Here is a 72,089-nt window from a genome sequence, read left to right as displayed (position 1 = left end):
TTCATCTGGTTTCATTCTGCAGAGACTTGGGCAGGACGTCCACCTGCTCCCAGGAGGAGGGCCTTCACACTCCTCAAGGTTGGGAGTCCATGTAAATTCAGGCTGAGGGGCCCTCTACAACCAGCCTCTCTGCCCTCTAAGTTAAGGAGTTGGTTTTGGTTTCATTTTAGCAAAAAGAAGGAAGAAAAAGCCATTTGATCCTTGCTCCACTTCCAGGGTAGAAACTGCTCAGAGCCCTCTCCCACAGCCTTCTGTGTGCTGCCAGCATCCCAAGGGAATAGAGAAGAGGGTGATTGCAAGAGCCTTGGGACAGCAGTTTCATAATTTGCCATGGGGCCACAGGGCTGCTTGAAAGGGATGGCTCTAGCCATGTGGGGCAGTAGGTAGAATGATGACCTGGACTTGGGTCACTGCTCACCACCAATGCACACTGTCACCTTAGGCAAGCTACTGAACCTCTGTAAGCTTCTTTTCCCTCTCCTGTCAAACTTTAGAACAGAAAAGTATCAGATTGAAAAGTACCTTGTGTTTCATCTAACCCAACATGTTTATTTTGTACACTTGGAAACTGAAGACTAGAGAAGGGGAGGAATTTGCCTAATGTTACACGACAGGTAAATAACAGGGTTGTTTCTAGAAAACAAGATCCCCATACCTCATGTTACAGTGTTGCTTTCTCTTCTGGATAATTTCCAAGGTTCTGCCGGCTCTAGGAGTCTATCACTCTAAAGACATAATCTCCTACCAGCTCTGGCTCTTGTCTTTGGGCTTGGGCTTGTGTTGGTCACCATGTACTTCCTCTGGAGCTGTTGGTGACACATTGGGTCTAGCTATGTCCCTCATTACAGAATTCTTCAATTTCATGTAAAGTTGGACAAATATTCTACTTAGCAAGGCTTTTGGCGGTCCTGTTGCAATGCTTATAATGGCCTAGGCTCATCTTGCCTTTTCATACTGTTCATGGGATTCTCAGGGCAAGAATACTGAAGTGGTTTGCAATTCTCTCCCCCAGTGCCGAAGAATTGCTTTCTGGAGGATCCAGTGCTTCTCTAGTGCACTGAAGAATTGATGCTTTTGAACTGTGGTGTTGGAGAAGACTCTTGAGAGTCCCTTGGACTGCAAGGAGATCCAACCAGTCCATCCTAAAGGAGATCAGTCCTGAATATTCATTGGAAGGACTGATGCTGAAGCTGAAGCTCCAGTACTTTGGCCACTTGATGCAAAGAACTGACTCACTGGAAAAGCCCCTGATGCTGGGAAAGATTGAAGGTGGGAGGAGAAGGGGGTGACAGAGGATGAGATGGTTGGATGGCACCACTGACTTGATGGACATGAGTCTGAGCAAGCTCCAGGAGATGGTGAAGGAGAGGGAAGCCCAGCGTGCAGCAGTCCATGGGGTCGCAAAAAGTCAGACACAACTGAGCAACTGAAGTGAACTGAGGCTCATTTTGGACAAAAACGTCAGACAGAGTGTTGAGTAAGAGCAGGGTCAGTTTATCAAATTGCCCTTATATACAGACAGAGAATTGCATGGGTCTCTCCAAGAGACCCATGTTCTACATCCAGCTTGGCCCCAAGTCACTTTGTGACCTTGAGCAAGCCTCATTCTCCCTCCAAGCCTCAATTTCCCCATACACAAAACAAGTTGATTGAACTAAATAATCCCTAAGGTAGCTCTAGCTGTGGTATTCCCTAGCAGAATATTACCCAATCTTTTAATTACTTAGGGAATCTTGCTTAGAAACTAGGAGAATTATCTTTGCACAGGAAGTCAGAGAATGCTTGCAGAATCATAAAACAAATATTAGGAAAAAACATAAGAATATTGTGTTGTTCTGTGCTTTTGGCTCATATTTTCTAAAGTCCATGTCAAATATTTGCAGCACAACCACATTTTTATTTTCATATATAGAGAGGAAGCAGGGGAAATAGGGGTAACAATTGCTATGAAAATTAACCATGCTCTATCAAAATATGATTGCATTTGGTAGGCCATGTATCCTCAGCTTCCTGAACATGCATTCTGCCCTCACAGATCATATCTGCTGGAGATCCCAGACACAGAGATAAATAACTCAAATACAAAGTATGACATGTGAAACCAATATAAAGAACCTGAGAAAGGAGAACACACTGATTTAGGGATCAGGAAAGTATTCACGGAGAAGTTATCATTTGATGTTGGTTTGGAGAAAGAAATGGTCAGGAGAATCAAGAGGAGGCCAATCAGTGAAAACACTGTGAACAAAGGCAGAGGCAGGGAAACCATGTGAGCTTGGTGGCTAGCGAATGGGTAGTTTACTTGGCTTAGGGCAAAAAGCTATGAAATGAAGTAGTGGGAAAGAGAACTAATTAAATGTATGTGTTATATTTCCCTCATTAATACATACTTTTTTATGGCAAAAATCCTTGTTTACTTTTGTCATCCTATCAAAAATGACACATAATCATCTCTCAAAACTTGTTTAATGAATAAATAAACTATATTATATGTTACTTTTTCCTCTAAACCATCAATGCACTGTGTAGACCTAACTATATCTTAGAAGCTCAGAAATCAAGGTAAACATGAAGTTGAACGCTTGTTGTATTGACTGTCATGGATTTGAAGTACCATTTCCCAATCCTGTAACTGTATATAGATAATTTCATCAGGGGAGGAGGCTATGTCATGTTCATCAGCTTCTAATAGTTAAAATGTGATGTCTATTGGACATGTACAAGAGACTGAATTCAGAGGTTCTAATGCAGAAACAAGTCCATCAGCCATAGTCCCTTGCAATGGCACATGGGGCCAGTTCTAGGGACAAGAGTGTAAAGGAGACCCTAGAGAGCACCTGTGAGTTGTAATCCCCTATTGATACATGTTCAGTGAGTTTCTATCACTTAGCAGTGTTGTATCCAAACTACAGCAGAAAATATGAAAAGAAATCTGGGCTTTTCTATATTTTTACTATGGTACTCAATAACAAGCTTACACATGAGATACAATTGTATACTAAATACTAGATTCCCACACTAATGGTAAATAAGAATAAGAGAGGTGTGTCGATGATAATATCTTGGTTGATATATTGCACTATACTATTGCAAGATATGTCACTGTGGGGAACAGAGTAAAGTGCACCTGGGATCTGTCTGTATTCTTTCTTGTGCCTGAGTGTGAATTCATAAATACTTCAGCAAATTTTAAAATATTGGGGTCCAATAGATTCAATAGTGAATTCTATAAAACTTCAAATGAAGAAATTGCATTAATTCTTTACAAACTCTTCTAGAAAATAGGAGCAAAGGGAATATTTCCTAACTTACTTTATGAGATCAGCATTATACTAATACAAAAACCAGAGAAATACAAAGAAGACAACAGACCCATATTTCTCATGAACATAGATGTATAGATCTTCAACAGAATATTAGCAAATTGAATTTAACAGAGTATAAAAATAATTATATACCATGACAAGGTAGGGTTTATTTCAGGTATGGAAGAATTGTTCAACATTTAAAAATCAATTAATATAATCTATTATATCAACAGCCAAAAAAAGAAAAATCATATCAATAGATGCAGAAAAAGCATTGGATGAAATTCAACACTCTTTCATGATAAAAACTCTTTCTAGAAGAGAGGGGAACTTCTTCAACTTGAAAAAGAACACCTAAAAACCAACTAACATCATACATAGTGAAACTCAAAGTTTTCTCCCTATGATCAAGAGTAAGACTGCTTTCAACATCATACTGGAAGTCCTCGCTAATGCAATAAGGCATGAAAAGTAGATAAATTTGTACAGATGAAACTGTTCTTGTTCTCAGTTGACATGACTATGTACATAGCCAATCTGGAAGAACCAACTATTAAAAAAAAACAAAAAAAACCTCGGAATTAGTAAGTGATTATAGCAAGGCTGCAAGATACAAGTTATTATACAAAAGTCATTTGCTTCCTTAGTGAGCAAGTAGAATTTGAAATTAAGAATACTACTTTTACATTAGCACTCTGGAAAAAATAATGCTTAAGTATAAACCTGACAAAAATGTAAGATCTATAGAAGGAAAAACACAAAACTCTGATAAAAATATCAAAGAAGAACTAAATAAATGAAGAGACAGTTCATGTTTATGGTAGAAAGACTCAATACTGTCAAGAGGCCAGCTCTTTCCAACTTCATCTATAGGTTGAATGCAATTCCAATAAAAATTCCAACAAGATTTTTTTGGTGTGGGTATTGATGTATTAATTCTAAAGTTCATGTGGAGAGGTAAAAGACCCAGTATAATCAACACATATTGATGGAGAAGACCAAAGCCAGAGGACTAATACTATCTAACTTTAAGTCTTACTCTAAAACTACAATATGCAAGACAGTGTGGTATTAGCAAAAAAAAAAAAAAAAAGAGAGAGAGAGAGAGAGAGAGAGACAAATGTATCAATGGAACAAAGTAGAAAACCAAGAAATAGGTTCTCATAAATAGTCAGCTGATCTTTGAAAAAGGAACAAAGGCAATACAACAAGCAAAGATAATCTTTTCAACAAATGGTTCTGGGACAAATGAATATCCACAAGTAAAATAAAAATCTAGACACAGACCTTCAACCCTTCACAAAATTCAAAATGGACCATAGAACTAAATATGAAAGGTAGACCTCTAAAACTCCTGGATGATAGCATAGGATAAAATCTAATTGCTCTTAAGTTTGGCAATAACTTTATAGAAAAACCAATGGAAGAAATAACTGATAAGCTGGACTCCATTAAAATTAAAATTTCTGCTCTGTGAAAGACAATGTCAACAGAATGAGAAGACAAGTCACAGACTGGAAGAAAATATTTGCAGAAAATATATATAATAAAGGATTGTTATCCAAAATATACAAAAAAACATTTAAAACTCAAAATTAAGAAAATGAACTAATAGACTTTTTTAAAAATGGAAAAAAAACCTGAACATACATCTTGCCAAAGAAGATATACAGATGACAAGTAAGCATATGAAAAGATGCTTCACCTTATGCAGCATTAGGGAACTGAAAATTAAAACAACAATAAGACACAGCTACACACCTATTAGAAAGCCAAAATCTATAACAATAACCACACCAAATGCTGACCAGGATGTAGAGCAACAGGAGCTCTCATTTACTGTTGGAAATGCAAAATGGGACAGCCAAGTTGAAGAAAGTTTGGCAGTTTCTTACAAAACTAAACATACTCTTATTGTACAATCCAACAGTTACACTCGTTGGTATTTATCAAAATAAACTGAAAACTTATGTCCATATGAAAATTTGCACATCGGTGTTTACAGCAGCTTTATCTATAATCGCTAAAACTTGGAAGCAACTAAGATATTTTTCAGTAGGTGAAGAGATAAATAAACTGTGGTATATCAAGACAATGGAATGTTTTTAGCAGTAAAAGAAAAATGAGCTACCAAGCTGTGAAAAGACATGAGAAAACATAAATGCATATTACTAAATGAAAGAAGAAAATATGAAAAGACTACATACTGTATAATTGCAACTATATGACATTCTAGAAAAGACAAAATTATAGTGACAGTAAAAATATAAGTTATTGCCAGGAATTAGGGGGCAAGAAAGGATCAATAGGCAAAACACAGAAGATTTTTAAAGCAATGAAACTTCTCTTTGAGGCTACAATGGCAGATAACATGTTATATTTTTTCCAAACCCAAAGAATATACAACACCAAGGGGGAAACCTAATGTAAATTGTGGACTCCTGGTGATAATAATGAGGTCAGTTTGATTGTGACAAATATATCACTCTGGTGCAGGATGTTGATAACAGAGGAGGCTATGTATGTGTAAGAAAAGGGTGTATATGGGAAATCTCTTTACCTTCCACTCAATTGTGCCATGAATCTAAAATTGCTCAAAGAAATCAAGTCTTAAAAAATAAGAAGGGAAGCAAGAAACAGCTTGGTCATGGGAAGTAACATAGCTGAAAATGCTCAAAGATATGGCCAATGTGAGAATGATGACAAGAGCTGTTCTTCCTGGTTCCCGTATCCAAAGTGAATATATCTATCTTCCCAACTGAGAAGTTACCAAGGTTAAGAGATTCTCTATAGATGTAAAAAAGATATAGCCCCACCTCTTGGCTTTCTCCAAGGATGAGCTTTTTAATTGCTATGCACTAGAGAACAATCAAATTTCTCCCTTCCATGTCAGGGTGACATTTTCAAATTCCTACAGGCTCTGAGTCTGACTTTCAGATCTCTTTACATCTCTTCCAAGTAGGCTGCTGAAAGGGTGTTTTCCTTTGTAACTAGCATTCTGGACAGTCTGGACAAGTCATGAAAGCAAGGTATCACTACTGTGTGCTCTAAATAGACTCTGAAGGTCTGGTACCAAAGACAGTCTTCTTTTTTTTTTTTTTTTCTTTTGGCTGCATTTTGGGACATGCAAGATCTTAGTTTTCTGACCAGGGATCGAACCTATGCTCCCTGCTTCAGGAGCACAAACTTTAAACCACTGGACAGGCAGGGAAGTCTCTCAAAGACATTATCTTCAACAAGTAATACTACTTTTTTTTCTCTTACACAGTCTCCATGATGCTTTTTTCAAGATTTTTTATGAAATATTTTACAATTTTCTGTTTTACTTAGTCAGAAGACCCCTTAGAAGGAGCCTATGAGAAGGGGTGAATGGTTGAATGGTTTCAAGTCAAGGACAGAGGACTTGATAGCAAACAGTTTATCATATTTCCTCCTAACAGCTAGAGATGTCCCACCATTGTATAACCTGAGAGAGATGTTATTGTTTGGTCGCTAAGACGTATCTGACTCTTTTGCGAGCCCATGGACTGTAGCCTGCCAGTCTCCTCTGTCCATGGGATTTCCCGGGCAAGAATACTATAGTGGATTGCCATTTCCTTCTCCAGGGGATCTTCCTGAACCAGGGATCGAACCCACTTCTGCTGCATTGCAGGTGTATTCTATACCACTGACCCACAAGGGAAGACCCTGCTGCTGCTGCTAAGTCACTTCAGTCATGTCGGACTCTGTGCAACCCCATAGACAGCAGCCCACCAGGCTCCCCCGTCCCTGGGACTCTCCAGGCAAGAACACTGGAGTGGGTTGCCATTTCCTTCTCCAATGCATGAAAGTGAAAAGTGAAAGTGAAGTCGCTCAGTCATATCTGACTCTTAGCGACCCCATGGTCTGCAGCCTACCAGGCTCCTCCACCCATGGGATTTTCCAGGCAAGAGTATTGGAATGGGGTGCCATCGCCTTCTCCGAGGGAAGACCCTAGAGAAATTCATACCTCCCCAGAACTGTGAGCATACAATCCTAGAATTTTAGAGCTACGTGGAGTTTTGAATCAACCTATCCATTTTACAGATGAGGAAAATGAGGCCTGAAGAGAGGAAACAGCTTCTCCCAGGTCTCACAATGAGTCAGAACTATAGTCTTCATAAAGGGCATGTATGGAGGTGCATCCAACAGTTCACTGATTTGCCTCAAGGATATTAGAACTTCTATTTATATAATTTTTGTAATAATTACAGATTCACAAGGAGTTGCAATAATTGAAAGAGATATATCATTCACCTACTGGTAGCATCTTGTTTAACTATAGTCTAACATCAAAAGAAGGAAATTAACATTGGTACAGTCCACAGAGCCTGTTTAGATTTCTCCAGAGTTTACTTACACTTATTTTTCTGTGTGTATATGTATGTGTGTAGTATATGCAATTTTTTCACACATGTAGATTTATGTAACTACCAAGAATTTATGTTTTTATATTATAAATCTGAAAAATGAAGAAAACTTTACCAGTGTTTAGCAAGTGGATGGGGGGCTGCTACCCATGTTGGTGTTCATGCTTACATGAGAAAATTGTATCCTTGTAACACACCTGAAATGTCTTGAAGGCAGAACGGGAGTTGAACAGTGTGGCAATCATATTATTTTTAGGTTCTCAGTGTATTACAACAATCTTAAGGTTATAGGAGCCTCATCAAGTGAAGCTATGGATTATATTATCCAGTTTCCGCTAAGCTAACCTTTCCAAAATGAATTTAAATGAGTTAAAATGGTTTCTGCTTTAAAAGATTTTGATAAGCAGTGGATTGAAGAAGATACCTATGTTGCAAGCATAACTGAACAAGGAAATGAAAGTACTGACCCTTCTACTCCTGAAAAAAAGTCTCTGCCAGTCACATTTCAAGGAAAATGCAGTCATCATCTCACCTGAGCTGATAGGAGGTCAATGAAAAAATAATAAAAATTATTTTTAAATGGATGCAATATTTCTTGTCCAAAATGTATGTGCGTATTGTGTCATGAGGTGTATACTGTCAATGGCAGGACAAGCATCATGATTTGTAAAACATCTTGAACATATGACACAGCTTTATAAAATTTTCAGTAGTGCTTAAAACTGGGTAATACATATGACAAAATACATAACGTTAAGGAAATACTTATTCCTCTTACAATGTAGCAGCAAACTCAGGTGCACTCATTTGCTCACTTATTATCTGTGAGACCTTGGATATGACATTACATCTTCCCCACAGCAATTTTGGAGAACCCAGGAAGAGAAAGAAACAAATATGCTTTGTAAACGCTAAGGCTCTGTGCTGATGGGATACTATTATTTTTATTAATTAACATAAAATTTCAGAAGAAAATGAATTGAACAGGAATATTATCATTAATGAGGCTTCCTTAATGGCTCAGCAGCAAAGAATCCACCTGCAATGCAGGAGATGCAGGAGACGTGGGTTCAATCCCTGGGGCAGGAAGATCCCCTGGAGGAGGGCACGGCTATACACTCCAATATTCTTGGCTGCAGAATTCCATGGACAGAGGAGCCTAGGGGCTCCTCTGAAGGGACATGCTAAGTCACTTCAGTCCATAGGGTCACAAAGAATCAGACACGACTGAAGTGACTTAGCATGTACTTTATCATCTAATAGGCAAATATTTGAATCTCAGAGAAATTTTTTAGTGGTCTGCATGGAAAAACAATTTTTTGAGGCAGAAAACAATATTCAAGGGTAGCAGTAGGGTGGAGTTTCTCCAAAGCCGGATTTCAGGGCTGAGTTACTATTGCTGTGAACTTGAGCCAGATTCTTAATCTCTCCTAGCATCTGTTTTCTCGTTTGTAAAGTCTACTAATAAATAACTCATGTCATAGAGTCATCATGAGAATTGAGTAAGACAGTATGTAAAGAGCCTGGCACTGTATCTGGTACATCGCAGGTTCTCAAGCCTCATTAGTTCTTATCCTCCCTCTCTTTTAGGAAGTTCAACAGAAAACCTCCATTCTAGCAACATTACATTTATTTCTTGCACTCTTAACTATCCAGATTTTCTTGGAGGGCTGAATTGAGTACCCTAATTTCTGCAGAAAACTCATAACATTTAACAGTTTTCTGCTTGCTGTAGGCACTTAATAAAAGCTTATTAGATGAAAGGTTGAAATTAACAATCTCCAACAGGGAGCAAATATGTGGCCTCAGGCCAAGGTCCTTTGTTCTCAGAATTTCAGACACTGTCACCGAAGGATTATGAGTGCCCGCCTATCCTGAGCAATTAGTGGATGGATAGAATATAAACGTAAGAATTCTTTTAATTTGTACAGAGCATCACAGTTTCCAAAGCACTTTCACATCCATCATCCTATTTGATCCACACAACAAACTTTTGAGTTACTCAGTTGGTATTCCTAAAGAGAAGCCTTAGTCCCAGAAAAATAGAGCAGCTGCTAGTCCAGGCATAGAACACAATACTGGTCCCAGCCACCATTTTCTGCACACATGTTTCGTGCCAGATACTTTATGTAAATTACTTTGTTCAATCCTTAGAAAAATCTTTGGTTCTGTTTCTACTGGTGTTTTAAAATGACCCCAGGGAGTTCCCTGGGGGGTCTAGAGGTTAGGATTTGGTGCTTTCCCTGTCATGGCCTGGGTTCAGTCCCTGGTCAGGGAACTGAGATCATCCAAGCCGAGTGATAAAATAAATATATAAAATTTGTTTTTTTTAAAAGACCCCAAAACTTGGTGGCATAAAATAACAATTTTATAATGAGCGTATATTCTGGGGGTCAGGAACTCAGAAGGCTCACAAAAAGGCTAACTTGTTTCTGCCCCATGATGTCTGAGACCTCATCCAGGAGATACCAAGGCTGGCAGGCTCAGCAGCTAAGGGTTGGGATGATCTGGAGGCCATACAAATTGCATGTCTGTCAGCTGCTACTCTGTCCACTGGGATGGGAACACCTACTTGTGGCCTCTCTCTCTGGCCTTGGTTTCTATACATCATGGTGGCCTTGGGATCATTGAATTTCTTATTGAAATTCAACTGAAATTGAATTTCTTTCTGATATTCAACTGAAATTGAATTTCTTTCTACCCTTCATGGAGGCTCAGTGCTCTAAAAGTCAGTGTTCCAGGAAAAAAAGATGGAAGTTGAGTCATCTTTTATGACCTGGCTCTGAAGTCAGATTATATTCCTTTTGTTTCACTCTGTTGGTTGGCTATAAGCAAGTCACTAATCCACTTGTATTCAGGGAGATAGACACAGATCCCACTCTAAATGGAAAGAAAGCTCAGATGGGATGGCAGATGTTGCTGTGACCATCTTTGGAAAATACAACCTGCCATCCTCCTAAAAATGTTAAAGAATAAGAAAATTAAAGCTCAGGGAGATTGAGAGACCTGTTCAAACTCATAGTTCTTACACTGAAGTAGCATCTCACCCAGAAGTTAGGATTTCAAAATCAGTGAATAAGGTAAACATTGCTCATTGTCAAAATTATGTTGAAAATTCTTTTAATTTGCCAGTAAAATACAGTGTATGGGCTTCCCAAATGACTCAGTGTTGAAGAACCCACTTGCCAAACACGAGATGTGGGCTCGAACCCTGGGTCGGGAAGATCCCCTGAAGCAGAAAATGGCAACCCACTCCAGTATTTTTGCCTGAGAAATCCTGTGGACAGAGAAGCTTGGCGGACTACAGTCCATGGGGTCACGAAAGAGTTGAACATGACTTAGCGACTAAACAGCAACAACAAAGTACAGTGTCTGTGGTTTTGCGTAAGCAATAGATTCTAGTGTCTTCTCATGCTTGCTGAGATACATCACTAGCTTAGTGAAATGATGGGCAGAATTATTTGCATGCTTTAAATTTTTCAGAGTGCTAATATTTAAATTACCATAGATTTGATGCATTTAAAGGGTAGATCCAAAATTCACTTAAGTCAGTCTGACTGCAAAGCCCAAGCTCTTTCTACACTGTTGCCTAGAAACCAACTCTGGGAGATGGGGAAAAGGATGAGCGTTTCAGTCCCACCTAGGTTGACACAGACACAGGTCACCAGAATCGGGCCTCACTTGTAACGTGGATGTAATATGCAAGCTCGGTCAGTGGCTTAACTCTGTGTATCTAAACTTTGTCCATGTTACAGGTGCAGATATTTTTGAGTGCCTGAATAGTCCCACCCTCCCTGCTCATAATCTTTTCCTTCCAGGTCTTCATAGATAAGGAGGAAGAGGAGTTGAGATTTGAAAATGAGTAAAATGTCAGCTGGTAAGGATAATGTTAGCTGGTGAGGGCTTCCCTGGTGGCTCAGACGGTAAAGCATCTGTCTGCAATTCAGGAGACCTGGGTTCAGTCCCTGGGTTGGGAAGATCCCCTGGAGAAGGAAATGGCAGCCCACTCCAGTATTCTTGCCTGGAAAATCCTATGGACGGCGGAGCCTCGTAGGCTACTGTCCATGGGGTTGCAAAGAGTCGGACAGGACTGAGCAACTTCACTTCTTCACTGAGGGATTAGTGAGATACACAGTGCTATTCTGCTTGGGAAGGAACACTGAGGGAATTCTATAATTCCCAGCCAGAGACTTGATCTAGAGATAGTGATACAGAAAAAGTAATCTGATCAGTTTTGCAATTTAGCAGTAACACTCTGGAGGCAGTATGGAGAAGAACTGTAAGGGAGAGTGGTGCTTAGGTCAGAAGACTGGCTAGGATATTACTGCTGCAGGAGAAGCAACTGCCGACCTCTGGTTAACGTCAGAGTGTCTGAGCATGGAAATTTAGTCTTTGCACATGATCTTTACAACAGGTTTGGTGCCAATATTTATGGAACTAGGCAGGCCTCCAGGGCTAATGGATCAAATGGCCACTAAATACATGACTCAGACAGTTCTGCTCAAAGAAGTCTCCACCTCTAGGGCCTCAGTGTCTGAAGTCTCCCATTTGAAATATTTCTTTTATATCTCATGGACTTAGAGCTGGATTAACTATAATCCTTGTTTCATGTATGGCACTATTGTACTTACTTATTTAGTTAATCTAATGTATTAAGCATTTTTAAATGACCCTTCACGTGTGAAAGCTAGGAATTTGACAGTGGCTTGACCACATCTTTTCCCGTGATCTTCCCCTGCTCAACCCCTGGCACTCTCCTCCCAGGGTAACAACGGTTATGCATCTTGTATTTATCATTGCTGTGCTTTCATTTTTAAATAGTTTTGTCTCATCTATAGGTATTCCTTTAAAAAGTATATTTTATTAATATTGTTCTTAATATTACAAAAAGAATATCATGCACAAATAGTTTTGATATCCTTACTTTTTAATTAATATTCTATTTTGGAGACATCCATGTTGTTGCTTGTTGTTGTATTCATTTAATTTGAATATGCTGTAGCTTATTCATGATTCCCTATTGACAGGAAATTTTTTTTGTTAATTTGCATAATAATGCAATGAACATTCTTACTCAAATTTTCTGGTATATATATGCAAGATTTCTTTTAAGCATAATTAGAGGAACAGAATTGTTAGTTATAGAGGCCATAAATTTCAATTTTACAAGATAATATCAAACTGTTTTTCTAAGTGGTTTTACAGATTTCCAGTTCCAGCCATGACTAATCTCACCAAAAACAAATGTGAAAGTTGGTCACAAAATCACACCATCTGAAAATAACGGTAATTTTATTTTCTTCTTTTCAATTGTTAAGCATTGAATTTCTTTTTCTTATTGTAATAGCAATATTTAGCTGAATGGTAAATTACGCTTACAGATTTTCTAATGTTCAGTTAGTCCTCATATACCTGAGGGAAGCCCAGTGTGGTATATGATAATTTTAATGCACTATTAGATCTGATTTACTAAAATTTTTTTGAATATTTTTACATATATAGCAATAAGTGACATAGTTATACAATTATCCTTACTGCTCTTTGCTAGTTTTGGTATAAAAATTATGATCCTCATAGTATCTGATAGTATTATATTAACATAAGTTTATTATTAACACTTGCCTGATTAATCATTTTATGTTCTTTTATTTTTTGCATCTATGTTGCTTTAGAATGTAATTACTGAATAGCAAACAACTAGATTTTGTTTTTTTAATTTGGAAATTTAGTTCATTTTCATCTCTAGTAGTTATTTACATATAAGGACTTTCTTCTACTTTATTAGTTTATTATTTCAATTTGTCACACTTTCTTCCCACGTTTTGAATTTTTTGATTACTATTTTAAAGTTGTCTATGTTTTCTCTCACATTGGATAAGGACATTAATATATTCTGATGTCCCTTGGTCTTCCCTTACTCTATTATACTGAGTTCATCTAGACTTTTCATTCTTGGTTTTTATGGAACTGCTTTTGTTTTCTCTTTTCTTTGGCTTTAGTTATTTTTGAAGACAACCACAGACTTTACAAAGATCTTTTATCACCCTTTCTTCACATATTTCTTCCATCATCCCTTAAATTGCTTTCTATCTATGTAAGTACATCATTAAAAGATATTTTACATATTGGTCTTGATGTGGCAAATACTCTGAGACTCTGTATGTCTTAAGAGCATTTTTATCATTAATATTTGACTGAAGGTTTAGCTAGGTATGAAATTCTATAGTTTCATCCTTACATATGGCTGAAAACCCTGATATCAATATTATTCGTATTCTTTTGTAAGGGATCTTCTTTCTTTCTATTGGAAGTTTTTTGGCTTTTGGGTTACAATTTTACCTTATCTTTGATAGTCTTGTATTTTAACATAACATGTCTAGAAGTGTGATTTTCCTTATCACTCCTCTCTGCTCTCTATGGTTCCTATCAATCTGAGGCTTTTCATCACTCATTAATTCTGGGGGGATTATCTCCATTATCCCTTTAAATATTTCCTCTTCTCCATTTGGATCTATTTTTTCTTTTTCCTTTTTTCTTCCTGGGACTTTTTATACCTTAAATATTTTCCATTTTAAAAATGATTTCCTGCCAAGGAGAAGTCCTCAGTCTGATCTCCCAGTTTACTAATTCATTCCTCAGGTGAATTCATTCTACTAATTATCATTGTGCTCATTTTCTCAACTATTACATATTCATATTCAACATTTCTACTTGATTCTTCCTACGGTTTTTGTTTTCCTTATATATTGCTAGAATCATTTCTTATTTTGTAAATATAAAAAATTAAATTATCAAAAATATATGTAAATTCTTGATCTGTGAGTTATACTTCTGGTTCCTATGGAGTTTGTAACTCAGTTTGGTTTTTTTATTTTGTGAATATTAGTACTTCTCTTATCTCCCATGAGCTTTCATTCCTCTGGGGTTATGGGCTACTTGGCTCAGCAGTTCTGATGGCGAAAGAGATAAAAGCCAGACCTTCCTATGTGTCAGTGTGTGTGTTAAGAGTCAGTCGTGTCTGACTCTTTGCGAGCCCATGGACTGTAGCCCACCAGGCTCCTCTGTCCATAAGATTCTCCACGTGAGCATACTGGAGTAGGTTGCCACGCCCTTCTCCAGGGGACCTTCCCTACCCAGGGATCAAACTCACATCTCCTGCGGCTCCTGTATTGCAGGCAAATTCTTTAGCGCTGAGCCACCGGGGAAGCCCCTCTGTGTCAGCATCAATGGGTTAAAAATAGGGGTTGAGGACAGAGGATAAACCCAGAGTGGAGCATTCCAGGCATCAGAAAATCAAAGCTAATCACTCATCACCATACCAAATAGCTCTTTAGATGTATTATTTTTTATTTCAGGGAAAATTAGTCTGTCAGTTCAGTTCAGTTCAGTTCAGTTGCTCAGTCGTGTCTCACTGTTTGCGACCCCAAGAATCGCAGCACACCAGGCCTCCCTGTCCATCACGATCTCCCGGAGTTCACTCAGACTCACATCCATCGAGCCCATGATGCCATCCAGCCATCTCATCTTCGGTCGTCCCCTTCTCCTCCTGCCCCCAATCCCTCCCAGCATCAGAGTCTTTTCCAATGAGTCAACTCTTCACATGAGGTGGCCAAAGTACTGGAGCTTCAGCTTTAGCATCATTCCTTCCAAAGAAATCCCAGGGTTGATCTCCTTCAGAATGGACTGGTTGGATTTCCTTGCAGTCCAAGGGACTCTCAAGAGTCTTCTCCAACACCACACTTCAAAAGCATCAATTCTTTGGCATTCAGCCTTCTTCACAGTCCACCTCTCACATCCATACATGACTACTGGAAAAACCATAGCCTTGACTAGACGGACCTTTGTTGGCAAAGTAATGTCTCTGCTTTTGAATATACTATCTAGGTTGGTCATAACTTTTCTTCCAAGGAGTAAGCATCTCTGGGAGACTGTAATCCACCAACCTTGTACTCCCCTGCTTTACACCGGAGGCACACTTGCTCAAAAACTGTAAGCTTCAGTCCTTGTCTGTCCCAAAGCAATAAGGGTGGGGAGGCAGTGGGGAAGAAGATCCTAAGAAGGGGTGGTTACTTTCTTGTCTTATTCTGAAACAGCAGCTTAGGTATCCTATCATAGGTAAAGCCCATTTCAGACACATGTATATGCCAAATAAAAACAGGTTCTGCATCTCCAAGGAGTTCTTACAGCTTCCCCTGCAATTTAAAGTTTTTCCTCTGTAGTTCCTCAGAGTGGATCTCAAGGGAAGGAGCCAATAGTTCAGGCTAGTTCAGCATCTTCTTAGAAACCTCTCTTGACTTCTCAAAGGCTATACACTCTTCTTCCCACTCTGCCTTTCTTTAACACCTAGGTGTCCCAGGCAACAGTCGGCTGAATACTGGTGTGAGTGGGTGCACTGGGTCAGTGCATCCACTTGGACTGAAAGTAGAGGCAGCACACAGGAGAAGCGGGCTGGGCTCGTGCTCTTATTCAGGCATTGGCTTGCCGTGGGCCTCTGCAAGTCATTTAACTTCCCTGAGCCTCAGTGTCCTGTTCTGAAACGTGAAGTTAATAATAAAACTGACCTCACAGGGCTGACTACAACATTCAAGTGAGAAATTGGATGCTAAAGGGCTTTATAAACTGATTTTATTGATCATCTGGAGGAAGGGAAAGGAGTCTAAGGCTCGGTAAAAATTCACTTGCACAGCCTCAAAATTTTACTGTGTTGGCCCTGCTAAAAAAGCCTGATGCAACTGAACATTCTCTTATTATAGAAAATGACGAATCTGTGTTTGATGCCAGAGTTGTCGCATTCTTCCAAGAGTGCAGACTTTTATGGGCCCCTGGAAGCTCTGCCGGGGACTATTTCTGAGGACGGGAACATTGTGCCTTGTTGGCAAGGTTTGTTAAACCAAGGCCACTTGTGGTCATTGAAGAATCTGGGTCTGCCTTTGCTATGGTAGGGGCGCGGCATTAGATCCTGTCCTTTGATGGTTACAGATTTGGATACACAGCTTCTGCTGAACTTGGTGCCCTTAGCGTCCTTGTTTGGGGAGGGTCTCTTTCCAGGCTAGTTAGGGGAGTGAGAAGTGGGAGAACAGGATGGAGCAGGTCCAAATCAGAGACAAGTGGCAGAGGTAGAAATGAAAAAGAATAATGTGTTCTCTCTGGGAATTTATACAAGGACAAAGCTAATGAGACTTTGTTTTCAATTACTTAAAATGTAGTCTGTCATTGAAAAGATGATGTAATGAATTTAAAACAGAAAACAAGCCAGAATCCTACAACATATTTAACTACTTTTATTTTTGCACATTCTTGTCTATTTCTCATTGTCATCATGTATGCGTATTACACATTTCATCTTATGGCCTGATGTTTTTTAAATTGTATAATATGAATTTTTCTTTTCAAGTTTGTATTTTAACCACTATATAATTTTGATACTGTTTTATAATTAATAAAGTCATTTCCTTACTCTGGCACATTAGGCTTCTCTTCAATTTTTTTGTGTGTTGTTTATTTGTTTGCTTTTTCACTATTATAGTGAATGCTGTTACAGACATATTTGTACACTTTGCTTTTTGCTGTTGTTGAATTGCTACCTTTGCACGAATTCTGAAATTCCTATGAATGGGATGCCTGGGGAAATATGCTTGGGATCTTCATAGTTTTCATACACTATTTAAAAAGTGTTAATTTGAAGTGTTACTAGCCAATTTAACCACAGCTCTTTCAAGCATTAATTGTTTGCTTAGACCTTTTTCCTATTTTAATATATCAAAAACAGTGCTTCAAATTTGTTTTCATCTGCACTTCTCTGTTTAAGAGCAAAGTTTAATGTTATTCATGTGTTTTTGCTTTTGTCTAGATCATATTATTAAAATTAAAAGTAAGCTGCCATAAATTTTGAGAATTTTTTAAAAACTCTCCCCAAGTGTCCCCCAAAATATTTATTAAGGAATTCAACTTTCTAAATTAATCAGATACAATTAATCAAAGAGCAGTGTCAAACTAATTTGTCTTTTCTTTAGCTGGTTAAGTGTCTTTCATGTGTAACTCAAGTTCTGTTAGGAATGTTTTAAAGGATCTTAAAAATAAGACATGGCCATTAACTCCCCAAAGTTTACATTCCAGTACAGTTATTACCATATGACTGATCGGGATTCAAAAATTGTTCAGTGTTATAAGAAGAGAACAGAACAAGAGTTATGAGGAAAGAATGGGGAAATTATTTCTGACTTTAGAGGTGGAGTATGAGGAGTCAGAGAAGGCTTCTTGGAGGAAATTGCATCTGAGTTGAATGAATAGGGTCTCTGAGATAGGGACCTGTTTCAGGGCAGTGGAGGAAGTGTGTTGGTGAGAATGTTTTATTCATTTTACAAGGGGAGCTTCTGAGATTGTTTTCTTAATATTTTAATTGTATTGATTACAGTTGATTTACAATGTTGTGTTAATTTCAGGTGTAGACCAAAGTGACTCAGTTATACATATACATATATTCATTCTTTATATATATATGTGTGTGTGTGTGTGTATCTCCATTCTTTGAGTCTTCTAAGGCATAGCTACTCTCCTTCTTGTGGGAAAATGGAGCCAGGCAGGGATGACCAATCCATGGCCAGCAGGTCACAAGAAAGGGACAGGTTTCCCTGTAAGTTTCATTTTAAAAACAAACATGAAGACAAAAATTGACCAGTTTCAACTGTCTCCACAATAGTAAAATTATATTATGTATTTTGAAAGGCCTGAAATTTACAGTGAGGCTCAGTGCTTCCCAGTCCCTTCCAAGACATGATACACAAAGAAACTGAGAGTATTTCTTTGTTATTCTGGAGTAAACATACCCACATGTTATTGGGGACAAATAGCTCAGAGCCCTGGCTATTCCTGGTCCTACTAATGGTCCAAAATGCTGAAAGGATAAATTTCTGGGCACTTTGGAACCCACTGGGTAAACACCATGTGGGAAATTCTACTAGTAGATAAAATGATTAGTAGAAACAGTTACTGGACATTTATTCTGCATGATAAATAATCAGTGAATTGGGCACTGAGATTGGTAAAGAATAAAAAGAAATTATTATAGTCCTTAATTGGTATGACTTTGGCCAGGTGATTTACCATGGGATAAAGAAATTTCTAGTATTACATACAAAGAAACATAATTGCACCCTGAACTTTTTACCATCAGTGTGATTGGATACGATTCTTTTTGTTATTTTCTAAAGAGCAAGCCTTCGCTAGCACTCTTTTTGTTCCCCAACACATTGTCTCAACAGTTTATTAGAAAATAAGTGGTTTCAAAGATATCCTTAAGGGGATTCTAGTCTACTCTTCTTCCCAGTGAAAGAGTACAGTCTATAATTTTCCTGATAAGTCACTGGCACTGAGTTCAAAGTTTGAAAATCAACCCAAGAGACAAGAAATTTACCTAAAGAATATATTACAAAGCTGGCTGATGAGAATTAATATTTTGCATTTATACAGTATTCTTATTAGTTCAAAACATAATCATATCCCAAAAGGTAGAAAGATAGTAGACAGATTTCTTGAGATCTTTATTCAAAAAAAGAGCACTTCAGTCTAGTTATTTGTTTACTTAATTAAACCCTGTCTTGCTCTAGAAGTTGTTTCAACTAGACAGAGTATACTGGCCATTCAAGGATTCAATATTTTAAAGTTGAAAGGTTAGAAAATGATTTAAAAGACAGTCTTTGCATAATAGAAAAAAAATGTATTTGCAAGAATATGTTTTAAAAAGTTACACAATTAGGTGAAGTGCTCTTGTGGAAAAATTCCTGAAAACCTTTGGTATACCACCATGCTTATTATTATATTAGAAATTCTAGCAGCTGTGCTTTTCTTCTAAATTAAGAAAATTAAGCAATATCATGAGCTAATGCCACATCAAAGTGGCATATTTCAACACTTCAATGTCATGGGTTGCCAGAGTTGAGTTTTCCAAGAGCCCTGGCTCACTCCACTCTTCTTGGAGGCAGATGTTGGAGTGGTCACTCCAGGCCAGGGAAGTCAGCATTTCTTGCTTCTCCTTCCAAATTGTGGTGAGATTGTGGTGGATTCACTTAATCCCACCTCAGTTTCTCGGGTGAGGTCCTTTGCCATGTAAAGAGGTTGTGGTCAAACGGAAATATCTGAAGGGTTGCCACATGGAAGAGGGATTTAGCCTATTCTTCATGGTCCCAGAGGAGGGAACTGGGACCAACAAGATGGTAACTGCTTCAGAGAGATGGATTTGGATTCTACATAAAGATGGAGTGTAAGGGAAAAACAAAAACACAGGACTCCTTAACACTCCTTCTTACTAGGACAAACACCTCAACTAAGCTCTTTAATTCTTTCAACAACTCAACAGGTTAAATGTTATTAATTCTTACAGACTAGGAAACTGAGACTCAAGAGAGAAGAAAGGTGCTTGGTTAAGGGCACACCAAGACTGAGGGAGCCAGAACTGAGACCCAGATCACATCGAAATTCAAACATGACCCACTGTATGGAATCAGCTCATGAAATTAACCACTGAGTTACACTACCTTAAAAAGTGAAGTAGGGGGAAAAATAACAAAAATCAATCATTATTTAACAAGCAACAAGTTACTATGGGATTTGTGAATGATCAAGATGGACCTAAAGTCTAAGGGCAAAGAGTTAGGATTGGAGGTGGGAACACCAACTGAGGTCAACCCAACGGTCTTGTAAGAGACAGATCCCAAGGAAATAGCTGGTGAGCTGACCCTAGATAGCATTAGGCTTGATTTAATTAAGGGAGCTGTCCAGTTTACTTTGAAAAATTTCTAATAAATAGAACTGTCCCAGATGGAACTAACTGCCTTGGGAGGTACTGAGATCCTTGCTCCTGGGGATGTTCAGACAGTGACTAAATGGTAGATGCTGAGATAGAAGAAGATCAAGATGTAAAGACCTTCAGGTCTCTTCCAGCCCAGAGAGTCTGTAGTTTCCTCTGTAGAGGGTGCCTGACCTAAAATATTACTAATAACAAAAGGAAGATAAAGGAAACCCATTTGAAGGAATTAGAGAAGATCAAGTCTGTAACATTACCGAAGAGAGTCCCAGGCACTGGAAGAGGAGCTCCACCTGCTCCACCCTTACCAAGGAAAAGGAGGGAAGATCTTCCTTTCATGACCTTACAGAAGAGTGTACATTGATGACTTTAAACCATAAATCAAGTCCAGAAAATCAACGAGGTCCAGAAAAAGGAAGTGATCTTTCCGGCAAGACAAAGTCCAGCTCTGCACAGGGACCCAGGTTTTCTGACTTCCAAACTTCTGGAGTTTCTTCTGAGCAGTTTTGCCTGCTAGTCTCCTTCTTATTAAAGATCTTATTTTGCCCTGGGCTGTGGGCTCTGTGAGGGCACCTTTCTCATATCGTGCCCTCATTTCTGCTCCCCCGATGCTAGGGCCTCCATCAATCCTTGGGACCCCAACCTACTTTCCTAATCTGATTTCCACATTTCCCATTTGCTAAAGTAAGGTCCTCAGCTGGCCTAAAAATACCAGTTAGAAGTGAGAAGTGTCTCAGAGATCATCTAATTTAACCTTGGCATTTTGCAGATAAGAAAACAGGAAGTCAGAGAGGAGTAAGGAGGCATCTCCATCAGTGATCAGCATCATGTGAATTGCCTATTATCTGGCATCCCTGGTGCTGGGAGATGCCAGGGGCTACCACGGCCTGTGAACCCCAGGCCTCTGCTCCCCAGGAGGGCATAGAGCTAAGTGGGAAGATCCTGGCAGCTGAGGGTGAGAAGCAGGAGCTGGAATTGATTCCTGAGTCCTGGTGTTTTTAGATTCACAGGCAGATGTTGCACGTTTTCTGGCTTCAGTTTCTCCAATGGTACCTTGAGGGGGAGTTTTTCCCCATTTCTCCTCTTGGGGCTGGTGCAGTGATGGCAAGGTTGTACTTGGGGAACTTTGGAGAGGGTGCCCCAGAGAAGCTGGAATTAACATGGTACGTTCCCTGTGACCCTACAAGAGTATCCTGCCCATGAGCTCACATTGTGGAATTCAGGGTGAGCCTGGGAGAGACTGGGGGATGGAGTGGGGTGGAGTGAGGGGAGGGGAAACTCTATATTCCTACTGTGTACAGGCTTGATGATGTAGCGATCAAAATAGATTTGGCCTGGTATTGCCATATCAAAGGGATACTCCCTGAGTGAGTCACTTCCTTTGGGATAACTCCCTTTGCCTGGACTTGCTCCTGGAGTGTAGGGACCTCAGGGTACAGAGCCCAGCTCGTTCTAAGAACTAACCATATGTCATGGGTGTATGCCTTCCTCCCACAATGAGCGTCTTAGGATGAGGATAGACTGCACTTACTTGCTCCATTTTCTCAAGTTATAAAAGTGTACACTCATTTTGCAAAGGACTCTGAATCTATTCTCAAGGTTAGTGGGGTGGCTGCAGCTTCAGGGAGGGTCTCCAGCACTGAAGGGCAGGACAAGAATATTTAATATCTGAGCACTGGGTCTGTGCTGGGAGAATTTAGGTGAGTCACAGACATCTATACATAGCACTTCAGTATTTAAAATTCTGTGAATACATGATTTTATATCATCTTTACAATAGCCTTCTACACGTGGCATCATTTCCCCATTTCAGCCCATTTTACACAGAAGGAAACTGAGTCTCAGGGAGCTTATGGGACTGCAAGGATCCCAGGGGTACATGGCAGTGATGAACTTGGACATAAGTTATGCCAACCTCAGGGCTTTTCCCCATAAATGCTGACTTTATAGCCTAGGCCACAAGTTTCCTCTCTGGAACCAAGAATATTTGACAATCTCCACAATCTGGTCCCATTCTAACATTCTGTGGTTCTATGGAGCGGGTCATGTGCATTTTCTCTCTAATTCTGTGTCCTCAGAACCCAAGTTAAGATTATATTACCAAGCTGTGAGGCAGAGAGAGACATCAAAGTGAAAAGCGACATGATCACTATTACTTTCTGGGGCTGGGGTCAGAGAGGGAGAAAGGGATTGACTTGGAGCCAGACCAAGGCAGGATGAAATCTTGACTCTTCCCATTTCTTAGCACTGAGACTTCGAGAGAATCACTCAACTTCTGTGAAGCTCTGCCTCCTCAACTGAATTTTTTTTCAATTTTTGATTGCACTGGGTCTTCGTTGCTGCATGTGGGCTTTCTGTAGTTGCAGCAAGAGGGGGCTACTTTTTATTGTAATGAGTGGGCTTCTCATTGCAGTGGCTTTCCCTGTTGCAGGACACAGGCTCTAGGCACACAGACCTCAGTAGTTGCAACATGTGGGCTCAGTAGCTCAGACTTTCAATCTTGCTGCCCATGGGCTGAGTTGCCCTGCTACATGTGGAATATTGCCAGACCAAGGATCGAAACTGTGTCCTCTACATCGGCAGGTGGATTCTTATCCACTGTACCATCAGGGAAGTCCTCTCCTGAATTTTTAAATGGGGAAAATGATACCAATTTTGCAGGTGGATGGTTGTGAAGATCATATGAAATTGTTTTTAAAAACACTGATACACTTATCACCTGTAAGGTAGGTAGTGGTGAAAATGATTAATAGTTATTGGAAGTTAGTTCCCTTATCTTACTTTCATCTGGTGGATATAAATATCAAGCTTGTTGTCAACAATAAGGATTTGCTTAATGTCTGGTGGTCCTGATGGGATAGGCTGTAGAACTGGAAAGGGGCCTAAGATTACTGGCCTACTTATCTATTGATATGTGCCCAAGGGCAAAGGAGAACAAATAGGTATTATTTGGTTGGAGCTGAGAGTTAATGGACATGGCCAGAAATGAACCTGTGTGTGAAAAATGGTTTTAGGAATTGTCATTTACCTTAGATCACATAAATTATGTACATTATTCCATAATATATCCATGTTTACTTTGCTATTAAAACAGTGTTTAAAACAGTAGCTGGCATATAACCAAGGCTCAATAAGCATTGGCCAACAAAGTGAATTAATTTTTGAACTAAAAATAATGTTTTCAAATGTTTCCTTTCAGGTAAAATTGATGTTTCAGAAAGATGTATTATGCTTGATGGTGGCCTCCAGCATCTGTTTGCATAGCCCTGCACACCCACCCTGAGGAACACGAGCCCTAGAGAGATTTAGCCTTTTATCCTACAGTTGAGAAATCTAGGTTCACATCTGTACAGCCATAAGCCAAACTGGTCTAAAACCCAGGTCTCCCGATCCCTAACCCAGGCTCATACAACAATTCTTCATCCTCCTGTTTCAAGATCTTTGAGGTTTTGATTTTCCTGTGTTTACTTCTCTGACTTCTCCGTATAGTACCCAGAGGCCAAGGCAAATTTACTGGAGGTGTCTTTTGCTGGGACTGTGTTTCATTATTTTGACAGACACTCTGTTTGACCATGTTTGTTTCCAGAATCCCTCATACTAATTATTTGAATATTTGTGAAGGGCTTTATGACAGTTTTGTGGGTTTCTTCCATTTTTGTCTCAAAAGTATTTCAGTAAGGAGCATCTTAGACAGCAAGGAGATCAAGCCAGTCAATCCTAAAGGAAATCAATCCTGAATATTCACTGGAAGGACTGATGTTGAAGCTGAATCTCCAATACTTTGGCCAACTGATGCGAAGAGCCAACTCATTGGAAAAGACCTTTATGCTAGGAAAGATTGAAGGAATGGGGACAAGGGAGAGACAGAGGATGAGATGGTTGGATGCCATCACTGACTCAAAGGACATAAGTTTGAGCAAATGCTGGGAGCTAGTGAAGGACAGGGAGTGAAGCCTCACGTGCTGCAGTCCATGGGGTTGCAAAGAGTGGGACATGACTTGGCAACCAAACAACAAAAAGGAGCATCTGGGGGCTTGTGAGAAAGATCCCAAATCTGGTCCAGTTTCTGAGGAGAGACACAGAGTGAAGGAAACGTCTCAGCCAGATGTAGTCCCGAGCATGGCAGTCCGAGCTCTCTCATTTTGTTCCTTTTGGGGACCTGTAGCAGACAGGTTTGCCCACTTGGGCACAATCTCCCTGAGGCCTTGTCTGGGAAATCTTCCAAACAGAGACATCTAGTTTTGTTAACCTAATTGCCACCTTTCCCAAGATCTCTTCTTCCCACCATCCCAACATTTCCTTTTTTCCTTCTTTGTCCCCCCCTGCCTTCCTTTGCCTAGATCTCTTCCTCTGCCCAACATTTCCCTGGCTATTAGGACTTGTTTGCTGCCAGCTGCCTCTCTCTAGCCTAGATCAACCCCAGTGAAGGATCCCTGACAAAACAGTGTGTAGTGCTGATGCAACAGCAGAAGGTGTCAAAGCAATTAAGTAATTCAAGCAGGGGGAGGTCAGGGTTTCTTCTGTCTGGAAAGACAAACAGGCTCACAAAGAGAAAGGCTCAACAAGGAAGCCGATTTCACATCCCCTGTCTCTCCCTGCCTCTCGGCCATGATCCCAAAGCCTTTGTACCTACAATGGATCCTCTTAGAGTCCCTGGACTGAGAACTCACTTGACTTAGAAGGTGTGGCAAGCCTGAACACCAAGGAATAGCGCTTTTTCAAGATTTCAACACACCTCTGTTTTTGTCTTCCCTGTTTGTTTTCCCACCAGCCCCACCCCAGGCTCCTGCTGCTGCAATGGCCCTAGAAGTGGCTCAATGCCTCGGATGGGACATTGCTCAAAGAGGTGTGTGGGTGCAGAAGGCACAGTCTCCTCCCAGGAAACCAAGCCCTCGAAGTCACCCTCCCTTGAAGGTGCACTTATTCAACACTCAACATCTGTGAATTCAGTTCACTTCAGTCACTCAGTCATTTCTGACTCTTTGCGACCCCATGGACTGCAGCACACCAGGCTGCCCTGTCCATCACCGACTCCCAGAGCTTGCTCAGACTCATGTCCATCGAGTCGGTGATGCCATCCAACCATCTCATCCTCTGTCGTCCCCTTCTCCTCCTGCCTTCAATCTTGCCCAGCATCAGCATCTTTTCCAGTGAGTCAGTTCTTTGCATCAGGTGACCAAAGTATTGGAGTTTCAGCTGCAGCATCAGTCCTCCAGTGAATATTCAGGACTGATTTCCTTTGAGATGGACTGGTTGGATCTCCTTACAGTCTAAGGGACCCTCGAGTCTTTTGCAACACCACAGTTCAAAAGCATCAGTTTTTCGGCACTCAGCTTTCTTTATAGTCCAATTCTCACATCCATACATGACTCCTGGAAAAACTGTAGCTTTGACTAGATGGACCTTTGTTGGCAAAGTAATATCTCTGTTTTTAATATGCTGTCTAGGTTTGCCATAACTTTTCTTCCAAGGAGCAAGTGTCTTTTAATTTCATGGCTGCAGTCACTATCTGCAGTGATTTTGGAGCCCAAGAAAATAAAGTCTGACACTGTTTCCAACCATCTATTTGCCATGAAGTGATAGGACAGTATGCCATGATCTTAGTTTTCTCTATGTTGAGCTTTAAGCCAACGTTTTCACTGTCCTCCTTCACTTTCATCACGAGGCTTTTTAGTTTCTCTTCACTTTCTGCCATAAGGGTGGTATCATCTGCATAGCTAAGGTTATTGATATTTCTCCTGGCCATCTTGATTCCAGCTTGTACTTCTTCCAGCCTGGCATTTTGCATGATGTACTCTGCATATAAGTTAAATAAGCAGGGTGACAATATACAGCCTTGACGTACTCCTTTCCTAATTTGGAACCAGTCTGACTTGTGAAGAGCCTGATATATTTTAGGGAATGTGCTTAGAGCCAGGGGAGGGGGCAAGGAGGACCCAGAAAGGAAAGTAAAATGGCTTCTGTTCTGCAGGAGCTCACTGCCTAATGAGATATCTGAACATGCTGGCAAGCATCGCAGTCTAGCTTAGGCCTGAATAAAGTTCTAGAAGCCTCAGGGGAGGATATAACCAACACCTTGTGAGGGTCTGAAAGTGTGAAAGTGTTAGCTGTTCAGTCATGTCTGACTCTTTGCAGCCCCATAGACTGTAAGCCATCAGGCTCCTCTGTCCATAGAATTTCCCAGGCAAGAATACTGGAGTGGATTGCCATTCCCTTCTCCAGGGGATCTTCCTGATCCAGGGATCAAACCCATATCTCCTGCATTGTAGGCAGATTCTTTACCATCTGAGCCACCGAAGCGACACTTGAATTATAACATGAAGGATGATTAAGGTTTCTCCAGACAGGAGGGAGGAAACAGCACATTCTAGGAAGAGGGGCAGTGAATTGACAGGTGGGAGGGCTGAGAGAGGAGATTGCTCTCTGAGAATACGGTATTCATGAAGACTAAAATCAGGACTATGCTGGGGTGGGGGAAATGGGGCAGTGTCCCCGAATAAGTTGGTTGGAGCAAAATTGTGGATGTTTTTATTTTACTTTTTAAAAAGTATTTATTTATTTGGCTGCGCCCAGTCTTAGTTGCAGCATGCAGGCTCTAGTTCAAACCCGGCACTGGGAGAGTGGAGTCCTAGCCACTGGACCATCAGGGAAGTCCCTGGGGATGCTTTCAGCATCTTGCTGAGGTGTGCGGCCTATCCTGAAGGCACCACTGCATCCCAAAGAGGCTTTGGCCCAGGGAGGACGCGAGAGGACCCACACGGCAATGGCAGCAATTCTCTTCCCCAGTCATCTTCCTGCTGAGGTTCACACTCTCAGGTTTCCTCTCACCAACATTCAGCCTCACTCTTCTCAGTCATCAAATAAGGCAGCTTTCAACACCAGCCCCTTCCAAGAATGAGCCTCTCTTCAGATGACCAATTGCAGGGTGCTAGAGGCCCAGCCATCTCTCTTGGGTGGAATGCAGAGTGGGAGGCTAAGAGCTTTGGCCTCAGACAGCCCTGGTCTTAAAAAGTTCCACTGCCTCTTACTTGGGCTTCCCTGGTAGAGCCATGGGTTCAATCCTTGGGTCTAAAAGATCTCCTGGAGGAGGAAATGGCAATCCATTCCAACATTCTTGCCTGGAGAATCTCATGGACAGAGGAAACTGGTGGGCTACAGTCCATGGGCTCCTAAGAGCTGGGCACCACTTGGAGACTACACCACCACCACCTCTTATCAACTCTGTTATCTTGAGCAAATTATTTCCCTCTTCTAAAGTCTCATTTTGCACTTTGTGAAATGGGCTTGAAGGACAATAATGCCTTCTTTGCTGGTTTCCTTGAAGAGGGCCTGATTTGCAGCACATTGAGGTGCTCCATCAATTGTATCTACTAAAGGTCTGCCAGCCTTGCTATCAATGTCTCTTAACCATGTTACTTATCACATCCATGTGACTCTTGACAGGAAAGAAGGCCACAGGTTTACCTTCAAGGAAAGATATTATGACATATCACAAACATGAAAACAAATAAATCTGATAACGTAGGAACATGCTCTTCTGTCATTCAGAATTTGTTGCTCAGAGCTGACACAGCAAAAAACAATCAAAAACATCAGCTCTTGTGACAAACATCATTCAGGTCTCCAGATCTTCAGATCTTTTGCCCTATATCCTTGAAACAATGGGTAATTCTGTCTGGATGTTGTGAAATTTGGGGGTTGTGTCACTATCAACTTCTCAAATACATCCTGCTTAGGAGAACATGGAAGATTTGAATAGTTAAAGCACTTAGGTAAGAGAAATTAAACAATTAATTACCTTGTCACATCCTTCCTCTCAGATGGCATAAATGTAATAGATCCTTAATAAGAAAGTAGTGCTGAGTGTCCATTTTCTTGCTTCTCTTCATGCTCTAATTCATGACTCTGGAAGTAGTTCTGAATTAGTATGGATTTCTGGCAGCTTTTCATGGCAGTTGAGGAATATTTTGCAAAACAATTCATATTACTCTTAAATATGCATATTCCCTGGTGGCTCAGATGGTAAAGAATCTGCCTGCCTTGCAGCAGACCTGGGTATAATCCCTGGGTCGGGAAGATTTCCTGGAGAAGGAAATGGCTACCCACTCCAGTATTCTTGCCTGGAGAATTCCATGGACACAGTGGACTACAGTCCATGGGGTCCCAAAGAGTTGGACATGACTGAGTGACTAACACTTTCACTTTACTTTCAGGTTGAGACATAATCTCTCTGACAAGTGTGACATAGATTCATAACATTTGCCATAAAATAGTCATTCAGTTCAGTTCATTTCAGTTCAGTTCAGTTCAGTTCAGTCGCTCAGTCGTGTCCAACTCTTGGCGACCCCATGAATCGCAGCACTCCAGGCCTCCCTGTCTACCAACTCCTGGAGTTCACTCAGACTCATGTCCATTGAGTCCATGATGCCATCCTCATCCTCTGTCGTCCCCTTCTCCTCCTGCCCCCAATCCCTCCCAGCATCAAAGTCTTTTCCAATGAGTCAACTCTTCTCATGAGGTGGCCAAAGTACTGGAGTTTCAGCTTTAGCATCATTCCTTCCAAAGAAATCCCAGAGTTGATCTCCTTCAGAATGGACTGGTTGGATTTCCTTGCAGTCCAAGCGACTCTCAAGAGTCTTCTCCAACACCACAGTTCAAAAGCATCAATTCTTCGGCGCTCAGCCTTCTTCACAGTCCAACTCTCACATCCATACATGACCACAGGAAAAACCATAGCCTTGACTAGACGGACCTCAGTCGGCAAAGTAATGTCTCTGCTTTTCTATATGCTATCTAGGTTGCTCATAACTTTTCTTCCAAGGAGTAAGCGTCTTTTAATTTCATGGCTGCAGTCACCATCTGCAGTGATTTTGGAGCACCAAAAAATAAAGTCTGACACTGTTTCCACTGTTTCCCCATCTATTTCCCATGAAGTGATGGGACCAGATGCCATGATCTTCATTTTTCTGAATGTTGAGCTTTAAGCCAACTTTTTTAACTCTCCTCTTTCAGTTTCATCCAGAGGCTTTTTAGTTCCTCTTCACTTTCTACCATAAGGGTGGTGTCATCTACATATCTGAGGTTATTGATATTTCTCCCGGCAATCTTGATTCCAGCTTGTGTTCTTCCAGTCCAGCGTTTCTCATGATGTACTCTGCAGATTAGAAGCTGGTATTTTCAATAGTTTAATTTTTTACAGAAATAAATACAATTTGATTAAGTTAAAAATAAACTTAAACATTACCTTTACTTTTTATTTAAAATGTTAACATCTATTAATTATAACATGTTTAGTTTCCTTTTTAATTTGAATTATTAATTTTTGATATTTGAGATATTTTTGAAGAAATATTTTTGAAAACATATGTGCAAAGTAATTTTAATTTTTAAATGTATTACATTTACTTTCATTTACATTTTTGATGAAAATATATTAAAATTTTGTACACTTTGGATACAATTAACAATTTCTTTTATAATCTTTTATCAGTGTTGTCCAGTAGAATATTCTGCTATGATGGATGTGGTCTATGTCTGTGCTGCCAAAACGGTAGTCACTAGACACGCATGGCTGTTGAGCATGTGAAATGTGGCTACTGCAACTGAGGAGATTTAATTTTAATTTCTACTCTATTGTAACTGATTTAAATTTAAATATCCACATGTGGCTGGTGGCAATTATATTGAGCTGCATGTTTCTAGATCATTAAAAATAAGAATACGTCTAGATAATAGAAATTGAAAAAATACTGGAAGACTTCAGAAAAGATGAAAGTTTAAGGATAAAAAGAAATAGAGAGATTGTCTGCCTAGTTCTTTATTTTTTATTTTTTTTTTTTTTTAGTAGATAACTAAAAATTTTAATTTCAAGAATATAAAAAGCACATCCTAGATCACCTGAATAACTAATTTGTAATTAAACAATTATTTCAGTGCCTAGAGTTGCAGTGTGCCTAGTTCTTTAAAATAGAAATGATGAAAGTTAGCAAATTGACTTGCACACAGAAAAGCCCACACAAGATTATATGGACTGAAAAATTTTAAAGGCTGGAAAAATAAACAGCAGTTGATAAAATACAACAGAGACAAAGCAATGTTAACATTTGCTTTGAATATTAGCATGAAGTTTTTAGGATACTATTATTTAGCCAATAATTAGCCAAACATATGTCAGTTTTCACAGCATAAATGGATCAATCATTTCAGGAAAGTTTCTGGATTTAGTAAAAACTGTTTGGAATGTCCCAAACATTGCTGTTGTTGTTTAGTCACTCAGTCACGTCTGACTTTTTGCGACCCCATGGACTGCTGCACGCCAGGCTTCTCTGTCCTTCACTGTCTCGTGGAGTTTGCTCAGACTCATGTCCTTTGAGTCGGTGATGCCATCCAACCATCTCGTCCTCTGTCAGCCACTTCACCTCCTGCCCTCAGCCTTTCCCAGCATTAGGTCCTTTTTCGATGAGTCAGCTGTTCACATCAGTTGGCCAAAGTGTTGGAGCTTCAGCGTCAGCATCAGTCCTTCCAATGAATATTCAGGATTGATTTTCTTTAGGATTGACTGGTGTGATCTCCTTGCTGTCCAAGGGACTCTCAAGAGTCTTCTCCAGCACCACACTTTGAAAGCATCAGTTCTTTGTGTCCCAGCCTTCTTTAGGTCCAACTCTCACACCTGTGCATGACTACTGGAAAAACTATAGCGTTGACTATATGGACCTTTGTCAGCAAAGTGATGATGTGTCTGCTTTTAATACACTATCTAGATTTGTCATAACTTTTCTTTCAAGGAGCAATTGTCTTTTAATTTTAAGGCTGCAGTCACCATCTACAGTGATTTTGGAGCCCAAGAAAATAAAAGCTGCCACTGTTTCCACTTTTTTCTCATCTATTTGCCACGAAGTGATGTGACCGGATGCCATGATCTTAGTTTTTTGAATGTTGAGTTTTAAGCCAACTTTTTTACTCTTGTCTTTCACCGTCATCAAGAGGCTTTTTAGTTCCTCTTCACTTTCTGCCATTAGAGTGGTATCATCTGCATATCTGAGGATGGAAGACAGATTAAAAAGTAACAAAATGAATTTTGATTATTTGGGATGGCAATTTCAAAATGATATTATTCATTAAATGAATAGTAAAATGCAAAAAAGATACATAAAATTTTAAAATACAAATATCACCCAGTACAACTAGATTCTTTCAGGGATAAATGTCATGAACAACTAACAGTTATTATACATGTTATTGAGCTCTACCAGTTAGGAAAATAAAGAAATCAAAATTAATTTCCTTGGTTTTATGTTTCTTGTAAAAAAAAAAGTTCATGTTTTGATTTAAGTAAAAAAATAAAAAGGAATTTTCATCTTTTGGTGTTTATTTAAACAATTGCCTTTTGTATGTCTTCTGTGGTGAAATGTCTATTCAGTTCTTTTGCCCATTTTTCGACTGGATTATTTGTTTGCTATTGGATTGTAGGAGTTTCTTATAAATTTTGGATAATAAATCTTTAACAGATACATGATTTGCAACTACTTCTCCCACTCTGTTGGTTGTCTTTTCATTTTGTGGATTGTTTCCTTCACTCTGCAGAAACTCTTTAGTCTGATGTAATCCCACTTGTCTATTTTGCTTTCATGGCCTGTGTTTTTGGTGCCAAACCAAAGAAATCACTGTGAAAACCAACGTCAAGAAGCTTTCTCCCTTTATTTTCTTCTAGAAGTTTTATGGTTTCAGCTTTGATGTTTAAGTTGGTTTTTTTTTTTTTAATCTATTTTGACATAGCACCACTTATATGAGGAATACAAAATAGTCAAACTCATAGAAGCAGAGAGTAGGATGATGGCTGTTAGGGATTGAAGACCCAGAGAAACAGGGAGGTATTAGTCAAAGGGTACAGAGTTTCAGTTATAGAAGATGCAAGTCTTAGAGATCTACTGTAGAGCATAGTGGCTGTAGCTAGTAAGACTATATTGTAATCTTATAATATTGTGAAGAGGGTAGATATTATGTTGTATTCTTATCACACACATAAAAATGTAACCCTTATAAAAATATTAATAACAAATAAGAATGCAAAAAGAAACTTTTGGAGGGAATGGATATGTTTTTTGACATGGATTGTAGTGATGGTTTCATGATGGATACTTATCTCCAAACTCATTAAACCGTGTACATAAAATAAGTATAACTTTTTGTAAGCCAATTATATCTCAATAAAGTGGTTAAAAATGTTGCCAGAGGCAAGTCTAAATGACACTTTGATAAAAAGGAAATAATGACTTGGATAATAAGGAAATATGACAGGGATAATAAGGAAAAAGTTTATGTATTGGGATTCTACCCCCAAATTCAAAGTACTCTTTGTGCTATATATGGTTCACAGTTTAAATTTGTTACTGGAAGATGAGCCTCCATTGTGCCCATTGAAATCACATTCTTTGGAACAATTCAAAGATTATATTCTCTTTTTTTTTCTTGATCTGTGTAAAAATAAAGCAACATATATCATATTTGACCTGCCAAGCATTCTTGAATACACGATGGGGAATGCTATTATCCAATTAGATTAGATAGAAATAAGATATGAAATGCTCTAGAAGAAAGAAGAAAAAAGTAGAATAGTCTCAAAGAAACAGTGAATTAGGGTCTTTGAAGAAAAATATAATTAATTTTGACTCTACCTTCTGTTATTTGGTATAAATGATTGCTTGTTGTTAATACTACTAACAAACTTTTGTTGTTGTTTAGTCCCGAAGTCATGTCTTGACTCTTTTGGGACCCCTGTGGACTGTAGCTCACCAGGCTCCTCTGTCCATGGGATTTCCCAGGCAAGAATACTTCAGTGGGCTGCCATTTCCTTTTCCAGAAGATCTGACCCAAGGATTGAACCTGCGTCTCCTGCACTGCAGGCTGATTCCTTACCACTGAGTCACCTGGGAAGCCCTAGCTAACTTTTACAGCCAGACAAATCAAAGTTTGACGTTTTCACTTTTAAATGTTTATTTGTTTATTTTTTAAAAATGGCTTCTCTAATTGAAAAAGTTTTCTCAATTTGAAATGTCAAATATGCAATATAAGTGATACTCCAATAAAATATAAAGTCAAAAGAAAAGATCATAAGAGATATAAATTGTATATAAATAATCCCCAAACTAACTATAGAATTTATTTCCTGGCTATTATAGATCAAGGTATGGACTCTATTAAAGAGAATTTTGAATAAATTGGGTAAATATATTTTTATATTCAATCTTTTGTTAGTGATATTCCAGTATTTTTAAAAATGGAAAAAAATTAAATGCTGTGGGCATGAGAACTTTACAGGTCTGTGAAAACTGTGATGTAGCAACAGAGACCCAAAATTACTTTCTGTGATGGTGAAACTTTGTAATATGTGACCCATAATAATACTTAAAAGTGATATGTAAAACTTACTGGTTCATTTTCTAATCTAATATTTCTTTAATCATTTTATTAACAATTCCAGTTGCTAATTATCTGGGGCAAGTGGATGAATAGGATAGTCTGATGTTGAGTACCCCTGTCTCCCTTTAAAAAAAACCCTGAAATTCCTTTCTGAGAGCTATAGGACTCCTGAAAGACAGATATCCAGGTCTTTGAGGATGAGCACGGAGTGTTTTGGGTTTTGTTGTGATTATTTCCTTCTTATTGTTGACTTTTTACTTATTGAGAACACAGATTGCTAATCTTCTGTGACCTCACAGATATCTGAGTTTTCCCATTGCTAAGATATTTGGCAGTAACTTACAGGACTAAATGACAAGGAGACCTGAGAAAGACTGGTGGTATCTGAGTATCTGGAAAATAAGACCAGAACTTTTTCCCACTTGGATCGCTTAACCATGATCTCCCTTAATTGTTACTTTCTCTTGCTTTTTGCAGGGCATTGAAATCCACACATTCATAATCTTTCCACTCTTCATATACAGGTATCAGTTTGCATGAGGCATCTGATACTCACGAGAGGACTCATGAGGTCTATCTATCCATACCTATATATGTATCCATAACTGTATCCATATTCATATTGATACTTGTGGGTTCAAAGTCTTTCTGACTTTTCAAGTACACAATTTCAAGCTTGTCATCAGTGAAAGAAATCGAATCTGGACCTGTGTTTGAAGATGAGGGGATGGAAAGGATCATATCTAATGTTTAGCATCACTGAAATACTGCTGGGTGCAACATACCTTATGTTAAGGTGTTTTTCTTGTAAGTATCTGATTAACATAAATTTTTTTATATTATACAAATACATAATATACCATGATTATGGAAATAAAAAGCCACCCACAAGCTTACTATCTTTATAAATCATCTATTTCCATTTTTTCCTGTCTTGTCCAAAAAAGCATATTTTCTCACAGCGTTGGACATGTAGCACAAATATACTTTTGCATTCTAATCTTTGTCATAAGTACCACACAATGAGCAATTCCAATGTAGTCTTTAGAGCAACCTATTTGAATGCTTCAAAATATGTTCAGTCGCTAAGTTGTGTCTGACTCTTTGTGACCCCATAGACTGCAGCACACCAGGCTTCCCTGTCCTTCATCATCTCCCAGAGTTTGATCAAATTGATGTTCATTGATTCAGAGACGCTATCTAACCATCTCATCCTCTGCCACCCGCTTCTCCTTTTGCCTTCAACATTTCCCAGTGTGAGGGTCTTTTCCAATGAGTCAGCTCTTCACATCAGGTGGCCAAAGTATTGGAGCTTCACCTTCAAAATAGAACTTTAGTGAATATATTGTCATTTATATCAGCATTTTGAAATGATTCTTCAAATCATTGGGATATTCATGTTATCTCCATTTCACCTCAATAATACCTCTATGGGTACTTTCCTGCCATCCCTTTTCCTAGGCTTGGATTATTTTCTTAGAATAAATCTCCAACAGTGCAACAGTTGAGCCTAAAGTGATGGGAACTTGATGAAATTTCTGATGGTTTCTTCATTCAATGTGTTTATTTTTAATCATGGTCTTCTCTCATTTAGGAAAACTACCTTACTTGTTCACCAAGTCACCTAATCAGTTTCCCAGTCTGTACCTTTTCACATCTTACTGATTCACAGAGTCCCTCATATTTGCTCTTTCTGAAAATGAACCTCTGGTTCACATATTTTTACACAAATAAGTTGCAGTGGTAATTTTTCTCCCTGAAGCTTCATCACGTCACAAATCTATCGTCTGGCTTCAAGGAATTCCCCATCTACAAAAGTGTCCATGAGACATAGTTTCAGTGATTGTGAAAGGGGCATGCTGATAAGCCAGGTAAGGACTGGGCCCTTGGCCGTCTACTTTTCTGCCTCTTATCAATTAAGTCTCTGCAAGACACCCTGGGCTCTGCTACCAACTTGTTCCACCAGCTCTTGCCAAACTTCAGGCAACCATGTGAATGTGGGCATGGGTACTCCCCAAACACCCACTCTACCTAGCATCGGCCTAGATCTCATGGAGGACCCACTTGGATTTAATCTTTACCCTCAAGAACCCTTTGAAGAAATAAGATATATACAATCTAAAGATATTGCTGAGAGTCTATGACTCTTCAGAGGTTCGGAAGAGATAAGATAACATCATGGGCTTTCACCTGGGGCTAGAAAGACTGATAAAAATAGAAGAGGCAGAAAGGTATACAAAGGACATTTAGTTTAGAGGCATTAATTTATTTATCATTCAATCTATAAGCATCTACTGCATAGCAGGCTCTGAGCTAGGTACCGGGCATACACAGATAAGTTAAAAATAGTCCTTCAGGAGATCACAGTCCTGTGAGAGAGACACTCGTAAGAAAATCCACCGCATGTGGCGTAACACATGCCACCCAGAGAAACTGACAGAGCAAGTCACGCAGTGGCCAGGTCTGCTTGAGAAAGGCAAAGGGAGGAACGTAAAAGAGAACTTCCCTCTAGACCAAAGGGGTCTGGGGTGTTTTATGAGGATCGCATGAACAAAATGGGACTTAGCAGTGGTAGAGTGGGAAGAAGACTCTGCTTTTAGCTGGAAGACCTAGGTTTTCATCTGACTCTACTCTTTTCCAGCTGTGTGATGGGAATCAGGTTCCTCAACGTCTCTGGGCTTCAATTTTGTCAAAATTTAAGTGGGGGTCATAATATTGGCACAGGAACTGCTGGGAGATTTAAAAAGAAAGGAGGTGATAAAGGGCCAAGTCAAAGAATTGATTATTAATTATCATCATTACCAGATACAAAAGCACTTTGGAAATTCTCTGTCCCTGTACACATGAACAAAGTTATTGGTGCGATGATTTTCATCACCACAGTTACCTGCCCTTGTCCTCCAGGCTCTGCTTTACGTCTGGAAACAGAAGGATTGGCCATGAATGAGCATGGTTCACTCCTGTTACTCACCACGTCTTTTTGCTTTGGGTAAACCTCACCCTGGAAGGCCTCAGAATGTTACCTTTGCATCTATAAGTCCTCCTAAGCTTGATTCTCTGCAATTATTTTTTTCTTTAAGGAAATTGAATCATGTGGAGTTCACTAAACCTAAGGATATTGAAAGTGCATGGAGCATTGGCCACATGCCCAGGGCTCACCTAGTCAACCAGGCATTACTTCACAGGCCATTTATTTCATAATTTCTCATCAGAAACTGTGGCAATAGCCAGAGATGATAGAGGTGACAGATGAGTCAAGGAGAGAGACTGACTCAGAGGCAACCATCTTAGCCCTCGCCAACCCCCTACAACTGGCAGCCTTGAGTGTGCTGGCTTCTATAGAGATTTATACTTTTGTTTGGCTATTGCTTGAAGGAGATTAAAGGATCTGTATTCCTGGAAGCCTCCTTTCTCATTTCTTCCCTGGGGCCCTTCAGACTATGCTCCAATTCATTCCTTTGTAATGAGAAGAGCTCACATTCCTTGGGAATCTATTCTATGCCAAAAATTCTACTCTGTCTTCACATTCATTGCCTTATTTACTCCTCACCACTGCCACACAGGTATGATGGTTAACCTCAATTTACAGATGAGGAAACTGTGGTGGAAAGAAAGTGAGGAACTGGGCTAAGGTGAGTGACTCCAGGAAAACCCGGTAGAAGTGTAGATGTAATCAGTAGATTGTCAGAGCCCATGCCTCTGACCATTCTGCTTCCTTCGGGTGGGAGAGCCTGGAGCTTCCATGTCACAACAACAATTTCAGTCACTTCTGTGGGGAGTCAAAGCTGAGGACTGTTGTAGGAATGGCTTCTCATAAAGCAAGAACTGGGGAAGAGAGGAAATCACTGAAGGATGTTCTAGACAATCTTTTTCCTGTGCAGGCAGCCAAAGAAAGCCTGGCTCCAGGAACATGTCCTACAGAGCTCATGCAGGTGGATGGAGGCCACCCGTGGCTTACCTTAGCAGGGAAGAGAACAACATCTCCGAAAGAGGAAGTTCCAAATTTAATGACTGTCTTCCAGACTCCACCTCTCTGATTTCTTGTGCAACACTTTTTCCCCCCCTTGAGAAAAGATGACTAAGTTTATCACCCCAAACACAGCTCTGATCATGTCTCCCACTGTTGAAGGATTTCCAATAATTCTTATGTCTCCCCCTATTGAAAGACCTCCAGTGTTTCTTATGTCTCCAATCAGCTGTCTCCAAACTTATCTGAGTATGGAGCCCTGCTGGTTAAAAAGGTTTATAATTTGTGTGCCCAAACAGATTTATAATATGTTGTATGCATGTGTATCAAACCATGCCACTATATTATGTACACTATAAAAATAAATAAAAACTAGAAATGATAAAAGGAGAGTTAACTATGAAATAAAGAATGCTTTAAAATATATGCTAATTTTCATCACATCATACTATCTTTTATATAATCTCAAGACATAATTAATATTGTATGCATGGCTCACCATTAATCACAGGAATGTAAACCCATATTTCAAACATTCTTCCTGAGAATTTTGAGGTTTTGTTTTTTTTTTTGCCTACAGCTTATTATATGTGATTAGATCATAATTGGCTTTAACCCCTGAAATGTAGCCAGTGGGAAGCCAAGAAAAGGAGAAAAGTTAGCTCTGCATTTTCTTGTTGTTTGCTTGTATTTGTTACACGAATCATTCTCAATCCTCAAGTTCTTTGTGGGAATCTTTCAAAACCATTTGTCCATTTTTGTGAGAATGTATTTAGTTGAATCCAGGTAAAGGTTCCATAAATCCAGGAAACTAGCTAAACGTGAGCAGCATGGATGCCTCTTGGACACTCTGGGGGTATAGTATCCCTACCCCTCCCTCAGAACAACCTCAGCTGGAGATGTGACATAGAATCATTCAAATTAGGAATCTAAAGTGGGTTCTCTAGTCAACCTATGTTGGAAATAATAGGAATTTTAACTTCTTTTATATAAAAGAAAATAGATAAAAATGAAGATTCCAATATGATTTGCACACCCTCCTGGGAGCATGCATGCCTCTTTGGAAATCCTTATCTACCAAAATCAGGGCCCTCAACTTCTAAGATTGGTGACCTACTTCTTTAGCCATACCTCCAACCATAGCTAATCCTACCCATTCTCATGATCACCCACACATCGTGCTACGCAAACACACAGAACCAGACATCTTTCTCTGAAAACTTTATTCTCCTGAGCCTTTGCCCAGAACCTTCTTTGTGCTTGGAACACCTTTGCTTTCCCTTGTTATCTTTTGAAATTTTTCTCAGCCCTAGAAGCTCACCTCAGCCTCCACCTTCCATGGAAAATAATAACAACATCAACAGATAGTCACTGACTCCTAACTACATGTTGGACACTGCATTATCTCATTTAATCTTCACAACAATTCCAGGACAAAGATACTATTATGAGAAAGCTGAGGGATAGAGAGTTGCCCACAGCCACACAGCTAAGAAATGGGGAAACCAGGAACCAAACCCAGAAGGGCTTAAAATTGACATTCTAGCACTGTCTGTTTGTTTTGATTTGACTGAACAGGTAAAGCCTACACTAAACCCTCCCCCTCTTCCTACTTGTTGGGAGCTTGAGGAATTCTCAAGTTGTTCAACTTGAGGAGTCGTTCTCTCCTCAAATTTCCAAAGCAGCTCATTTGTAAATACTATGTAATACTTACTTCACTTTGCTATACGTTGCTGTTATGTGTGCTCATCTCTCAAATCCCCAGCTATACAGTAAATTCTTTCGACAAGGGACCACACTGAATACTTTACAGCACAATAGCAGAGACATAGTAAATGTGTCCAATGAGTGGGTGAATTAATGGATGAAGTAGAAATGGATGGATGGAAAAAACCACCAACAACAAAGGTCCTAAGTCAGGTGTGATTTCAAATTAAAATGGAAGGCATGAATTCCATCTCCCAAGATTTATAAAAGCACTTAAGAGCTGTGTTATACTCTAATGAGTATTGACTGGCTGATAAAAACTTAAACCTGTTTACGTAATCTAACTTTCAAAAAAACCCAAATTCAGTAAAGGCTGTCACCTTACAAACTGCCACTTGCTATGTTAAACAGTGGAGAAGGACATTTGGACAGACCAGTCTAAAGATGACAGTAGCTGGCACCATTTACAGAAGGAACTTTAGCACACTTAATCCTGAAAAGAATGATCTTGAACACTTGTACACACACACATACAACCACACACCCCACTGCTTAGAAAGTTTTTTCTTCAACTTACTGATTCAGAACCAGGCTTATAGGGGTGAAGTGACTTGCCCAGTAATCACATAGCCAAGAAGTAACAGAGCCTATAGCCAAACCCAGGCTTTGGAACTCAAATCCCTTAATCTTTCCCTACTCTGCTCCTTCAACACAGAATGAATCGTAGAATGTCAGGCATCTGAGCCATCAGAAATTCTTTACCACAGGCATAGAATATATAGTCTCCAATGGGGTGTCTTTGAAATGCTGTTTCATATAAGCCCGCAGCCTTGAGGACTGTGCATGGGAGGGAGGGACCAGTGACTTCTAATCCCTAGATGACTAAACAGAAGCCCAGTCCATCTGTGATAAATATCCCATCCAAGGGCCACAGGTGCGCATGAGAGAGCAAGCACTTTTTTTTTTTTTCTGCCTCAGTGCTGAAACCATTTTTGAATCATTCCATCCTCCAAGTAATTAATCTCTCCTTTCTAATTTTTTTTTATTAATGTTTTACTATGTCCTTTGCAGAGGTACAATCCACAGTGCTCTGACAATAAGGTGCACAGTAAAATGGTCTGGCTGCCTGAAACTACTGGAGTCAGGGATGTAAGGGCATAGGGGAAGAGCTTCTTAGTCGTTGAGGGCTGGAAGAGACAAAGGCAGGGCCTAGTTCCTTAATGCCACCCTTCCAACCTTCTCTGAACATAGCATCCAGACCAGGCACCCATGGGCTCCCTTGAAAGAAAGGCCATTAAAGCCACCTTCAAGTACATCTTATACATAAAGGATGGAAATGGGGGTATATGCTAGATTTACTTTGGGAAGTCCCTGGAGGACAGAAATAGAGGAAAGGGATGAAAATTAAAGGCAGCCAGCATCATAAGACAGAGCTTCCTGACAGATGTATAACAGAGCAGTGAGCTGCCTTCCAGACTAGTGAACTTGCCGTCACTGGAGGCTGGATCACCCCTCCTTGAGAGTGGTATACAAAGCATATATTTAGACAGTAGATGATTTGGCTAGATTACTGCTAAAATACCCCTTCCAGCAATGGCTGGTATTTTGTGTGCCTCCAAGTTCTCCCCACATGAATGCTTTGGGAGATGGGTTCAGACAAAACTCGTCTGTTCCATAATACTTGGCCACAATGCAACGGCTGCTGCCTGGTCACAAAGCATTTCATAGGCAGCTGTTACCACCCTTATTTCAGAAGTGTGGTGAAAAGGGAATGAGAGACAGGTGAGAGGCCTGCTACCATGAGAGCAGGTGCTAAGAAGCCCCTGGCTCCAGAGCTGCCCAGGGCCCGAGCCAACGCGCTTCTCAACTGGATCGGAACTCACTGATTTCCAACCACCAGCAATGACACCAACACCCCTAAAATGCCTTTGAGTTTTTCCTTTCTAGGTTATAAAGTCACCCAATCTCAGGATTTGAATAGCCTTTGAAGTTATGGAGTCATTTGTGCTCTGGAAGCCACAGGAAAGTAATGTTTCCCACTGACTCTAATTGAGAACTAGAAAATGGAATGAGTCCCAGGGAATCCTAAGGAGTTGTCTGGGCTCACGGATAAATAGGGCAAAAGTCAGAGCCGAGTCTCCCGCCAGCTTGCTCCAAGGAAGCACTGAGCCAGTCTTTGTGGCGGGAAGAGACTGAATTCTAGGAGTGGGGCAAATGTAATAAAGTTTAAGGCTGTAAGTATTTGGAGCAACAAGAAATAATAACAGCACAGCTAGGAGCACTCTTTTTCTCTTGAAAGGTCTTTGCCTGTCACAGATGGGAAAGCAGCAGGATCTAAGAGATAGCAATGAACTGAGAATCAGAAAACCTGGGCCACCACCGACTTGCTGTGTGATCTTGGAAGAACGCTTAACCTTTCAGAGCCTTAACAGTTAACCTCACGAGGATGACAATTTGCACCCAGGCTTGGTTAGTGGATCCATGAGATGAGGGATGTGAAGCACTTTGTTGTTGTTGTTGTTGTTCAGTAGCTCAGTCGTGTCTGACTCTTTGCAACCCCATGGACTGCAGCACACCAGGCTTCCCTGTCCTTCACTGTCTCCCGGAGTTTGCCCAGATTTGTGTCCATTGGTGCAGCATTTTAACATTAGACAAATGGGAGGTACTAATAGTCAAACCTGCTTTGTGTGCTTTTCCTGAAGTGAACTGATGGTATCATTGTATGATTCTCTATTTCCAGATGTGGAAATCAAGGTACAGTGATGTGACGGGATGTGGGTCTCATTCCTTAGTGCCAGGACCAAGAGAAGGGGTCTCCCCACACTGGGAGGACCCCTGTGCCTGCCCATGGCCAGGTGCTTCCTCTCCTGAATGCTGTAATTCATGGAACTAACCCCGTTCCATGCCTGTCTCGGGCCGTGCTCCAGGCCAGGGAGTTTCTTCTGCTCGGTGGTGTGAGGTATGCATATGCTGGCAGGGTTTCAGGAAATGGCCACTTTCACATTCATTTGGAAGCCCTGGCACCTACCTCTCTTCTACCCACACATCCACTGTCCCCCCATCCATGCCCACCCCCACTGTTACGATAGTCCCTGCTACTGAGCAAAGGTTGCACCCTCCAGTGCTACCTCCGGCCGGGAAAAAATCTCTGGCCTCTGCCTGGTTCTCTGCCTCAGGGAAGGTCCCACCATCAGCTACACCTTCTAACAGTCCCCAAAGTCTTCTCCCTTCTGCTTCCCCACCAACGTGGCCTCTTCTGCGAAGTTCTTTAACCATGGGTTTCCCCAACATCCCCCCCACCCGCAGGCTCCCCCTCACCATCATCTTCATTTCAGAAAATGAAATAAAAAAGAAATTCGAATGACTCATCAGTCCACATGGCAGGAAGGGGAGAAGCAGAGAGAGTGAGTTTGTGGGTCCAGATGAGGATTTCTGCAGGCCTCTTGCCTGCTTCCCGTGATCAGCTGAGCTTCACTAGAGGGAAGATATAAAAATCTGAGTGATGCCATATTGTCTCCAAAAGCACTGAGAGTGAAAGTGAAGTGTGACTGCCGCCTCCCCAAAACGCAGGGCAGCTCCTGCCTTGCGGGCTCAAACGTGCCTCAGTGGCTGGCGGGGCAGCCTCGGGACAGACGCCGGCTAGCTTAGCGCCACTGAGTCTCAGCCGCCGTCCTAACCTGGGGCTCCCCCAGGCCTCAATGCCACCCTCTGTGAGGCTGGGGGTCCACTCCTATTAGGCTGCCTGGGTATACAGCAGTGTCTGCTGGGGACACTGAGCAAGGAGCCAACAAAGGGTGCCTTCTTGGGAGGCACAGCCCACTGGAAGCCCAGGGTTTGGCAATTCCCAAATTCTATGCCTATCAGTTGGCTGGAGACCTGTTAGACCAACAGTCTGTATCAGACAGAGTGTGCTTGATGGGAAGAGTCAGAGTTGGTGGGCCTAGCCCTGCCATCAAAAAGAGGGGCTCTGCTCTCATCTGCTTTACATACTGGGCATCTGCCTGAGATTTAACCAGGGGAAAAATAAAAACACAAAACCAGAATCCATTGAAATTACAAACCAAAAAATGCAAACCTTAAAAGCCCCATCTATCTAGCCCTGTGCTCTTCAAACTTAAACATGGCTCAGCTCTCCTGGAGGGCTAGTTATAACACATATGTCTGGGTCCCTCCCCAAAGTTGCTGGTTCAGTATTTCAGGGAGAGGCTGATAGTCTGTATTACTAATAAGATCATAGGAGAGTCCAGTGCTGCTGTTCCGGGGACAAATTAGAAGAACCAGGGATCTAGCCCAAATTTTCTCTTCAGAGCTGGGATAGATGACTCCTCCAGGCTTTCTTAACAAGTTACAGGTGAGCTAGAATAGACCCCGGGCCTCCCAGGTGCCACTAGTGGTAACAAATCTGCCTGCCAATGCAGGAGACATTAAGAGATGTGGGTTTGATCGCTGGGTCAGGAAGATCCCCTGGAGGAGGGCACAGCAACCCACTCCAGTATCCTTGCCTGGACAATCCCAGGGACAGAGGAGCCTGACAAGCCACAGTCCATGGGGTCACAAAGAGTTGGACATGACTGAAGAGACTTAGCACACACCACTTACCATATAGACTCCACTCTCTGCCAGGCTCTCCCTGCCTTGTCCAGGCCTTGGACGTCATACCTGCACCTGCCCCAGAACACAGGGCTCGGGGTGCAGAAGACTACTCTGGCCTGGGCTCTCTGGGGGCTTTATTCCCTGGAAAGTGATCCAAGGGGAGCATTCCTAACCCAGAGCCCATGCTCAGCTCATCAGTATTGATGACCAGAGGCTACTGCAGAATCTCAGAAAACCAGGCCTGGCAGACTTGCAGGGAGACTCAAAGCTGATGTTCTTCTCACCACTATTAATAAAAAGGCTTTCTGATCACAGAAAATACTACACTAACTCATTTAATCCTAATAGCAGCTTCTACCTCTGATCTCTGTCCTTCTCACATTTCTTGCCCTTTTATCTCTACTGATAGGTCCCCGTGCCTGGCAAAGTTTTCCTATTAGGGGATCAGGGCTTGAGACTTATTCCTTGAAGAAAAATCATGGACTGAGACAACCTCAGAATCAAGAAATCATGATCGATGTCGGAACGATTTATTCTCCTCATTTTACAGGCGAAGACGCTGAGTCTGTAGCGGATCAGTATCTCGTCCCATCTGGACCAGAGTCAGGCAGTCTCTCCCCACACCTTCATCTTGTTCCCCTCCTCCCACTTCCTGGGGCCAGGCTGGAGGCCCTGCAGCTGTGGCGAGTGCCAGATGGCATCTCAGCCACAGGGCCGAGGGCGTCTGAGGACCTCGCGGTTGGTCAGCTCCAGGCTGGCAGCCCGTCTCCACATCGCTGCTGTGGCACAGGGTAGAGGCGCTGAGTGAAGAGAGCACGCGCACGGAGAGGGCGAGAATGCAGTGACTCACACCATGTGCAGAGCTGCTCACAGCTGTTCCCAGAGCATCCTGGCCTGGGCAAGGCAGCTGCCAGCCTCACACCATCAGAGGGTCACTCTTGGCCTCGGCTGCCAGCATGGTAAGAGCAGAGGAGGGGGAATCAGGTTGTCAATGGGCAGCACTGGGCAGGAGAGCAGGTGCCCACCAGGGAGCTAGAAAGCCTCAGCTCTCCTCTCAGCTCTGCCCCTGCTCTTTCCAGCAGTGTGACCTTGGGCATGATGTCACCTGGACTTGATGAGCCTGACTTCTCTCACACGTTCATGGTTGCATTGCCTGATGTGGAGAGTGACCGGGAGACTAATGCATGAAAGAAAAAAAGCCTTTTGCAAACCTAGAGGGATTCAAACATGTGTTTGAATCTGTCCAGGCTGCTATAACTTAACACCACAGGCTGAGTGGCTTCTGAAGAACAGAAACCCATTTCTCACAGTTCAGGAAGGTCTGGGTGCAGTCAGCATGGTGGCCTTCTGGTGACAACCCACTGTCCTCAGATGGAGGAAGGAGAAAGAGAGCCCTCTTTCATAAGGCGCCAACCCCATTCCTGAGAACTGTTCCTCCCTGACCTATACACCTCTCAAAGGCCCTGCTTCCTACCACCTTAGGGTTAAGATTCAACACATGAATTTTGGTGGTATTGTCATTGTGAATGGTCACTGTTGGCAATTAACCATTCTCAAAGGCAACACGGTGCTAAAGTGTTACTATCTCTCTGCCAAGGATATATTTGAACCCTTTGTGCTATTTTTGCAATTCTCCTGTAAACTTTAAATCACTTTCAAATAAAATGTTTTAAAAATGCTACATTCTCTGTAATTATATTCTGTTTCATTCAGCCTGGTTCACCATGAGGCAGGCAGACCTCAGGAAGATCACTGTCTTGTAGAGTTGATGTTCCAACAGGCAGAAACAAATATTAATCATCACGAGAAATATGAAAATTACCTGTGGTATCGGAGGGTGTTAGTCTCAGGGACACAAGTAGGATAGCAGAAGAAGGCACGGATGTCCTAGGTTTGGGGTGGTGGGGAGGGACTTGCAGCTGATAACATCAGTGCTCAAGGTGGGCCTGAGTAAGCAGCTATCCAGGAAGAATCTACAGGCCAGCAGACACGAGGCCAGCATGACTGGAGCAGCCTGGTTGGACTGTGGCATGAAGAGTCGGAGGAGATTAGGTCAGCAGGGTCCTGCGTAGCCACAACCTGTGGGCCCATGAAGTCTCTTTGGAGGCTCTGGGATTTCTCTCTGAGAAAAGTGGGGCAATGAGACAGAGATTTCAGCAGAGGAGTGACACAATCTCATACACATCCCTCAAGAGTTATTCTGAAAATGTACCAAGGAGCACAAGGGTAGAAGCAGAGAGACCAGGTAGGAGGCAATTGCAACAATCCAGAGAGATGGCTACAGGGGGTGAAAAGTGATGAGGTTTGGGATTTGTATTCTAAAGGTGGAGCCAACACAGTTTCTTTGACCCAAATTCAGTTTCTAAGGCTCCTTCCAGTCCCAAACCCTTTGTACTAGAATTCAATCATCACCTCCACAAACTACTCTTGCCCAAGTGTGGTGAGAGACACACCAGGCTACTTTTAAAAACAGATACAGATTCTTTCAAGGGTCTTGCTCCTTCATGTGATTTATTTTTTTCCTTTCCTTTTCTTTTTTTCTTTAAAACTGATGTGTAGTTGACGTGCAATATTTTATAAGTTATAGGTGCATGGTAAAGTGACTCATAATTTTTAAAGGTTATACTCCATTTATATTTTTTATGAAATATGGGTTATACTTCGCATGTTGTACAATACATCCTTGTAGCTTATTTTATACCTAGTAGTTTGTACCTTTTAATCCTCTACCCCTATAGTGCCCTTCTCCCCTTCTCTCTCCCCACTGGTAACTACTAGTTTGTTCTTTATATCTGTGTCTATTTATTTTAGTTATTATTCACTAGCTTGTTGAATTTTTTCTGGATTCCAATAGTTTGTTCCTCCTGCCCTCCCATTCCTATACTCTTCCTCTTTCCCTCCCCAGTGGTAACTACTGGTTTGTTCTCTACATCTGTGAATCTGCTTCTTTTTTGTTATATTTGCTAGTTTGTCATATTTTTCAGATTCCACATTTAAGTAATATCACACAATATTTGTCTTTCTTGGCCTGACTTATTTCACTTAGCATAATGCCCTCCACCTCCATCTATGTTGCTACAAATGGCAAATTTTCATTATTTTTGATGGCTGAGCAGTATTTCATTGTGTGTAATATATATATAGCATATCTTCTTTATCCACTCATCTGTTGACAAGCACGTTGCTTCCGTGTCTTATAAATAATGCTGCTATGAACACTTGGGTGCATGCATCTTTTCGAATTAGTGTTTTTGCTTTTCGACATGATTATTAAGCCCACATGGAAGTTGTGACTCCCATTCCATGGCTCAAGGCTTCTGGGATGATGTTTATTCAATCCTATTCTGTGCCCAAGTATGAATATGGCAAGAAAGATGAACAAAAGTCTGTCTTTTTCTGTACCGAAGGAACTGCCAAGCCCAGAGGCCAACCCAGAGGACAATGGAGAGGCTGAAAGTGTCCACAGAAAATAGTTGAGTAAGAAGGTGTCCTCCATATGAAGTGTCTGGTCCCCTAAGAAAAAACTTCATCAAGTCGCTGTTTCTCAGACAGACGTATATGATCTGTCGTCTAGACAATTACTGTAATCTGTTACCTGGGCCCCTGACCCAGTGATGACTCCCGCCCCTCCACATTGCCCCCAGCTGCCTGGTTCCCGAGCACAGTGGGGATGCATTCTTCTACTCTTGTCCTGTCCTTGCTCCCCAGAATCTATACTGGGCCACAGCTTTAGACCCTCCTCTTTAGACCCTCCCTCACCCTCCGCTCTCCCAGGTGCCTTGTCAGTGGTGGAGAACATTCAGTTGGAACATGAGGCAAAGTGCCATTGAGAGGCATTGCAGTCTCTTGACCTCAATTCTACCTTGGCACTTTCAGCACCATGCAGCCTTCTTTACTTCCTGCCCTAATTGCTGTGCAGCATTAGGGGGGGCTGTTAAAGAGCTGCCACCTTCCACCCCAGACATGGATGCCATCCAAGGGCAGGTGAAAATATTCCTCCCTTCACATAAGTTGATGGAGGAGACTTCTGGAAGAAACAGGCTCAGAAAATCAGCAGCATCTCTGGGGTCATCCAATGGCTTGGGCCTGTCCCCATCCATAGCCTTGTTCTTTGGAACTCGTCACCTTGTGGCCTTTCTTTCCCAATCACACCCTTTTGTCCTTCCTTTTTAAAGTCTGTGGGTAAGGCTGAGAGTTCTGGCGTAGGGTCATGGGGGAGCACAAAACACTCCAGCAATGGGGACTTCAGAAGCCACCCATTTCTTCTAAGAAGTGAAACCTCCTCCTTTCCCATCCCCTCCCCAAATATTACTTACATCCCCAATATAGGGTGCATGTGAAGGTGAGGGGCCTTTGGTTGAAGAGCATCTGGGGGGCCCAGTTTACCTCCCCCCCTCTCCTTTATTGATGCAGAAATCAAGTTAACAAACTCGTGAGCTCCTAATTTGTTCAAAACTTTTCATTTTACAGATGATGATCTTTGAGGCCTACAGGCTTATCCCAGTTGGCCCAGTGCATCAAAAGAAGAGGCAGGATTAGGACCTTGACTTCTTGCTGTTCAGCTCAGGTGGTTTAAAGAGCTTAGCAGTCAGGTCCTCAGGTGCAAAGAGTTCCTTGTCTGGACTGTAGGGCCCTGGGAAGGCCGTGGCCACCATGTGCTAGAGTTGCTCCTGCCACCTGCTACAGCCTCAGCACACATACCCCATCTCTCCTTTCAATGAGTTCATGTCGAAAGCTTGAAATTGACCCTGGTGGGAAACTGGCAAATACTACAGATCAGGGCTTCCCCTCTCCCTCACCACAAGAGCTGATTATTAAACACCACTGGCTTTGGTATGTTGAGTCTGTTTTACCAGGTCCTGAAATAGACCTTCTCATGGAATGTGACCCTCGCTTCTCAGTCTTTCAAGACTTCCAGGGAATAGTCATGAAATGTGAGCACTCAAGGAGACCTTTGGGTTGATCTTTATCCAAAAAAGAGAGACTTAAATGCCAGAAGAACCAGTTGAGAAAGTAAATGGGCCAAGCAACTCAGTGGAAGGAAATAGAGAATAGTGAGGAATGTGGTGAAAGACCCCAAAGTGTTTAATTTTAAAACAACAACAAAGGTGGAGTTTGCTAGGGCTGCCATAGCAAAGTTACAGACTGAGCAGCTTAAACAAATTAATCAGCAAGGTGTTGGTAGCGTTGGTTCCTTATGAGGGCTGTGAGGGAAGAATCTGCCCCAAGTCTCTCTCCTTGGTTTGTGGATAGCATTCTTCAAATTTACATGGCATTCTTCCTGTAGATACATCCATTTAATAAGGAGACCAGTCATATTGGATTAGAACTCACCCCAACAATCTCATTTTGACTTAGTTCTTTCTGTAAAGACCTCCATCTAAAGTCATATTCTGAGATGCTAAGAGTTAGGAGTGCAACATATGAATGTCGGGGGGTGGGGAACACAATTCAAACCATAATATATGGGCAGGACAAAAAAAAAAAAAAAACAAATCTGAGAATCAGATCTGACCTGCTCACTGCCCCAGTTATAATCCATTGGCTAAATTTGGCAGGTGTGGAAACTAAAGCACTGAGGGATGCAAGTGGCTCTCCAGAGGTCACAGGTAGAAAAAGGCAGAGCCAGGCCACCAGCCAAGCTCCTCTTATCACCTCCCCAACCTGAGGCTGTTTCTCCTTGTATGCCTTCTTGACACCCCTGGAGAGCCTGTGAAGCAGCCGAGGGTCAAGATGTATCTGAAACCCATCTCTAAACTCCCCTCAGCCTACAGCATGGGGAAACACACATAAGACCCTAGAAAATGCCTTCTGAGAATTTATAGACCTCGACCTCAATTCTCTGGGCTTAGTAGAAGCTCTTGGTGTTTTGGGGCTCAAGGTTAATTGCTGGCTCTAGCTACAGTCCATGGGATCACAAAGGGGTCAGACATGACTCAGTTACTAAACAACAGCAACAACACCATCAGTTGGCCTTAGATACTTTGAGGTCTCTTGTTCTCATTCTTCTTTCTTACTATTGAACAACAGAGATCAGGGGAGGACTTCAGGACCCTCCCAGTCTTGTTGATAGCAAGAGCAAGAAGAGTCAGACAATTTGGTTGAAACCCTAGATTTGCGAGAACAAACATCTACTCTAGGGTGATCACTTATAGACCCTCTCTGAGCCTCACTTTTCTCACCTGAAAATGGGAGAGAAATAACATTTGGCTCATTAAATAACTCATTCATGTGTTCCTTCAACCAACACTTGCCTTTTTCTTCTAACAACACACCTATAGATTCTATTTTCTCAAACTCAAGACTAGAGATATAAGCTTAAGATGAAAAAAACATATTTTAGTAATATGGCTTTAAAATGACTGAAGTCCACAGTTTATGATATTCTAGTCAAGGCATAGATTTTTTTATTGGAAAAACCTACATTTCAGTTTTCAGATACATCTTTTAATGTATATATATACATATGTACTTACTTTTTAAAATGTTTTTGGTATAAAACAAGCACTCTTCCTTGTCCACATAGGAATGTACTATCTTCTGACTTCAGATTTGAGTGAACACAATGTTATTATCAGTTTTGTAACCTCTAATGACCTCTACACACCTTTCCCTCTTTGACCATTCTAGGTTTTTTCACACCAGGATTCTCAGCACAACTGGAGCCTGGACTGAAGAATCTTCGTGAACTATCAGACTGAAGGGAACTCACTGAGGGTTCTGTTAATAAAACCAAGAATGAGAGCACCAACCTCCAGTGCACATGTATTTTTCTTGGAGTTTCTTCATAAAGTATGTGCCAACAGAAAATAAGTCCTTCTTTTTTCAAAGTAATTTTGGCTTATATCGCACAAATGAGTATTACCATTTTGACTGATTCATAGTCTGGTAACAGAATACCAGTGTGAATAGGGACAAGAGGGGTAGGAAAATCAGGAAAGGATTTGTTAGGCATTCAGTATTTATTTTAAAAATATTCATATAAGGACTAAAGATAATCCTCCCTTCTTCCCTTCCCCATTTCCTTCTTCCTTCTCTTTTTTTAAAAATAAAACATCTTTCTAATAATGTCTCTTTGTCCAGGACTTTGCCAATGATAACACACATCCTCATTTTTCTCTTGCCAGCATACTGTAAGGAAGGTAACTTTTATTTTTATCATCATTCTCATTTTGCAGTAACTTGAACTAGTCCAAGGCCATATAGGTTGTGATAGACAGACTGAATTATCACTCTAGATTCTGGCCTCTATTTGTCAACTCATATTTCTTCTCCCATTATGTCTCCTGGTCTCTAAGATCTCTTCTGAGCTCTGAAATTTGGTGGAGTAAAAGCTTCATGAGGGCAGAGACCTTAACTATTTGGCTCAGCATTCTATCTCCATTGCTTAGCACAGTGCCTGACAGGTCCAAGGAGTTCAATAAACAGTTGGTTTTTTATTAAATTGAAATCCATGCCCTCTATACATTTTATTCCCTCAAGAGTTGATGCTGAAGTGATGACTTGAATGATAATAAGCAGCTGGTGCCCAAGAAAGTGACAAACTAAAACCCTATGTGAGACCCAAGGATAAGAAATTTACATATACCCATGCCAGAGCAGCAACACAGCATCCTCAAGAGCATAGAGATTTATTCCACTTGCAAGCATCACCACTGCTGGTGAGTTGGAGTCGGGTAAAGAGGCTGGTGGGACAACCCCTGACTTCCACTCTTGCATCTTCCTTTCCCTAAAGACATCACTACAGGATGTTGGAGCTCTGAGGGTTTCCTATAATTTGCTCTAAAAAAATTCACTGGGTTTTTCCAACCTGTTAGTACTTCCTCCTAAAGCTTTAGCTTCTAAAATTGGTAAGCATTTAATTTCAGTTACAAAATTAGTTGCTTATCGGTATGACATATTAAACTGATAATCCACCCTAGAACAACCTGTTATAACTTACACAGCATTTTCACAAGATGACCATTTTATAAAGAAAGAAAGATCAGGAAATTTAAGTGTTCTGCCCTAGATTATGAAGCTAATAATTTATAACACCAAATCCAGACCTTTCAACTCAAAATGCTCCAGTCCTTACATTATAACATTGCCAATGTGACATTAGTACTTGTCTACCAAACAGTCCATGAAAACAATGGGCTGTAGAGGAAGCAGGGAAGCCGACTCACTCCTACTCAGGATCCTTCCTTTACTCATGATGGATTCCATAAACACAGTACCCTCTTTCCCAATTCCTCTTCTCAAATCCCTCCTTTATTATGCCTGCAATGGCAGTGGTGGCAGTAGCAATGTCTGTGAAATTTAAGGGTGAAACCAGAGGACCTCTCTTCTGAGCATTTTGCCTTCTTGTCAGCTTCATGAGAATATGCCCTGAATATGTACTCCCAGCATATAAAAGATTAAACTCATTATACACCCCCCCCCCGCCCCAGACTTTTTTCCTTCTGTGGTCTCTGTTCCTGGTCTGCTCAGCCACCTAGTTACCTAAGTTAGTAACCCAGAAGTCAGCATGGGCTCTCTGACTTGCTTTTCTTCCCTCCATCATACAGTGCCTAAGACTGGTTGATTCTTCCTCTGATGGCTTTTTTTGGTCTGTGCCCACATTCTGACCCTGACGCTACTTTTAAGTCCCCGTTGTATCCCTTTTGGGTTTCCGTGGTAGTCTCCTGACTGGTCTCTCTGGTGTTACCTTCCATCAGCGTCTCTACGAAATGAAGAGTGTGATGTCTGGCTTTGCTGTATGCCTGGTGGAAAGACAGGGCCAGCATAACATGCTCAAAACCCTTTCTGACAACAAGCAGATAACGCCAGTGTGTGTGTGCCTGTCCTCTCTTACCAACTTCCTCCCCACCTTCCTCTGTCCACATTTTTCTTCAAAGAAACCACACTGCTGAACGACAGCTGGACATTCTAAAGTAGGACTCTATGCCTGGTCAGTAGGAAGTGATATCCTGACCCAGACCAGAAGGAAGATCACAGGCAACAATATCGAAGAGGAAGTGGACATGACCTCAAAGCATACATTATACCCTCTTGCAGGGCAGGGGCTGGGACTCCCCCAGGAAGCTTCTCAGTGGATGTACTCAAAGCATTTGTCTGCAGCCCTTTTAGGGAGTGCCCAATCAGTTCTGAATCCTTGTTATTCTTGCTCTGTTCACAATTCCTTCCTCTCTAGGGAGCTATTACACAGCAGCGACCAGGTGAAGAAGAAGAAGCAGTGGATGCAGAGCCAGAAGGTCCCTGGTGACTGCCTGTCTTCACCTCTTAGAGCCTGTTCCCCCACCTGTTAAGTGAGAATAGTGAGCTGTAGCAGCTGTACCACCTGGGTCACAGTAAGAATTGAGATACACATAACACATAGAGGTCAGTCTTTGAGAGGGTGGGGGATAATAGTTCTGGAGTCAGAAGAGCCGGGTTTTAGAGTCAAGCTGTGCTGCTGCTGCTGCTGCTGCTAAGTCACGTCAGTCGTGTCCAACTCTGTGTGACCCCATAGATGGCAGCCCACTAGGCTCCCCCGTCCCTGGGATTCTCCAGGCAAGAATACTGCAGTGGGTTGCCATTTCGTTCCCCAATGCATGAAAGTGAAAAATGAAAGTGAAGCCACTCAGTTGTGTCTGACTCTTAGCGACTCCACGGACTATAGACTTCCAGGCTCCTCTGTCCATGGGATTTTCCAGGCAAGAGTACTGGCTACTCGGCATCTAATCTAGGCCCAGTCAGTGAGCTTCTCTGAAACTCAGTGTCTTCATCTGTTAAATAAATTAATAATACACCCTCATTCAAAGCTTGGGCTTCCTTGATGGCTCAGATTGTAAAGAATCTGCCGGCAATGCAGAACACATGGGTTCGATGCCTGGGTAGGGAAGATCCCCTGGAGAAAGGAATGACAACCCACTCCAGTATTCTTGCAGGGAAAATTCCATGGACAGAGGAGCCTGGCGAGCTGCAGTCCATGGGATTGCCAACAGTCAAACACAACTGAGCAACTAACAGACACACATTCAGAGTTCATGCAGACAAGACATTACCTGTGAATCATAGAACTCAATCATATATAGTGAGGTGATCTGATTCTAATGTATGTGGAGTGCTTTCTAGAGCACTAGATCATCTCAGGGTACACTCCACAGCCCAGCCCTGCTTCTTGCTCTTCAGAGGTTCTTGCTGGGTGTCGGCCCTCTAGGGCTCTCTGTACTGAGGCTCCCGACTCCACCTGCTGAGGGGAGAGCATGTCCCTGGGGTACCTGTGATGCTGGCCTGGAAACTCCCTGTTGAAGGGATCCTAGCATGTCTGGAGATGGTCTCTTGCCAGAGGCGGGAGGTGGGGGCGGGAGGGGATCTGGTCCCAAAAATCATTAAGTATGAATCAGGCTCCAGCCATGGTCCACGGACCACCAGACGAGGCAGATCCTGCCAGGGTGGGAGCACTTACAGAATGCCTGGGAGCATTTTGGTAAAGGTCGCCTGTTTCTACGTGACGGCGCTCGTGTGTGTGTTTCAGGGGTGAGTATGTGTGTGTACATGTACAGGTAAGAAGAGCAGACAGCGTGGCCTGTCTTTGATCCATTCAGGTCTTTCAGCCCAGTCAGCCATGCCTCCAGTGGAGGGGGGTGCAGATAGGAAGAACACTACAGTGGCATCACCAGGTCTTGGCTTCATCCTGGCCCTGCTCTCTCTCTAATAGCCTGGGCCTCAGCCACTCACCCCCTATCTTGCCCCCCCTCACAGAAGTCTGTGTGGGTCCTGGCAGGTGTCAGGGAGCAGAAAGCCCTCTCTGGAACTGGGTGGGTCCTTGTGCTTCAAGGATCCTCCAGCACAAAGAAGAGCTGTATTTCCAAAACCCAAGATTTATTTCTACCTGTAGGACTGCTACCAGCTGCACCTGCCCTGGGAAAAGCTTTGCTTCCACGACTTCCTGGAAACTGCTCTGCCAGGCCATTCAAGGTCTCGCTGAACTATAAAAGGCAGGCTAACTAAGACTTCCAATTCTCTTTGTATTGGGGTAACATAGTTGAGTAACAATGTTGTGTTCGTTTCAGGTATGGCAAGATAATTCAGTTTTATATATATATACATGTATATGTTCTTTTTCAAATTCTTTTCCCATTTAGGTTATTACAGAATAATGAGCAGAGTTTCTGCAGCATAAACCCAAAGAGCATTGCGCAGAGACACAGAGTAATTAAATTGACAAAAATTGAAGACCAAGAAAAAATATTAAAAGCAACAAGGGAAAAGCAGCATAACATGCAAGGGAACTCTCAGATGCTCGATTCTTTATGGGTCAAAAGTAAATAAATATGGGTAATTCGCTGGTGGTCCAGCGGTTAAGACTCTATAAAGACTCAACGCAGGGGATATGAATTCAATCCTTGGCTGGGGAACTAAGATCCCACATGCTGTGTGGTGCAACCAAAAAGAGAAAAAAGTAAATAAGTAGGACACTGTGACCTAAAGACAAATTTAAGAAAACGGTGATCTAAAATTGCTAGGCTTGTAAAACTAAATAAATAAACAAAAAACTCACTAAGGAGTCCATCTTTTCCTGGTAATGAGAGCAAACCAGAAGAAAGGGTGCTGGACCAGGGTGCAGGGACCATGTAGTTTTTCCCATTCTTCAGGAAAGAAGTTTTCCCAAACTTCCTAGTTTGGCCTGTTAAGTCCCTGAGGACTGGATCTTGTTTTGCTTATAAGTATCTCACTGCGCCTGTCACGTACTAGGAAGTTGATTAAAAGTAGGTACAGTAGTCTCCCCTTATCTGTGGTTTCACTTTCCAGGGTTTCACTTACCTGTAGCCAAACTTGGTCTGAAAATACTAAATGGGAAATTCCAGAAATAAGTAACTCATAAGTTTTAAGATTCGAGCTGTTTTGAGTAGCATGTAGCAATTTCATTTTATCTTGCTCTATCCTACCCAGATCGTGAACCATCCCTCTGTCCAATAACTCTATATGCTACCTGCAAAAAACCTAGTATATTTAGGGTTTGGTACTATCTGTGGTTTCAGGCATCCACTGGGTGTCTTGAAACATATCCCTGGGGATCAGGGGGTCTACTATACTTACTGGCATGATGATACATTCACAGCATATCATTGTGGGTTATAAAAGCACTCTGGACGATATGCATATATTTCTTTAGAGAAAAGACTAGAAAGATATTAATACTGTTAATAGTAATAGCATTATCTTTTTATGATGTGATTGCAAGTTACTTTAATTTTCTTCTTCTTTATTTCTACTCTATAACTTTCTATATATAACATGCACACATTGTATAATAAAAAAATGGAAACTGTACAGATTAATATACAACTTTGTTTTCAATACATCATTCAATTTCTCTTTTTGGGGGCAATCTCAGTAAACTGAAAAATAGAGATCTGGGGTTTGAGAAAAATCCAATGTTAATTCATAAAAAGATTGAAATGTTTTCAAAAATTGGCATGCAGAAGCAATCATGGAAGCTGCTTTGTTCCACGGTGATGCACAGAGCACAGTTCCATATGACCTACCAACATGCAGCAGGAACTAAGAAAGACTTCACACTCTCTACCTATTAATTCCAATCAAATTGAAAACAACTCAAATACTCAAAAATAAAGACCTGGATCACCAAATGACAGGCTGCTACACTTCAGAACCCTGAAGTATACATAAAGTCATGGCTGACTAATGGTTTTGTATGGCAGAAACCAACACAAACCAACACAATATTGTAAAGCAATTTTCCTCCAATTAAAAAATAAATTAAAAAAGTCAAGTATGCAAATTAAAGCATTTATATTAAAGAATACTAAGTTGCCTGTAGATACATATTTACAATTCTGTGAAAAGTCATGTTTATTAAGAAAGATCAAACTTCAAACAATGTAAAATGGAACAAAGTATTTTGTAGTGTTTAGTTTTACAATTTTTATAAAAGTCAAGTGGAAAATAGTGAATGTCTATATAGCAGTAATTAAATAATTCTAACATTCCTTGGAATTCCACAGAATTGTAAGCAAAATGAATAATGAAGCTAATGCTTACCTGCTTCCTGAGAAATCTGTATGCACATCAAGAAGCAACAGTTAGACTTGGATATGCAACAACAGACTGGTTCCAAATTGGGAAATGAGTACGTCAAGGCTGTATATCGTCACCCTGCTTATTTAACTTATATGCAGAGTGCAGCGTGTGAAATGCCAGGCTGGATGAAGCACAAGCTGGAATCAAGATTGCCAGGAAAAATATCAATAATCTCAGTATGCTGATGACACCACCCTTATGGCAGAAAGAGAAGAACTAAAGAACCTCTTAATGAAAGTAAAAGAGGAGAGTGAAAAAGTTGGCTTAAAACTCAACATTCAGAAAACGAAGATCATGGCATCCATCACTTCATGGCAAATAGATGGGGAAACAATGGAAATTGTGACAGACTTTATTTTGGGGGGCTCCAAAATCACTGCAGATGGTGACTGTAGCCATGAAATTAAAAGACACTTGCTCCTTGGAAGAAAAATTATGACCAACCTAGACAGCGCATTAAAAAGCAGAGACATTACTTTGCTAACAAAAGTCCACCTAGTCAAAGCTATGGTTTCTCCAGTAGTCATGTATGGATGTGAGAGTTGGACTATAAAGAAAGCTGAGCACCAAAGAATTGATGCTTTTGAACTGTGGTGTTGGAGAAGACTCTTGCAAGTCCCTTGGACTGCAAGGAGATCAAACCAGTCCATCCTAAAGGAAATCAGTCCTGAATGTTCATTGGAAAGACTGATGCTGCAGCTGAAATTCCAATACTTTGGCCACCTGATGAGAAGTACTGACTCACTGGAAAAGACCCTGATGCTGGGCAAGATTGAAGGCAAGAGAAAGGGACAACAGAGGATGAGATTGTTGAATGGCATCACCGACTCAATGGACATGAGTTTGAGTAAGCTCCAGGAGTTGGTGATGGACATGGAAGCCTGGTAGGCTGCAGTCCACGGGGTCGCAAATAGTCGGACACAACTGAGCGACTGAACTGAACTGAATGCTCCAATGCTACACTGTTGTTGGGAATGTGAAAATGTAAACTCAAGTTTTCAAAGAGTGACTTGGAAAAAACATATGTCAAATTTTTAAAGTGTCATTGTCTTCATTCCACTAATTCTATCTTAAGACTCTCATCCAAGAATAACCAAAGATCAAGAGATATTTATCTCACTATTTTTTGTGATGGGAGAAAAGAGGCATTACTAAACTGTCCGGCAGTAATGACTGGGTTGAATGGATAAACCAACAGCATAAATAACTAGGCAACCATTGAAAACACCCCACAGGGGAGTATTTAATATTATGGAAACAAAATTTCACTAGAACATGCAAATATTAGATCACCAAACATTCCACATAATTGCAGTTTTGTTTGTTTTTAATACTAGGAAGAATGTAAGGGCTTCCCTGGTGGCTCAGACTGTAAATAATTTGCCCGCAATGTGGGAGACCCAGGTTCGATCCCTGGGTTGTGAAGATCCCCCGCAGAAGGGAATATCTACCCACTCCAGTATTCTTGCCTGGAGAATCCCATGGGAGGAGCCTGGCAAGCTATAGCCCATGAAGTCACAAAGAGTCATAAACCAAAACATTGATAAGGGTGGTTTCTAGGTGGTGGAATGACGGGTAGTTTTAATTCTCTCACATTTCTTCTAACTTCTAAATTTTTTATAATAAACATACATTACTTTCCAGTTAATGATTGTTCAAAATAGGTAACAGGTAGAATTGTGAGGTGGAGTCTTTATTTCTCATTCAATGGAAGATAAGAGTGTCATCTGCAAGTCCTTCTGAACCTATCTGTAAGCAAACCCCTTCTCTCCTCCACCCCTCCATGATATACAAGAAAATCCCTCAGAGCAATCCAGGTTCCTGGCAACACATATACACTTGCACATGTATGTACACACACACACACACACACACACACACACACATTTGACTGGATGTTCCTGGTGGGAGGAGTGTTGCCCAGAGAGCAGGGACCCTTCTGCAGCCCCAGCCCACATCGCTGTTTGTAAGCCCTTAGGCAATGCATGCCCTTTCCCTGGGCCCCAATAAATGAGTGAATTGGATTGGAATATCTTTAAAGACACTCTGCACTTGGTGCTGTTTCATTCCGGAGGATATGGTCCTGGATGGGAAGATCTGTAAGGGAAAGGGAAATAAATCTCCTTCGTGGTACTGTCCCCAACCTCTGGATCCCTTTTCGTCTTTGGATTTGAAGTGAAGAAGGAGCTCTTGAGGCTCCTCTCTGGAGGTTTGGGGTGGGGTTCAGTTCAATTCAGTTCAGTCCAGTCGCTCAGTCGTGTCCGACTCTGCGACCCCATGAATCGCAGCACACCAGGCCTCCCTGTCCATCACCAACTCCCGGAGTTCACTCAGACTCACGTCCATCGAGTCGGTGATGCCATCCAGCCATCTCATCCTCTGTTGTCCCCTTCTCCTCCTGCCCCCAATCCCTCCAGGGGATTTTCAAAAGCGAGTTCTCAGAAATTGTGGGGATGATGAAAAGGCTTTCTAAGTTTGGGTTAAAGTCCTGGAAGATGTGAACAGGACTTTGCTGGGCAACAGGACTTTACTGCCGGCAGATCCTCAGGTCAGCCCTCTCGGAATCCCTTGTTTCAGTATCATGCCTGGGAGGCACGGGGAGTGTGGCAGGGCTCCAGGGAGCAGGCGGAACCCTGCAGGAATGGCAGCTGCTGCTCTGGAGCTGGAGCCCTGGAGCTCAGCTGACTGCCCTCTTCTAGGCTGGGATGCCTTTACTCTGGACCTCTTCCCAAGATGGCTAGTGTCAGTCTAGGATCTGAGGATCTATCTTCTCAGAGTCTCAGTTTCCTCATCTGTGAGTGAACTAGGTCCTCTCCAAGACTGGCCTCAAATAAAAGCCCTCCATTTGAATATTATAAGCCCTTCTGGTTGTTTGGCTTATATAGAGCATGTGCATTACGTTGATGCTGCCCATTAATGGTGCACTGAATGTGAGTTCTCTCCTCCTATGTGAATAGTGGAACATTTCAAGCTGCATGAAGCTTCCAGACCTTCATGTGTCTTCCTCCTGTGTCCCAGAAGAGCAGTCCAGGCATTGTACCTCACTGATGTAGCAGCTGAGTTTTGTTTCTTACTGTTTTTCCTGCACATTTTAATTTCTTTTGCATTTCTTTCTTCTTCTTTTTTTTTTTTAAATTGGTGCATTGTTTATAAGATAGAGGCCATCAAATTTTCCCTACCTCTTCTAGATAAGGGAACAGGAAACAACCAATTTAATATTGACAGACTCTATGGCCCAAGATACTCTGGCGTAAAGTCCAAACTTGAATTTTCATTCAAGTTGGATATCTAGAAATTGGCAATCACTTTAAAAATTAAATAGGAGTCCCAGTCCATATTTGCTACATACAAAGGCAGTTTTGAGGTTGCATATAAGAAATGAAGTATTAAATAGGAATTGTATGCTGGGAACCTGTGTAGGAATTCCGCCCTCCAGTCAGGCTCAGTCCTCCATTCCAGGAGACTCACGAGGTTGAGAGGGCTCCACCCAGGGGAGGTGTCTGCCTGGACTGGAGAGAAAAACAGGCTCATCTGGTGGTGTGCTCATTGTCAGTCTGCTGCTCCCAGAAAGCATGCTAATGGCCTTCAGGGGATGCAAACTTCATGTGTAAACAGGTCTCTGGTCTACTAACAAGACCTTGACTATGGACTGTTTACAATCTCACCTTCCAGTCTGGGAGGGATAGCATTCAAGGTACTATAGGACCCTAGGTCTCAGTGTTTCCATTGTCATCCACCTTCCATCAACTGGGTAGAAAAGTCATTCTATCCTCAGATGAAGTTGACGGATCATTATTTCATTCTAGTGCCAAAGCTGGGTAACAGGTGAGACTTGCTCCTTGAAGAGCTCATTCAGGGAGGGTCATAGTGCTGGCTCTGGACCAGGCTGCCTGGTTTTGAATCCTGCATCCTCCTCTTTCTAGTTGGGAAAGCCTGGGCAAATCACTTAACTTTTCTGGTCCCCTGTTACCTAGTCTATAAAATGGAAATAATAACAACAACACTTACCTCATTCAGTTGTTGTAAGAATTAATAGTGCCTGGCACAAAGTCAGCAAGCAGTAAATGTCAGCTATCCCTGCTAATGAGACAGAGAGACTGTCCGTAGTGAAAGTACAACACACTATGTTTTGTGCATTACTAGAAGGGTTCAGGCTAGAAATGATGGACTTTAGAGGCTTTACAGAAGACTCTTGATCACTTGGGGCTCTATCAGAGAAGCGGGACCACTGTGTGCGGTGCAGAATTAGAGATCCATTATCAGGCCTCAGTCCTCACAGTTATAGGATCCACCTGTCCAGTTGAGGTAAGGCAGTTGCTTCAGAGTTTGGCGCTAGACTTGGAATCAGCAGGTCAGGTGATTAGGAAATAGAAATGGGCATGAAGTCGGGAGCAGTGTGATGATGGACTGCAACCTTCAAGGACCACCTGGGGTCCATTTCCACCTCTCATTGCCTTTAAGTGATGATCTTGGAGGAGAAGCTGGCCTCCCGTATGAAGCCCTACCTCCTGGCCCAGGGCTCAGAGGCACTACGACAGCTCTGATGGGAACTGGAGAAGCCAAGGACTCAGCCAGTGCCTCACTCTAACATACGGTGCTCTACACCAACCTTCTATATATTATAACAGTATAATAGCTTCACTTCTATATTCCAAATATTGTGAAAGTTATCTCTTGTAGCCAACACTACTATGTAAAGGGAGTCTGGGAACATAATTCCAGCTTAACTAAGTTACCCCAGAACAAATCCACCACAGTCCCATAGAGGAAGTAATGAAATTGGTTCTGAAAGAGCGTTTGCCACAAGGGGAAAGGGGAAGAATATCCCAGACCCAGAGAACATGAGCATGAAAGGTCTGGTGTGTTCAGGATGTTCATAATGGGGCAGCATACAGTGTTTTTGTTCCTAAACCATAGAACCTGTCAAATGTAACCATGAGCCACTGCAGAATGAGGAAATACAGATCTATCTATCCATTCAGTTATAATTTTTCATTAAACAAAGAATGACTTCTTTTCCTTTTTGGCTAATGTCTCACCCACTACCAAGGCAATTAGACAACAGCAGTGAAAGAAGCATTGAGCCTAAAGCCAGGAGACCTGAGCTTTAGGTCTCCGAGACCAAGGCCTTGTCCCACACTCTATGGGTGACCTTGGACAACCCTCCTACCCTCTGAACGCCAGTAACCTCATCTCTAAAGGGAGAAATTTGAGACAAAGCAATAGCCAGCTCTCTGAAGTCATTTCAAACTTTGACGTTCTCTGATTTTCAGGCAAGTACCAGGAGACAGAATGGGCACAGATATTTCATTCTGGTTAAAGCCAAAACAAAACGCAAGGCCCTTTGCGATGTCACTTGACTGTTATCTCTAGAGCCTGGAGGCAGGCACAGACTCCTCAGTGGGAGGAGAGTCAATGCAGCCTCCCATGACTGTTTCTGGGGTCTAGGTTAGACATGAGTTGGGTGTCCAAAGTCATGTCAGGACTAAAGTGTGCTTGTTTTGGTAATACTAGCCTTGCAGTATGCCAGAAGCATGGGCTGTCAAAGAATGTTTGATGAAAGAACCTGTAATCTGGTAACCCAGTTTCTCCATAGATTTGGAAACTGATGTATGGGTCACTTTGAGAAGACACTATACAGATTCCTGTCTTAGGGGAAACTATGAATCTGCAAAAGTTTCTTCCAGCCCACTCTAATCTTGCCCTATATTCCTGGGAGGACTACAGGACTGAATAAGAGGGAAGGGACCAGGACAAAAGCCTGGTGTCTGGTACGTGTTTGAAGTGACATAAATACTAAACAAAGAAGCAATCTCCTCACCTTTTATCTTGTGGCAATATTAATAAGTATTTTGATTGAAATATTTCTAGACATAGGTATCCCCCTCTCTTTAAAATTCCTGGGGGAGAGAGATGATATGGGGAGGGAGTTCAGGACTGGGAACTCATGTACACCCGTGGTGGATTCATGTCAACGTATGGCAAAACCAATACAGTACTGTAAAGTAAAATTAAATATATATATATAATTCATATGAATAAATTTTACCCATTTAATGTAAAAATAAATAAATAAAATAAAATTAATTAAAAAATACATATACAGATACAAACAACAAAAAATAAAATAAAATAAAGATAACTGTCAACTCAGAATGCTATTTATAATATATGTGGCAGAAATCTGATATTCTTAATAAATAGCATCTACAAATCTGTAAAAAAATAAAATAAAATAAAACAAAATTCCTGGGGAATGTCAGACTAAAGCTTCACATTCTTTGCCTGTTTCCAAAGATGTTCTTTGTGGGAATGCAGGGAAGCTATGATGTTGTTCTTTGTGGAACCCAATAAAATGCAGATACAGTTAATTTCTCTCTCTTATGGTAAGTCACTTTTGCTCAGACAACAAGGCTGTGTTTTATCATGCAAATTTTTGATTGTGAAAATTCATGTAGGCTTTGGAGTCAGAAAAACTAACTTCAAATCTGAGCTTTACTACTCGTGTGTATACTAGGAAAGTTATTTCATCTCTGAGCCTTGGTGCTTCCTTCTGATTAAAAAAAAAAGGCAGGATAACACTGGTTGCTTAAAGATCTTAAATAAGATGCTGTATATAAACTGTGGGAAATATTCAATAAATATTATTTATTTTTCTGTTCTGCTTTTAAAAGTAAAAATGATAAAGAGATCATATTTCTGAGTTCTCCTATTGCTACTTGCCTGTTATTCATTTATTTGTTGTGTTAATATGCTTGTAACCAGACAAGTGATAACAGGCACAAAGAGCTTGAGGGGGAAAAAAGTTATGGAAAAAAATAAAACTGAACTTAGTTATTATTTTTTTGTATGCAAATTGCTGAAAGACACTGTTACTATGTTTTGGATGCAGAGTCCATTTATCCCTTATAGGCTGAGAAATCTTGAGGTATATCATGGTAGCAGTCAATTTCTGGCTTCAAAGGATCACAGTTTAGGCATGACAAAGCTCTGAGTCTTGTCTCCTAGACACATGGGCCATCAGAACTGAAAGGTTCTTAGATGTCACCCAGCAAAACCCTTCCATGAAGTGGAAGACTGAGACTCTCAGAAAGGGAAGTGAGTAGCCCCAGATCTCTGACATAAAGCAAGGACTGAAATTTAAGTCTTCTGACTCCTCATCCAGTAACAGTGTGTTGCTTCAGAGCCTTTGCTGATTCATCATGAAATCTTGGGAAATATCGTTGTTTTCTCTCTACTGATCTTTCTATGAAGCAAAAGATGGCAAGGATAACTCATGATCCATACCTCATGGGGGTGCCTGTGGATTAGTCACACCCAGGCTGCAATAAGCATTCAGCTCCCTGGAGTTGGGCGCAACCATTAACTACTTATAAAAAACACCTGAGTATTACAAAAGGCGCTGTTTTCTAATTCTCAGGTTGAAGGACCCTCCTTCGATGCAGTGGGGAGAAACAATGGTGTGGTCCATGAATGTGCTGAGTAACCCACCTGCCTTCTCTCAATTCCATTACACACACCTGTAAATGGAAGAGCATGGTCCAGAGAATCCCGAGCTTCCTTCTAGCCCTAATAGTCTAACATTTCATCAGTTTCTTCAAATTAGGACCTGATTATGGGCTGACTGACTATACTTCTGAGCAATACGGACCCTGACCACCTAGAATCACTAGCTAGAAACTCACCAAAGTTAATGAATGAGAATGAAATTGAAAGTAAGAAAGGAAAATTGTGTAGATATTTAAAGCATTGCTTATCTGGTCTATAATCACAACCATGTAAGAAAACACTCAGTTCTCTTAAACTTGAAGATTTCCAATCACTGGTAAGAAGTATTCCATGGTTCTCATCTGTCTTCTTTCTCAGGGTAAACACTTTCCATGGACTCAATCTGTGGATCTATATTGATAAACAGTAGTGAAAAGCTAGGCTAAGTGGGTCCAGGTTAGGATTTAAGACAAGGTTTTTGTCTTTATCCAATTTTACTTTCTCCCAGGATGAAAGACAGCATAGGGGAGAGCTACAAGCCCTGACCAGGGATTTGGGGAAGTCGTTCACTGGCTGGCTGTGTTAGCCTTGGTCTTGCATGTTCCACTCTGAGCCTTGGTTTCCTCCTCTGTATGAGAAAGAGCTTGGGTTAGATCTCCTTGAAGTTTATTTAAGGGCTAACATTCCACTATTTTGCTTACCTGAGTTTTTAGAGCAGAGTCCCCAGTCTTTAGCATCCTTGACCAATCTTTGTCTCACAGCCCAGAGACCCCCATCTCTTTTCCCTCAAGGGTTCCAGCACAGGGGTTCTCTTAAATCCATTTGCAACTCATATCTGTTTCATTACAATGAGTATTTGTGTTCCAATAATTTCTTAAAAGCTTGCAATAACTAAAGCCAAAAACATTCCTCAAGGAGTTGCAGTTAAAGATGCATTAATGGTAGAGGGTAAAGACAGGAGGGGAAAAAAGTTCAGAGATGGAGAAGGGGGACTCAGCTTTCCCTTCAAAAGGTAAAGACACAAGCTGTCACAGCTCTGGTACCCTGAAACTGCTGAGTTGACAATGCCTTATTGACATCACCTCTCTCTGCTGCTGCTGCTGCTGCTGCTTCTGCTGCTAAGTCGCTTCAGTCGTGTCCGACTCTGTGCAACCCCATAGACGGCAGCCCGCCAGGCTCCCCCGTCCCTGGGATTCTCCACGCAAGAACACTGGAGTGGGTTGCCATTTCTTTCTCCAATGCATGCAAGTGAAAAGTGAAAGTGAAGTCGCTCAGTCGTGTCCGACTCTTAGCGACCCCATGGACTGCAGCCCACCAGGCTCCTCCGTCCATGGGACTTTCCAGGCAAGAGTACTGGAGTGGGATGCCATTGCCTTCTCCGTCACCTCTCTCTAGCCTCAGTTTAATATGTTCCCGCAAGGAATCCTTCATCTGTGAAGACAAGCACAATTTGACACATTCATAGAAACTTTTTTAAAAAGAAGCCTAATGAGTTCACTCTCATTTTAAAGACCTGGGAATTAAGCTGTGGATGAAGAGTTAAAATTTCACCAGCTTGAGCTGTACAGCAGGCAAGCCCCCACTGAACGACTGAGAAGTGACTGTGCCAACAGCAATGGGCAAAGTTCTTCAGGTTGAAAGGTTTGTTTTGGAAAAGAACCCCCCAAATTCAGATGCTCTTGCTGAAGCTTATCTGATTTATTGAAGCTGGGAATGGGGGCTGCAGGGGCATTTGTGGAGCCTACCAAACCTAAGATGTGCTCCACTGTCCCTGCTTTGTTTTCTAATTTATTTATTTTTAATTGGAAGATAATTGCTTTACAATATTATGTTGGTTTCTGCCACACATCAACATGAATCAGTCATAGGTACACATATGTCCCCTCCCTTATAACCTCCTTCCCACCTCCCACCTCATCCTAGCCCTCTAGGTTGTCACAGAGCACTGAGTTTGAGCTTCCTGCATCATACAGCAAATTTCCACTGACTGTTTCACATATGGTGATGCATATGCTTCAATGCTGGTCTCTTTGTTCATCCCACCCTCTCCTTCCCCCACTGTGTCCACAAGTCTGTTCCCTAAGTCTGCATCTCCCTTACTGCTCTGCAAATAGCTTCATTACTACCATCTTTCTACATTCCTTCAGTTCAGTTCACTTCAGTTGCTCAGTCGTGTCTGACTCTTTGGGACCCCATGGACTGCACCACGGCAGGCCTCCCTGTCCATCACCAACTCCCACAATTTACTCAGACTCATGTCCATCAAGCCGGTGATGCCATCCAACCATCTCATCCTTTCTCATCCCCTCCTCCTCCCACCCTCAATCTTTCCCAGCATCAGGGTCTTTTCAAATGAGTCAGTTCTTCACATCAGATGGCCAAAGTTTTGGAGTTTCAGCTTCAGCATCAGTCCTTCCAATGAACATTCAGGACTGATTTCCTTTAGGATGGACTGGTTGGATCTCCTTGCAGTCCAAGGGACTCTCAAGAGTCTTCTCCAACACCACAGTTCAGAAACATCAATTCTTCGGCGCTCAGCTTTCTTTATAGTCCAACTCTCACATCCATACATGACCACTGGAAAAACCATAGCCTTGACTAGGCGGACCTTTGTTGGCAAAGTAATGCCTCTGCTTTTTAATATGCTGTCTAGGTTGGTCACAATTTTTCTTCCAAGAAGCAAGTGTCTTTTAATTTCATGGCTGCAATCACCATCTGCAGTGATTTTGGAGGCTCCCAAAAATAAAGTCTGCCACTATTTCCCCAGCTACTTGCCATGAAGTGATGGGACTGGATGCCATGATCTTAGTTTTCTGAATGATGAGCTTTAAGCCAACTTTTTCACTCTCCTCTTTCACTTTCATCAAGAGGCTCTTTAGTTCTTCACTTTCTGCCATAAGGGCAATGTCATCTGCATATCTGAGGTTATTGATATTTCTCCCAGCAATCTTGACTCCAGCTTATGCTACATCCAGCCCGGCGTTTCTCATGATGTACTCTGCATATAAGTTAAATAAGCAGGGTGACAATATATAGCCTTGATGTACTCCTTTTCCTGTTTGGAACCAGTCTGTTGTTCCATGTCCAGTTCTAACTGTTGCTTCCTGACCTGCATACAGATTTTTCAAGAGGCAGGTCAGGTGGTCTGGTATTCCCATTTCTTTTAGAATTTTCCACAGTATATTGTGATACACACAGTCAAAGTCTTTGGCATAGTTCATAAAGCAGAAATAGATGTTTTTCCAGAACTTTCTTGCTTTTTCAATGATTCAGCAGATGTTGACAATTTGATCTCTGGTTCCTCTCCCTTTTCTAAATCCAGCTTGAACATCTGGAAGTTCACAGTTCACTTATTGCTGAAGCCTGGCTTGGAGAATTTTGAGCATTACTTTACTAACATGTGAGATGAGTGCAATTGTGTAGTAGCTTGAGCATTCTTTGGCATTGCCTTTCTTTGGGATTCGAATGAAAATTGACCTTTTCCAGTCCTGTGGCCACTGCTGAGTTCTCCAAATTTACTGGCATATTGAGTGCAACACTTTCACAGCATCATCTTTCAGGATTTGGAATAGCTCAACTGGAATTCCATCACCTCCACTAGCTTTGTTTGTAGTGATGCTTTCTAAGGCCCACTTGACTTCCCATTCCAGGATGTCTGGCTCTAGGTGAATGATCACACCATCGTGATTATCTGGGTCATGAAGATTTTTTTTGTATAGTTCTTCTGTGTATTCTTGCCACCTCCTCTTAATATCTTCTGCATCTGTTAGGTCCATACCATTTCTGTCCTTTATTGAGCCCATCTTTGCATGATATAGTCTCTTGGTATCTCTAATTTTCTTGAAGAGATCTCTAGTCTTTCCCATTCTGTTGTTTTCCTCTATTTCTTTGCACTGATCACTGAGGAAGGCTTTCTTATCTCTCCTTGCTATTCGTTGGAACTCTGCATTCAAATGGATATATCTTTCCTTTTCTCCTTTGCTTTTCACTTCTCTTCTTTTCGCAGCCATTTGTAAGGGCTCCTCAGACAAGGCTTGTTTGCATTTCTTTTCCATGGTGATGGTCTTGATCCCTGTCTCCTGTACAATGTCATGAACCTCCGTCCATAGTTCATCAGGCACTCTGTCTATCAGATTTATTCTCTGAAATCTATTTCTCACTTCCAGTGTATAATTGTAAGGAATTTGATTTAGGTCATACCTGAATGGTCTAGTGATTTTTGCTACACTCTTCAAATTATGTCTGAATTTGGCAATAAGGAGTTCATGATCTGAGACACATTCAACTTCTGGTCTTGTTTTTGCTGACTCTATAAAGCTTCTCTATCTTTGGCTGCAAAGAATATAATCAATCTGATTTCGGTGTTGACCATCTGGTGATGTCCATGTGTAGAGTCTTCTCTTGTGTTGTTGGAAGAGGGTGTTTGCTATGACCAGTGTGTTCTCTTGGCAAAACTCTGTTAGCCTTTGCCCTGCTTCATTCTGTACTCCAAGGCCAAATTTGCCTGTTACTCCAGGTGTTTCTTGACTTCCTACTTTTGCATCCCAGTCTCCTATAATGAAAAGGACATCTTTTTTGGGTGTTAGTTCTAGAAGGTCTTGTAAGTCTTCATAGAACCACTCAACTTCAGCTTCTTCAGCATTACTGGTCGGGGCATAGACTTGGATTACCATGATATTGAATGGTTTGCCTGGGAAATGAACAGAGATCATTGTGTCATTTTTGAGATTGCATCCAAGTACTGAATTTCAGACTCTTTTGTTGACTATGATGGCTACTCCATTTTTTCTAAGGGATTCTTGCTCACAGTAGTAGATATAATGGTCATCTGAGTTAAATTCACCCATTCCAGTCCATTTTAGTTCACTGATTCCTAAAATGTCAGCATTCACTCTTGCCATCTCCTGTTTGACAACTTCCAATTTGCCTTGATTCATGGACCTAACTTTCCAGGTTCCTATGCAATATTGCTCTCTACAGCATCGGACCTTGCTTCCATCACTAGTCACATCCACAACTGAGTGTTGTTTTTGCTTTGGCTCCATCTCTTCTTTCTTTCTGCAATTATTGATATACAATATTTGTTTTTCTCCTTTTGATTTACTTCACTCTGTACAAAATAAGCTCTAGGGTCATCCACCTCATCAGTATTGACTCAAACATGTTCCTTTTTATAGCTGAGTAATATTCCATTGTGTATATGTGCCACAACTTCTTTATCCATTCATCTGTTGATGGGCATCTAGTTGCTTCCATGTCCTAACTATTGTAAACAGTGCTGCAGTGAACAGTGGAGTATGTGTGTCTCTTTCAATTATATTTTCCTTAGGGTATATGCCCAGTAGTGAGATTGTTGGGTCATATAATTTTATTCCTAGTTTTTTTTTTTTTTAAGGAATCTCCACACTGTTCTCCATAGTGGCTATATCAATTTACATTTCCACCAACAATGCAAGAAGGTTCCCTTTTCTCCACACTCTCTCCAGCATTTATCAGTTGTAGATTTTTCGATGATTGCCATTTTGACAATGTGTGTGAGGTGATACCTCATTGTCATTTTGATTTGTATTTCTCTAATAAAGGGTGATGTTGAGCATCTTTTCGTGTGTTTATTAGCATCTGTCTGTCTTTTTTGGAGAAACCCTACCTTTGCTTTTAAGCTTAGGAGTATTTTGAGGGGAAATCTAATCCATGTATTTCAAGTCCTTTGCATTTGAATGCATGGAAATGCTAGTTGGTGAGAAAACAAATCAGATGGCTAGGTGACTGCTAAATAGTAGGGAAACTCTCTAAGCAGAAATGCACCAAAGAATGGAGAAGAATCATTTCCCCAAGTGCAGCAGAGAATGAGCAAGAAAAATAGTGGATACAGACCAAATGGCAGAACACAGCCAAGTCTATGACCCCACATAGAAATAGGAGGATAGTACAGAGAACTCTGAAGTTAGATTTAGAAAACTGTGGCTTAAATTTCTTTATCAAGTTTCCTCATCTATAAAATGGCTATTTTCATCAACAATTCCTTTTCCATGTAGTTATGAAGATATAATAATGTTTATTAAAATTCATTGTTCTATGCCTGTCACATAATAGGCATAAATATTTAGGAATAAATATTTATTATGTTTTTAATATTTCATTTAAGTTCAAGGCAAATCCTGATTCCTGTGTGTGTTCCCCAAACTGGTTTATCCTGTCTCCCACCCTCAAATCCTAATTGTCACCCTGAAAGTAGCAAGAAGTACACTCTCCCTGAAAAACAATATAAATTGGCTCATAGGTTTTGTTTTGTTTTGTTTTGTTTTCCACACCAAACAGCATGATTTCAAAATGCTCAAAAAATCAGAGCCAAAGCAAATTCCCTCTCTGTACCCCCCAACACAGACACGCACACACACGAACTTTTAAACCCTGGAAATCAGATGAGAGAGAGAGGCCAGCCTTCCATTGCTTCACATCGTATACATACATACATATATATACATACATATATATATATATATTGAGTTCACGTTGCAAACACAAGGTGCACTGTCAAAAGTGCCTTGGGCAAAGTTTGTACTCTGCTTTGAATTCAAACTTTTGTTTACCAAGGCAGTAAACCGGTCCTCTGCTGCTCCAGGTGTAAAGCTATTATGAAAAGGCCTGTTTGTATTTCACCCCACCTCAGATGTACGGTATGTGGGACTCCCGCACTGTAAGAGCAGCCGGGATTTATTTACAGACAGGGGCACCCAAGCAGGTACGGGTGTCGTCAGGCTGGGAAAGGCTGGGCCCTGGCAGAGAGGGGCCACCTCACTCACCTCTTCCTCTTCACAGGCCCCTCAATCGCCAGCATTTGCCTTCTCTGCGTTGGCAAATAACCCAGCCTACAGGTGACCCTCCAGGGCCTTTGATATCTCTGTTTAGACAAGTTATTAATACATCCTCTTGGGCTTTTTGTCCTCAGCTTTCCAGCCGACCCATTCCTGACACACTTTGTACAGCCAGGAGAGGGTGGAGAAAAGCAGTAGCTGCCGAAACTTTTGCACCAATCCCGGGCCCGAAAGTCTCCACGGTGTTCCTTCCTCCTCATTCTTGCAGGTTGTCACACCCTGATGGGTTATCTGAGGCCTGGGGTGGGTGGAAGGAAACTTTCACCCAAATTTCTGACTGAGCTAAATGGCCTGGAACCCACTCTCAACTGTCTGCTGCAATCTTGGCACGGGAAGGAGGAAAGAATGTATGGAAAAGGGCAGACTCAGACTGCCAGGGCCGTTAGCCTGGGCAAGTGGCAGAGTCGCTGAGGGGTTCCAGCCGCGCTGTGGCCTCCAGGCAGGTCTGAGACCACCCAGAAACTTATACTA

General features: G+C 41.4%; 2 long non-coding RNA genes across 2 annotated transcripts; one reads left to right on the top strand and one right to left on the bottom strand.

Moving 5' to 3' along the window:
- Nucleotides 1–46,270: 46,270 nt before the first annotated feature.
- On the top strand, nucleotides 46,271–50,935 carry LOC120872581. The gene is made up of 2 exons (XR_005723277.1): nucleotides 46,271–46,429; nucleotides 50,815–50,935. It is a non-coding gene; the product is annotated as an uncharacterized LOC120872581 (long non-coding RNA).
- An 8,202-nt stretch (nucleotides 50,936–59,137) lies between these two features.
- On the bottom strand, nucleotides 59,138–71,778 carry LOC120872566. Its single transcript, XR_005723274.1, has 3 exons — nucleotides 71,547–71,778; nucleotides 61,264–61,335; nucleotides 59,138–59,352 (listed from the first exon to the last, which is right to left on the bottom strand). It is a non-coding gene; the product is annotated as an uncharacterized LOC120872566 (long non-coding RNA).
- Between the last annotated feature and the right edge of the window lie 311 nt (nucleotides 71,779–72,089).

This window comes from Oryx dammah, unplaced genomic scaffold (genome assembly GCF_014754425.2).
Source record: "Oryx dammah isolate SB20612 unplaced genomic scaffold, SCBI_Odam_1.1 HiC_scaffold_2, whole genome shotgun sequence".
NCBI lineage: Eukaryota > Metazoa > Chordata > Mammalia > Artiodactyla > Bovidae > Oryx > Oryx dammah.
This window is presented reverse-complemented; position numbering and strand designations above follow the sequence as displayed.